The sequence below is a fragment of the Triturus cristatus genome, chromosome 5_1 (assembly GCF_964204655.1).
Source record: "Triturus cristatus chromosome 5_1, aTriCri1.1, whole genome shotgun sequence".
Lineage (NCBI taxonomy): Eukaryota > Metazoa > Chordata > Amphibia > Caudata > Salamandridae > Triturus > Triturus cristatus.
In genome coordinates this window covers 345,703,985-345,776,073 of record NC_140587.1, presented here as the reverse complement: position 1 = coordinate 345,776,073, position 72,089 = coordinate 345,703,985, and positions in this window count along the sequence as shown.

The window sequence follows — 72,089 nt, the reverse complement described above, 5'->3', positions numbered from 1 at the left end:
GCCTGGGTGTGCATGGGTGGGCATGCTCCAATGGGTGGCAGGAGGGGTTGGGGTGCCTCTGCCCGGGTGTGCATGGGCGGGTAGGCGATGTTGTCTTGTGCAGGTGTGTGTGCTGTGCCAGTCATGTATCTGGACTCTGTTTCAGCTGACGGCTCTGACTCAAATGTGTGACCTGGTGAACTGCGATACATACCAGCACGTGGTTGGAGACACACCAGTGGCAGCAGGTGAGCAGTGTGGCCTGGGTGCGCTGGGGCGGTATTCTCTCTCTCCCCCGCTCTCTTCTTCTCTCTCTCTCTCCCCCTCTCTTCTTCTCTCTCTCCCCCTCTCTACTTCTCTCTCTCTCTCTCTCCCACTCTCTTCTTCTCTCTCTCCCCCTCTCTTCTCTCTCTCTCCATCCCAACTCTCTTCTTGTCTCTCTCTCTCTCTCCCCCTCCCCCTCTCTTCTTCTCTCTCTCCCCCTCTCTTCTTCTCCCTCCCCCTCTCTTCTTCTCTCTCTCCCCCTCTCTTCTTCTCTCTATCTCTCCCCCTCTCTTCTTCTCTCTCTCTCTCTCTCCCCCTCTCTTCCTCTCTCTCCCCTTCACTCTCTCTCTGTCCTTCGATGTGCAAAGGACACACCTTCTCATCATGTTTTTTGTCTTGCAGGCTGGGACCTATGGATTGTCCCGAGGGGAGCGGCCATGTGTCTTTATTTCATTTCAGTGTTCATTTTAATAAAGTTTCATTTGTTGCTTCGAAAGTGAATGTGTGCTGCTCATTTCTGTGTCGACACATGTATGTCACCAGTTGTGATTGTGCGACGTCAGGCAGATTATTTTTTGCATGTTTAGGTGTAGCTGATGTGGCATGTCTGTCGTCGGCGGGGTGCCAGGGAGGGGTGGTCTTGGGGGTGGTGTCGGTGGTGTTGTGGCCCTCTTGGGTGTCCGGGCTGCATAATGAGTGGCTCCATGGCATCTGTTGCCCTTCCGATGTGGCCCTGGGCTGTGCTCCCTTTTGTTGTGCAGGCTGCCGTCCGACTGTACACCAGGTCAGAGCAGGTGTAGATTTCCTGGTGCTAACGCACCTTATCGCCTGTTTTGTGTTTTTATCGCAATTCTGTCTGGCCGTTGTGAATGTAGGGGTGTGATGTTGTTGTGGCTTTTGGCAAGGGAACGCCCACTCTGCATCTCATTAGCGATAGTTGCGGGGGGACTCTGTGGCAACATTTTTTGTGGCTGCTATCGCGGGTATACTGGCGCTGTGGGCTGTTAACACCAGCTTGTGAATGGGGCGATAGATTTATCGCAACTTTGGCTGCGATAAAGTGCCATTGACAAGTGTGGAGCCATTTTGTGCCACTGAAGAGAGAAGTAGGACATTGCCTGCAGAATGGGAACCACGCAATTGGTATGCAATAACAATTTGTGTCCTAGTCATAAATAGGGTGAACAGACAATTGAAAAAGGGTATCATTAAACCTAAAGAAAGCTAAACTTTGCTTTTAAACATGTTCATCAACGTTTTCATCTTTACTTTACATGCTTGTAGCACATCACTGACAGTGGTGGCTAACATGTGCGGACAGGGAGAGGGGTTGACAAAAAAAGTAAAACAGACTTATCTTCCTCCGTGACGTGACGTCCTCCTTCGGTCTTCTGGTAGCCTCCAACACGGGACCCAGCAGCCAAATCCTCTAACCAATCCTGCACTGCTCTCACAAGCATGAATGCAGCACCAGGATTGGAGGGAGCAGCCTCCCTCAGAGCTCCTAAGAGCACGGCAGGCCTGTGCCTTCTTTAAACCAGCTTTCTTAGAGAAGTTTAAAATGTGCATGTCTGGCTGGCCGTCGTAAGAGCGCTGGCCAAACAGACATGCACATTTTAAAGTGCACACGTCCCTGGTGCTGCCACTTGGTACGGCAGCACTGGCCCTGTCCCATCCTGTCACTCAGTTCATGATGGGTCAGTTCCTGAAAAATAAAATGGTAGTAAATAAACTTTGTTACTGTTTTATTTTTCAGCTCTGGACTGGGGCTTTTCTTAGTGGGGCGACGCTCCTCTGCTCAAATGGAGGAGCAGCCCCTGTTCGGTGACAATTATGCACAATGGAGCTTTTCCCAAAAAATGATGCGCACTTGAGTGGTGGGTTGGGGGTCACAAAAATATTCAGTATTGGTATGCACCCCGGATATCGAAAGCAGACTATTGATGCCAAAAATTATCAAGGACAAACTATCTAAACAGAAATATTGACAGGTAAATATATATTTCTTATAAATATTTAGATGTGGACTTATGAATATAACTCTATACTTTCCTACATGTACTTACATTTTTATATTTTGTCCCTCGATATTCTGTTGAGGATATTCTTGTAGGTAGATATTCTGGGGGTTGACATTCAGTATTACAACCACCAGTAGACCATTGATTCTGTGATAACTACTTCCCTGCAGGAGATTGAGGGAGGGGAAATGACAGGATGCTACAAAGCTAGAAACATTCCAAACATAGCGGGAAAAAGGACATTCACACACAGATCAAATCAATTATTTAGCTCAGAAGTAGTGAAGGTGTGGATTCTGCTAACAGAGAGTGATAGTAAGGGGGAGGGCAAGACAGGTTCTCAGATAACATGCAAGTTTGGTGTGGGCAAGGGATTGCATGTACAAAATGTACTTTAATTAGAGGGTCTTATTTAAGTTGTGTCTCACCTCTTACTGGGTCTCAGTCTCAGGAAGATATTAAGAACCAATACCCTCAAGTATGCAAAGTGAATGGCCCCAGATGCGGTCATACACACAGCTAGGTGCAAATCATAAATCTAAGTTGTGTGCAACACTGAATAGACCTAAAAGTCACCCATTCACCCTAAGCCCAGTGGGCTGGTACCAATATTGAAAAATATGCTGCTTTGCTGTTGCCAGGGACGAGGTCAATCATTTATGGCTGTGTACGGAAAAGCCTACAGCATTAATTTTATCATCATTTTCATAGTTTGCCACCATAAATTGCATAGTTTGTACTCCCAAAAGGTCAGATTGAGATGTTTCTATGTTGCAGAATCAAACATAGGGGCTCATTACGATGGCGGTCGGATGAGCGTCCAACCGCCATCGAAGTGGGGTTGAGACCATCCAACAAGGACTCACTCGGTGGACTCACTGGGCATTTTTTGATCTGACCACCCTGTAGGTGGCCTGAAAATGCAGTTTTCTACTGTGGCTTGTGCTGCAGCCTGGAAAAGTCCATAGAACAAGCCGCAGTAGAAAAAGGCACTTTTCAAACCTTAACCACCGATTGTTAAGCCCCATGGGGTGCCTGGCACATGATGCATGGATGTTTGGGGGGATCACATGTGCCCCCCTGGCCACTTAGCAGTGGCCCATGGAGGCTGGGGTCCTGCTTGCGGCCCCCAAAGTCACTTTCCAACATTCTTTTCATGACGGTGGGACCACCATGAAAAAGCTGTGGAAAATGGATCTTGTGATCCTGACAGCGGTGCCTGAGCAGGCACTGCCTCCATTCAGAATCTTGATCCCAACCACCGCCCCGTCAGGAACAGTAGATCCTGGCGGAGGTGGTGTTCCATCCCCTGCCAGACAAGGGACCCGACCACCTGCATCCTAATGTGGCACACGTCCGGAAGGGCTTTCTGTAGGTAGGACCACCACCGATGGCCTGTAGGTGGCAGTCGCACCAGCAAAGTGATGTTCCCCTTGGTTTTGATTATAAGAGGCCAATTTCCTTTAACCGTTTGTACAAGACCGCACCTAGATATCTGAGACATTAAGCTACAAATTGCATGTCCAGGTCACCCAGAAAGGCTCTCGTAGTAACACAGGTCATGTATAGTGCTTCAACTTGCATAAATGGATCCTATGAATCAAAGGAGTAGCCAGGAAAAAATAAATACCCCCCACTTTAAAGCACATCACAAATGGCTGTGAGTGAACGAGTAAGCAAGCCGGAACTTCCTGTTGAAGGTTCAGGGGTGTTCTTCCCCCAATAATTTTTTTTAATTTAAATTGAGATTAGTAGGTGCAATTACAGTATAAAAACTATACAATATACCCAAAAAGCTTGACTTGATAGGAATTCAGAAAATAATCTAAAAAATAAATACAGAGGGCCCGATTCAATAAGGTAAACTGACCTAAAAGTCTAACACAAGGGGCATTTATGAGTAGTAAAGTTAGTTTTCTGTGTCAGTTTTACTTACGTTTTGGTCTCAGTTAGACTTAAGACCAAAACTTTACTACTCATAAATGCCCTTTGTGAATATCAAAAGCCATAAAATTAGAATTATGGCTCAGTTTACCTTTATGAATCGGGCCCTGAGTTTGGCCTTTCCTGTGGGTTTTTTTCACTTAGGAAAATAATAAGGGTGAATAATATTTTCACAGTGTAATTTCCGGACGATTTGGCTAAAATGACATTGGTCTGCAATTTTACATAGGCACCAGCAGGTTGTCTCATTGATATGGTATCCACTTCTACTTCCACCATGCACAACAAGTTGCTCAAACCTGAGGAGTCAGAAGTGGGACAACAGTGCCAATCCATGGGTGGGGGGCAGCATATGCTGTTCAAGACAAATAAGGCTTCACACAAATGGTTTGGGAAAGGCTATAATAAGGCAAATAAAGAAAAACAAGGAGAGGAGTAGAGAGGTACCACTCAGCGAGTGGTGGAGGTGGATACTTCCTCCCAGTCAGTTGTACATAAACAAAGGGATCCACCCACGAGTACAAGAGATCACTCGATTACTCAATATGTATCCCACGGTCGTGGAGAATACACATTAGTTGTTTAAATACCCCTCACACACCAAAAGGGCCCTTGGTGTCATGCTTCATCATAGGGGTCTTCCTGCCCATCTACGGGACAGGGCGTGCTACGACCTACGTTTACGCGGGAGCACTGTTGTTGGTGAGACAGCTATGTGTGATGCGGGGATGTGAGAGGAAGGGTCAGGAGTGAATAAGGAGTGAATTAAAAAATACCTGGCTCTCAGGTCTAGGAAAATTTATTCTGCCGGTCGAGCTGGTATTATTAAAAGGTGGGGTAAGGAGGGTGTAAGCCTCAATGAGCTATATCTCCTAGTGTTGTCGACATGTTTCGAAGCTTCCCCATGCTTCTTCGTCAGGACCTTAAGGATCCCTTCCTGCCACTAACTGTGTTGTGTTAATAACAAAGATTGTGAGAAAAAAAATGATATGTAAAAGGAAGTAAATAGCCTCCACGATATCAATGCCTTAATAGGTCTTACATAGTCCTATTAACCTAGAGGGAATAAAAGGCGTATTAATTACGTAGAAAGTAATTCAATCCACTGTGTGAGTACGGTGATCTGTAAAAAAAGGTGAAGAGTACTGGTCTCTTAACGCTATCCGTAACGTTATCACGTGATCTGTGATGAAGGCACTGTGTGACAAATGGACATACAACATTAAACATAACACACACACAACAAAAAGCACACACTCTATTTAAAAGGGGACTAGTTCAATGTATATCCATGCCAGAATAAAAATCCCCACAAAAGTATGGACATACTTGCTAACAGGAGATAAGTAACCTCATGAGCTCGTGAACCGAGTGGTGGGCGTGCCAAGTAGGCTACCTGCATGAAGAGAGGAACAGGAGAGGAAAAAGTGGGCCAACGATCAAAATATTAGCGTTGTCCAGATGTTACCTAATTCTCACAGAAGCGCCGTACTTACGACTCCAGGGATCAGTGTCCCGCCAAATCAACCACCCCGGTCGGCTCCGTCGATAGAACTGAATCGGAGGGCGCCCGTTTTAAATAGCTACATCAATTAGTGTAATTGCGCCAAAGAGGTAAACGCCCAATGCGCGCTGATTCTGCAAACGGAGACCCAGAACCGGAAGTGGACCGTCCGGGTCATTCCGACCGATTGCCTGAACCAGGACCGAAGGGGGAAGGACCCCAGGGGAAGGACCGGGGTGTCTTAATCCACTGCCTGTCTAGAATACCTGATGGAATTAAAACGGAGTAGATGCTGTAGTTATCTGCCTGTCTAGGCTACCTGATGGAATAAAAACGGAGTAGATGCTGTAGTTAACTGGGACTTGTGATCGGAATGGTCACCCAGAACATCCAAATGAGCCTGGAATTACAGGAGATGGACCTCAGGGACATAGGTGTCCATACCAAATGCCTGCATAAATATCAGACTGATTGAATATAAATAGTCGATTAAAGGAAGGGCAGGTGTAGTGGCCAAATAGGTTTCGGGAGAGCGTAGTAATAGTTGGCAAGGAGTGTATGAACTCGTACTTAGTCTATGTGAATGGAGGGATTGGTATAACTCCACAAAGGAAAGGTAGGGGTCACATTAGTGATGGACTGAATAGCACAACGTCATTAGGAGAACCTGACAGAGTGCCAAAAACACAGGAACTGAAGGTTGAGATTCTGAACCTAGAAGTCCGTCTAAAGGCCTACATATCCCCAAGTGTCCTTAAAAAACACCTGGAGGAACTCAACCAGGAGATAACTGATTTTGAGATGACTTTGAAACAGAGTAAATACAACAAACTTAAGAAGGATACTGCACGGTTCAGCCACGAACGAGTGTATCCTTACACACGAGACGACTATGTCCCTAAGAATCAGAATCAGAATTATGATGATGACTCCTCTGATACTGGCTCAGATAACTCCAATTCCAGCAGGGGTAGTGGCAAACGGTTCAATAGAGGGAGGGGTAATTACAACCAACGCCCTTTTTATCAAAGGGGTGGTGGCTGGAACGGCTACCAAGGACCCCCTACCTACCCCCCATTTGCATATGGTCCACCTATGATGGGCGGACCTTTCCCTCAGTGGATACCTCCACCACAAGAATTTGAGTATAATTACACCCCACAACCTTTTTTAGGGGCACGCCAAGGGCCACGAAGAGCACGGAACAGAGGGGGATACAATGTCCATTGGTCTGCACCAGAGACCGAGACCCCACGGGTCTCAACCAGGCGCATGACCAGCAACATGCCTCCCCAAACATCAACGAGTCGAAAGTGAACTTAGTTGTCAATCTCACTGACCTGACCCTCACACCAATACAAAGCAGGGTCCTTGAGAGAGGACTCGGTTTCGTGCCCACTAATCGATTCGATAAATTCAAGACCCTGACTGAGATCAATGAATTCATCCGTAAATTAAAGTTGAAGGTGTTTTTCAGTGATCTACCAACTACTGAAATGATGAGAAAGGACACAGGTCTCCGCAATAAATCCACTTTTGTACCCCCTAATTCTGCACTACCGGTGGAGATCCTTGCTTTTGAAAAAGCAGTGATGGGTGAGATACAGGAGATTCCAACAGTGAACAGTAAAACTTTTCATAACACCACAAGGGAAGAAAAGGAGGCCATACGAGAACTGTCCATGAACCATGATATTATCATCAAACCAGTGGACAAGGGGGGAGCAATTGTGTTACAAACTACAGTCAATTATGACATCGAATGTAGGAAACTACTAGACGATCGCAGGAACTATGGCGTTCTACAGATAGATCCTACCGAATCAATCAGGATTAGAATCGTCACGATGGTGGAGGAAGCTCTGGCAAATGATTGGATTACTAAGAAGGAGGCGGAGTTCCTGGTCAATACCAACCCCAGGATCCCGTACTTCTACACGATACCCAAAATCCATAAGAATCTGAATTCCCCCCCCGGTAGACCAATCGTCTCTGGCGTAAATTCTATTTTGGAACCATTGTCCAGGTTCGCGGACGCGTTCCTTCGACCACTGGTTCAAGGTACTAGCACCTACCTTCGTGACACCAAGAATGTCCTGCAAATACTACAGGACATTGAATTTGACCCTACCAAGAATTTACTCATAAGACTTGATGTGGAAAGCCTGTACACCAGCCTCCCCCATGATGAAACATTACTCATTATTGAGGAGGTACTTTTTTCTGCCCCGTGGGAATACCATACACCACGCAATCTGGTGATGGAATGTGTATCATTAGCACTTACCCGTAATTTCTTCATGTATGGTGACGACATCTATGAGCAACGACACGGTACCAGCATGGGGAGTACCTTCGCTCCCAGTCTAGTGGGTCTTTATGTACACCATCTCGAGACAAGTAGGATCTTACACACAATGAATCCTTTCCTCCCTCACATCAAAGTCTGGAAAAGATACATAGACGATGTTCTGGTCGTGTGGGAAGGTGATATAAACTCAACTAATGCTTTTATGTTGTGGCTCAATCAACAGAACATGTTCTTGAAATTCACACATACTGTATCAGCTCACAACCTGGTGTTCCTGGACCTCAATATCTACCCGGAGCAGGGCAGATTGAAAACCACCACACACTTTAAGGCAACAGCCAAGAATTGTTTACTCCTGTTTGACAGTTTTCATCCCCGTCATCTTAGGATAAATCTACTCTATGGTCAATTCCTCCGACTTCGGAGAAACTGCACGGAGGTTAAAGAGTTCAAAAAACAAGCATCCGAACTACGCCTGAAACTGATCGAGCGTAACTACCCCGAGCAGATTATTGATAAAGCCCTCAAGAGAGCAAGGAATAATAACAGGGAAGCTCTCTTGGAAGACAAAGTGGTCACTCAGACCGATGAAAGGCCTATCTGTGTGACCACCTTTAACACACACTCCAACAGGATCACTAAGATAGTGAATAAACACTGGCGTCTCCTCAACAGCTGTGGCTTGAACATCACAAAACCCATGTTTGCACATAAGAGGGGTCGCAACCTTAAGGACATGCTTGTCCACACCAGACCCAAGAATACATCCCAGCCCAGAATTGAGGGTCTGCTACCTCCAGTACAGGGTCATCATCCCTGTGGCAACTGTAGCACTTGTCCACTCACTAAGAGAAGCAGACATATTCAATTCCGCAATGGCGAGAAATGGGACCAGAGGAACTTTACTAATTGCAACAGTAAAAACGTTGTTTACTTAATCACCTGCCCGTGTGGTCTTGAGTATGTGGGTATGACCACGAGACCCATCAAGACACGCATTGGTGAACACCGCAGTAATGTCAGATGTGGACGTAGTACTACCAAAATGTCCAACCACTTTATCTCTAGTGGACATGGCGTTAATGATCTACAATGGACAGTGATTGAACAAATGGGCAGTGAACATGGCCTTCTGGAAAAAGAACAGCGTTGGGTTTTTCGCTTGGGTACTCACATCCATGGATTAAATGATGATATACCATGGAACCAGTTCCATCTTTAAGAATTCTAACTACAGACTGAATGGCTTCCTATCTAGAGCTCTACAACCTCACTGGAGCTTTCATTTGTCTGGGGGCGATTATTCCATAGCTGTACCTATCAGGTACCTCTCCGTCTCCAATGTGAGGTTTTTTGCCACCCCCTCCTAATGTTAGGAATGTAGGTTCCATTTTTTTAGTCTTGGAATCATTTCTATATCACTGTGCATTTTTTTTGGCACTCTGTCAGGTTCTCCCTAATGACGTTGTGCTATTCAGTCCATCACTAATGTGACCCCTACCTTTCCTTTGTGGAGTTATACCAATCCCTCCATTCACATAGACTAAGTATGAGTTCATACACTCCTTGCCAACTATTACTACGCTCTCCCGAAACCTATTTGGCCACTACACCTGCCCTTCCTTTAATCGACTATTTATATTCAATCAGTCTGATATTTATGCAGGCATTTGGTATGGACACCTATGTCCCTGAGGTCCATCTCCTGTAATTCCAGGCTCATTTGGATGTTCTGGGTGACCATTCCGATCACAAGTCCCAGTTAACTACAGCATCTACTCCGTTTTTATTCCATCAGGTAGCCTAGACAGGCAGATAACTACAGCATCTACTCCGTTTTAATTCCATCAGGTATTCTAGACAGGCAGTGGATTAAGACACCCCGGTCCTTCCCCTGGCGTCCTTCCCCCTTCGGTCCTGGTTCAGGCAATCGGTTGGAATGACCCGGACGGTCCACTTCCGGTTCCGGGTCTCCGTTTGCAGAATCAGCGCGCATTGGGCGTTTACCTCTTTGGCGCAATTACACTAATTGATGTAGCTATTTAAAATGGGCGCCCTCCAATTCAGTTCTATCGACGGAGCCGACCGGGGTGGTTGATTTGGCGGGACACTGATCCCTGGAGTCGTAAGTACGGCGCTTCTGTGAGAATTAGGTAACATCTGGACAACGCTAATATTTTGATCGTTGGCCCACTTTTTCCTCTCCTGTTCCTCTCTTCATGCAGGTAGCCTACTTGACACGCCCACCACTCGGTTCACAAGCTCATGAGGTTACTTATCTCCTGTTAGCAAGTATGTCCATACTTTTGTGGGGATTTTTATTCTGGCATGGATATACATTGAACTAGTCCCCTTTTAAGTAGAGTGTGTGCTTTTTGTTGTGTGTGTTATGTTTAATGTTGTATGTCCATTTGTCACACAGTGCCTTCATCACAGATCACGTGATAACGTTACGGATAGCGTTAAGAGACCAGTACTCTTCACCTTTTTTTACAGATCACCGTACTCACACAGTGGATTGAATTACTTTCTACGTAATTAATACGCCTTTTATTCCCTCTAGGTTAATAGGACTATGTAAGACCTATTAAGGCATTGATATCGTGGAGGCTATTTACTTCCTTTTAATTTCTTCATGTATGGTGACGACATCTATGAGCAACGACACGGTACCAGCATGGGGAGTACCTTCGCTCCCAGTCTAGTGGGTCTTTATGTACACCATCTCGAGACAAGTAGGATCTTACACACAATGAATCCTTTCCTCCCTCACATCAAAGTCTGGAAAAGATACATAGACGATGTTCTGGTCGTGTGGGAAGGTGATATAAACTCAACTAATGCTTTTATGTTGTGGCTCAATCAACAGAACATGTTCTTGAAATTCACACATACTGTATCAGCTCACAACCTGGTGTTCCTGGACCTCAATATCTACCCGGAGCAGGGCAGATTGAAAACCACCACACACTTTAAGGCAACAGCCAAGAATTGTTTACTCCTGTTTGACAGTTTTCATCCCCGTCATCTTAGGATAAATCTACTCTATGGTCAATTCCTCCGACTTCGGAGAAACTGCACGGAGGTTAAAGAGTTCAAAAAACAAGCATCCGAACTACGCCTGAAACTGATCGAGCGTAACTACCCCGAGCAGATTATTGATAAAGCCCTCAAGAGAGCAAGGAATAATAACAGGGAAGCTCTCTTGGAAGACAAAGTGGTCACTCAGACCGATGAAAGGCCTATCTGTGTGACCACCTTTAACACACACTCCAACAGGATCACTAAGATAGTGAATAAACACTGGCGTCTCCTCAACAGCTGTGGCTTGAACATCACAAAACCCATGTTTGCACATAAGAGGGGTCGCAACCTTAAGGACATGCTTGTCCACATCAGACCCAAGAATACATCCCAGCCCAGAATTGAGGGTCTGCTACCTCCAGTACAGGGTCATCATCCCTGTGGCAACTGTAGCACTTGTCCACTCACTAAGAGAAGCAGACATATTCAATTCCGCAATGGCGAGAAATGGGACCAGAGGAACTTTACTAATTGCAACAGTAAAAACGTTGTTTACTTAATCACCTGCCCGTGTGGTCTTGAGTATGTGGGTATGACCACGAGACCCATCAAGACACGCATTGGTGAACACCGCAGTAATGTCAGATGTGGACGTAGTACTACCAAAATGTCCAACCACTTTATCTCTAGTGGACATGGCGTTAATGATCTACAATGGACAGTGATTGAACAAATGGGCAGTGAACATGGCCTTCTGGAAAAAGAACAGCGTTGGGTTTTTCGCTTGGGTACTCACATCCATGGATTAAATGATGATATACCATGGAACCAGTTCCATCTTTAAGAATTCTAACTACAGACTGAATGGCTTCCTATCTAGAGCTCTACAACCTCACTGGAGCTTTCATTTGTCTGGGGGCGATTATTCCATAGCTGTACCTATCAGGTACCTCTCCGTCTCCAATGTGAGGTTTTTTGCCACCCCCTCCTAATGTTAGGAATGTAGGTTCCATTTTTTTAGTCTTGGAATCATTTCTATATCACTGTGCATTTTTTTTGGCACTCTGTCAGGTTCTCCCTAATGACGTTGTGCTATTCAGTCCATCACTAATGTGACCCCTACCTTTCCTTTGTGGAGTTATACCAATCCCTCCATTCACATAGACTAAGTATGAGTTCATACACTCCTTGCCAACTATTACTACGCTCTCCCGAAACCTATTTGGCCACTACACCTGCCCTTCCTTTAATCGACTATTTATATTCAATCAGTCTGATATTTATGCAGGCATTTGGTATGGACACCTATGTCCCTGAGGTCCATCTCCTGTAATTCCAGGCTCATTTGGATGTTCTGGGTGACCATTCCGATCACAAGTCCCAGTTAACTACAGCATCTACTCCGTTTTTATTCCATCAGGTAGCCTAGACAGGCAGATAACTACAGCATCTACTCCGTTTTAATTCCATCAGGTATTCTAGACAGGCAGTGGATTAAGACACCCCGGTCCTTCCCCTGGCGTCCTTCCCCCTTCGGTCCTGGTTCAGGCAATCGGTTGGAATGACCCGGACGGTCCACTTCCGGTTCCGGGTCTCCGTTTGCAGAATCAGCGCGCATTGGGCGTTTACCTCTTTGGCGCAATTACACTAATTGATGTAGCTATTTAAAATGGGCGCCCTCCAATTCAGTTCTATCGACGGAGCCGACCGGGGTGGTTGATTTGGCGGGACACTGATCCCTGGAGTCGTAAGTACGGCGCTTCTGTGAGAATTAGGTAACATCTGGACAACGCTAATATTTTGATCGTTGGCCCACTTTTTCCTCTCCTGTTCCTCTCTTCATGCAGGTAGCCTACTTGACACGCCCACCACTCGGTTCACAAGCTCATGAGGTTACTTATCTCCTGTTAGCAAGTATGTCCATACTTTTGTGGGGATTTTTATTCTGGCATGGATATACATTGAACTAGTCCCCTTTTAAGTAGAGTGTGTGCTTTTTGTTGTGTGTGTTATGTTTAATGTTGTATGTCCATTTGTCACACAGTGCCTTCATCACAGATCACGTGATAACGTTACGGATAGCGTTAAGAGACCAGTACTCTTCACCTTTTTTTACAGATCACCGTACTCACACAGTGGATTGAATTACTTTCTACGTAATTAATACGCCTTTTATTCCCTCTAGGTTAATAGGACTATGTAAGACCTATTAAGGCATTGATATCGTGGAGGCTATTTACTTCCTTTTACATATCTTTTTTTTTCTCACAATCTTTGTTATTAACACAACACAGTTAGTGGCAGGAAGGGATCCTTAAGGTCCTGACGAAGAAGCATGGGGAAGCTTCGAAACATGTCGACAACACTAGGAGATATAGCTCATTGAGGCTTACACCCTCCTTACCCCACCTTTTAATAATACCAGCTCGACCGGCAGAATAAATTTTCCTAGACCTGAGAGCCAGGTATTTTTTAATTCACTCCTTATTCACTCCTGACCCTTCCTCTCACATCCCCGCATCACACATAGCTGTCTCACCAACAACAGTGCTCCCGCGTAAACGTAGGTCGTAGCACGCCCTGTCCCGTAGAGGGGCAGGAAGACCCCTATGATGAAGCATGACACCAAGGGCCCTTTTGGTGTGTGAGGGGTATTTAAACAACTAATGTGTATTCTCCACGACCGTGGGATACATATTGAGTAATCGAGTGATCTCTTGTACTCGTGGGTGGATCCCTTTGTTTATGTATAATAAGGCAAAACTGTGAGTAAAACAACCCCATTTTGCCAAATCCTCAACTGTGCTCTGAGCTATACAAAATAAATTATCAATATCCAGGATGAAATAGTAACTCAAATATCAGTAAGAAAATAGTTTTTGATGGCCACAAACTATTCTTACTTACTGCTGTTGTATTAGTCAACAATGAAAAAAATTGGGAAAAAAATCTCCTAACCATTCTATTATCCTTACATCTCTCTGCACCTTTTCCAAGCATTTTTCACCATGTTCAAACCCATGCATGAAAAGGACGCAAGAAGACTTGCAATGAGGTGAAAGCTTCCAACCTACCAGCTCATCTTACAATTACCTATGGGATGCAATTCTAACCCAATCTTTGGTTGCCTCTATTATCAACATGTTCAACTTTTCTCATGGAACTCACATGGTCCCTGGGCCGCTGAAGCAGACATTTATCTCCCCATTACTACAAAAAATCTTAGGAGATACTGGACAACTACTGAGAACTTTCTAATTTATCATATTGTGGCAAATATTTTTGAGAAACAGAATTTGCAGAATGAAAATAGGAATATTATAAAAAATATTATGTATGTATGTATTGGTATTTATATAGCACAAATATAATAGTCAAGCTCAGAAATAAACAAATACATTTTATACATGAGGTTAAGTGATGTGCCCAAAATTGTATGATGTTGGGCCTAGCACCGAGGGCAGGATGCAAACTTGGCCCAGCAGATTCCAATTCCAAAGATGGCATCTCAAACCACAAGGCCACGTCTCCTATTATCTGTTCCATAAATTTAATCAGTGTTCGAGGTCATGAGAATATCAACACTGTCCCGCTAACAGCAAAAAGGAACTCCACATCATCTATCAAGACCAATAATCTGTCAATATGCCTGGAACTCTTTGTAGCACATAACACAACAGATCAGCAAAAAAAGTCTCCATCAGAACTACTCTATCCTCCACACAAAGGGTGCAGAGTAAATCACCCCAGGGATCCTTCCTGTTATTCAGCAGCGACATGTTTTCTTATTTATGTCATCGAGCAACACCAGAAGCATATCAAATATAGTCTGACCAACTGGCTACAGAACCTTTAACCCCTTTGCTGCTAGGCTATTCCCCCCCACCCATGTGCTAAGCCTTTTTTTGGCTATTTGGGGTAGTATGCACTTAGGCCTTTGTAACATTTTGACCACATAAGGTATCCACACCAAATTTGCGTCCTTTTCTTACAACATAATGGGGATTCTAAAGGAACCCATGGTTTGTGGATTCCCCTGGAGCGGACACAGAAATTAGCCAAAATATACCTAAATTAGGTGTTTTTAAAAAAAAATGGAAAAAAGGGCTACAGATGAAAGTGTCTGTTTTTTTCCCTGCAAATGGTATCAACAAAGGGGTTGTGGTGCTGAAATCACAATTGTCCCAGCTTTCAGGGACAATCAGACTTTTGTCAGAAAACCATTTTGTTTACACAGTTGTGGCATTTTTCTGGGACATAGCCTATTTTTGCTATTATTTGTGCTTTCAACCTCCTTCCAGTTAATGGTAGAAATGGGTATGAAAGCAAAAATGGATCCTGGAAAGCTATACCTTTTAGAAAAGTAGACAAAATTCTGAATTTAGCAAGGGGTCATTTGTGTAGTTCCTTGAAGGTTTCTTTATAGAAACTAACAGTTAAATATGGGAAAAATTGAAAATTAGTTGAAAAAAACAGCCATTTGTGTCAACGTTTTCACCTGTAACTTCTTCTAACTATGACAGCTGTTTGAAAGCAATATACCGTTACATCCACTGGACCTTTCTGGTTGTGCGGATATATAGGTCTTGTAGGTTCACCAAGAACCCGACGAACCCAGAGCCAATAACTGAGCAGTGTCTTGCAATGGTTGTTTATTATGTACCGGGTATATAGCATACATGGAAAAATCGATATGAAAGACACCTATGTATTTCTGAAATTGGAACAAAAGATAGAGTTTAGAAACAGTAGATATTTGCACATTTCCAAAATTGTGAGTACCCATACTAGCATGAGAATTATAGATCATTTTTCAAAATGACTTCTTTTTTACACATTGTCTTTCATTTGGAAGGGAGAAATGCATCGAAAGTCAATAGGTAATAACAGTTGCTCTATCAATCAATCAATCAATCAATCAATCAAGACGTTAGTAGAGCGTGCTATTCACCAGTGAGGGTCTCAAGGCGCTGGTGGGGGGTGCTGCTACTGCTCGAACAGCCAGGTCTTGAGTAGCCTCCTGAAGGTTAGTAGGTCTTTGGTTTGCTGTAGGAGAATGGGGAGGGTGTTCCAGGATTTGGCGGCGAGGTAGGAGAATGATCTGCCACTGGTGGTCGCTCTCCTGGTGCGGGGGACGGGGGTAAGGGTGAGGTTGATGGAGCAGAGCTGGCGGTTCGGGGTGTAGAAGCTGATCTGTTTGTTGAGGTATGCTGGTCCGGTGTTGTGGAGAGCTTTGTGTACGTGGGTGAGGAGCTTGAAGGTGATCCTCTTGTTGACGGGAAGCCAGTGCAGGTCTCTCAGGTAGGGTGTGATGTGGCGAGGGATGTCGAGGATAAGGCGGGCGGACGCATTATGAATGCATTGCAGTTGTTTCAGGAGTTTGACCGGGGCTCCCGCATAGAGGGCATTTCCGTAGTCCAGTCTGCTGCTGACGAGGGCCAGGGTGACCGTTCTCCTGGTGCCGTTGGGGATCCACTTGTAGATCTTTCGGAGCATGTGGAGGGTGTTGAAGCAGGAGGATGAGTTGACATTGACTTGCTTGGTCATGGAGAGTGTAGAGTCGAGGATGAATCCCAGGTTGCGTGCGTGGTCGGTGGGTGTTGGAACTGCTCCTAGGGCGGTCGGACACCAGGAATTATCCCAGGCCAAAGGCGTGGAGCCGAGGATGAGGACCTCCCTCTTGTCCGAGTTCAGCTTCAGACGGCTGTTCTTCATCCATTCGGCGATGGCTTTCATACCTTTGTAGAGGTTGGTTTTGGCGGTGAGAGGGTCTTTGGTGAGTGAGAGGATCAGTTGTGTGTCGTCGTAGGAGATGATGTTGAGGTTGTGCAGTCTGGCGACGTGGGCGAGTGGGGCCATGTATATGTTGAACAGCGTCATGCTGAGGGAGGGTCCTTGGGGTACACCGCAGATGATCTTCAATCAATCAATCAAGGAATTTGTATCGCACACTACTCACCCGGAAGGGTCTCAAGGTGCTTGGGGGAGGGGGTCTGCTACTGCTCGAACAGCCAGGTCTTGAGCTGTTTCCTGAAGGCGAGGTGGTCCTGGGTCAGCCGCAGGTGGACGGGCAGGGAGTTCCATGTCTTAGCCGCCAGGTAGGAGAAGGATCTTCCTCCGGCGGTGGCTCTCTGGATGCGAGGGACGACGGCGAGGGCGAGGTTCGCGGATCGTAGCTGTCGGGTGGGCGTGTAGAAGGTCAGGCGGTCGTTGAGGTACCTTGGGCCCAGGTTGTGGAGGGATTTGTGTGCGTGGGTGAGGAGTCCGAACATGATCCTCTTGTTGACAGGGAGCCAGTGCAGGTCTCTCAGGTGGCTCGAGATGTGGCTGCGTCGGGGGGCGTCCAGGATGAGACGGGCGGAGGCGTTCTGGATACGCTGAAGTCTTTTCTGAAGCTTGGCTGTTGTACCGGCGTAGAGGGTGTTTCCGTAGTCTAGTCTGCTGGTGACGAGGGCCTGGGTGACAGTCTTCCTGGTCTCGGTCGGGATCCATCTAAAGATCTTGCGGAGCATGCGTAGGTTGTGGAAGCAAGATGAGGAGACGGCGTTGACTTGTCTGGTCATCGATAGGGAGGAGTCCAGGATGACGCCCAAGTTGCGTGCGTGGTCCGTTGGCTTGGGTGCGGTGCCCAGGGCCGGGGGCCACCATGAGTCGTCCCATGCGGAGGGCGACGGTCCCAGGATGAGGACTTGGTGGCTTCGGATCAGAAGGGAGGGAGGCGGACACTCTGTGTTCTGCCAGAGAGGAAGGAGGTGGTCCAGTCCAGTGCTTTGCCTCGGATTCCTGCGTCGTGGAGGCAGGTGCGTAGGTTGCGGTGGCAGACAGTGTTGAAGGTGGCCAACAGGTCCAGGAGGATGAGGACTGCTGTCTCTCCATTGTGCAGCAGGGCCCTGATGTCGTCAGTGGCAGCGATGAGGGCCGTTTCGATGCTGTAGTTGCTGCGGAAACCGGACTGGGATGGGTCCAGGATGTTGTTCTCCTCTAAGTAGCGGGTCAGCTGTTTGTTGACAGTTTTCTCGATTACCTTCGCTGGGAATGGGAGCAGGGAGATGGGCCAGAAGTTCTTGAGGTCCTTGGGGTCTGCTTTGGGCTTCTTGAGCAGGGCATTGATCTCGGCGTGCTTCCAGCTCTCTGGGAAGGACGCGGTCTCGGAGGAGATGTTGATGGCTTTGTGTAGGTGAGGTGCGATGGTGGCGCTGGCTTTGTTGAAGGTGTGGTGGGGCACAGGTCTGATGGGGAGCTGGAGTGGATGGTGCTCATGATTTTGATGGTGTTGTCATTGTTGATATTGGTCCAGGTGAGAAGGGGGTCACCGTGGGTGGAAGCCGTGTGTTCAGAGGTGATGTTGGCTGTAGTGGAGGCCTGGTTGTCGAAGCTGTTGTGGATGTCTGCGATTTTGCGGTGGAAGAAGGAGGCCAGGGAGTTGCACAGGTCTTGTGAGGGTGGGATGTCATTGGTGCTGGCGCTGGGGTTGGAGAGTTCCTTCACAATGTTGAAGAGCTCTTTGCTGTTGTGTGCGTTGTTGTCAAGGCAATCCTTGAAGGAGGTCTTCTTGGCGGATCTGATGAGGTGATGATGTTGGCGCATGGCGTTCTTGTGGACTGTTTGGTTCTCTGGTGTCTGTTCGTGGTGCCATTTCTTCTCCAGCTTTCGGCAGTTTTGCTTGGAGGTCTGGAGATCTGCGGTGAACCAGCTGGCAGTCTTGTTGGTGCGGCTGTAGGGGAGATTCTTGATCGGGCGATGGTGTTGGCGCAGTTTTCAATCCAGCGTCTGAGGTTGCTGGCAGCGGTGTCGGAGTCGGTGAGGTCTGTGGATGGTCTTTGGGCGAGGGCGGTGTGTAGCTGGTCTTCAGTGATTTTGCTCCATTAACGGTGGGGTATCTGTTGGGTGCGGTGATGCGTGATGGGCTTCTCGAATGTAAAGTGGACACAGCGGTGGTCGGTCCAGTGAAGTTCGGTGGTGTGGCTGAAGGAGACATGGGAGCTTGCGGAGAAGATGGGATTGAGCATGTGTCCAGCGGAGTGGGTGGGAGTTGTGACAAGCTGTTTGAGTCAGAGGTTGGCGAGGTTGTCGAGCAGGGTGGTGGAGTTGGTTTTTCTCGAGGTGAAAGTTCAGGTCCCTGAGGAGGATGTAGTCCATGGACACAAGGGCGTGCGCGCTGAAGAAGTCGGCGATGGAGTCGCTGAACTGTGGCCGGGGTCCCGGGGGCCTGTAGACCAGAGTTCCTCGGAGGATGGTGTTGGGATCAGTGTGGATCTGGAAGTGCAGGTGTTCAGCGGTGTTGAGGGTGTCGTCAGTGTTGGTCGAGACCTTGAGGGTGGACATGTGGATGATGGCGATTCAACCTCCTACTCCATTGGTGCGGTCTCTGCGGGTGATCTTGTAGCCATCTGGGATGGCTATGACGATGTCAGGTGCTAAGTAGTCGTTCATCCAGGTCTCTGTCAGGAAGGCGACGTCTGGGGAGGACGTGACGAGCAGATCCCAGAGTTTGATGGTATGTTTGCGTGCGGAGTGAGTGTTCAGGAGTATGCATGTGAGGTGGTTGCATCCTGTCCTGGTGGGTGGATTGGCGGGTCTGGTGCTGGTGAAGCTGCAGTTCCGGCAGGAGAAGGGTCCATGGGTGCACTTCGGGCGGCCTGAAAGCAGAAGTTTGCTCATCCGGTGTTGATTGCGTGGAGAGTACTGGCATCGTAGCAGAGTCGGGCGTTGTGGTGTTTGCGGGGGCAAGGGGTTCTGGCGCTAGGCGTAGTCCAGGAGCGGATGGGCACAGACGGGCTTGCCTTAGGCGCGCCTTTGGTGCGCCACGGCATGGCCGCGCAGCGGCCGCCATAAGAGGGGAGATGGGATGGAGGAGCAGCTGGGAGTTGGGGAGCTGACGAATGGGAGCGGGGGTGCGGGGCCGCAGGGGACGCAGTGGCCGGAAGCGGGACAGGCGAAGGAACAGAAGGCAAAACGGGCACAACAATCAGGGGGAATGAAGGGAGGAGGAAAAAGCACAAAATATACAGTACAAAACGGGCACAACAATCAGGGGCAATGAAAGGAGGAGGAAACAAGTAATACAGTACAGGCAAAAACAGTAAAGGAAGAAACAGTCAAAACAACAGTGAAACAGGCAAAAGCAAGCCTAAAGCCTACCACTGGCCACCAGAGATGAGGCGCAGGTGGTAGCCTGCGGGTGGAGGTGGGCCTCGAACTCGCAGCAGCAGCTGGGCTCAAGACACGGGTGCAGTCAGGTGGAGCTGCGCGGCGTGGAGAGTGACCTGCCTGGAAACAGGGTCAAGGGTCGCTCCCTTCACTGCGCAGCAGCCGCCATAAGATGAGAGGTGGGAGGGAGGAGCAGCTGGGAGAGGGGAGCCGACGAATGGGAGCGGGCCGCAGGGGACGCAGCGGCGGGAAGCGGGACCGGCGAAGGAATGGAAGGCAAAACGGGCACAACAATCAGGGGGAATGAAGGGAGGAGATAAAAGCACAAAATATACAGTACAAAACGGGCACAACAATCAGGGGCAATGAAAGGAGGATGAAACAAGTGATACAGTACAGGCAAAAACAGTAAAGGAAGAAACAGTCAAAACAACAGTGAAACAGGCAAAAGCAAGCCTAAGGCCTACCACTGGCCACCAGAGATGAGGCGCAGGTGGTAGCCTGCGGGTGGAGGTGGGCCTCGAACTCGCAGCAGCAACTGGGCTCAAGACTCGGGTGCAGTCAGGTGGAGCTGCGCAGCGTGGGGAGCGACCTGCTTGGAAACAGACTCAAGGGTCGCTCCCTTCACTGTGCAGCGGCCGCCATAAGAGAGGAGGTGGGAGGGAGGAGCAGCTGGGATGGGGAGCTGACGAATGGGAGCGGTGGCGGGGCCACAGGGGATGCATCGGCGGGAAGCAGGACCGGCATAGGAACGGAAGGCAAAACGGGCACAACAATCAGGGGGAATGAAGGAAGGAGGAAAAAGCACAAAATATACAGTAAAAAACAGGCACAACAATCAGGGGCAATGAAAGGAGTAGGAAACAAGTAATACAGTACAGACAAAAACAGTAAAGGCAGAAACAGTCAAAACAACAGTGAAACAGGCAAAAGCAAGCCTAAGGCCTACCACTGGCCACCAGGGATGAGGCGCAGGTGGTAGCCTGCGGGTGGAGGTGGGCCTCGAACTCGCAGCAGCAGCTGGGCTCAAGACACGGGTGCAGTCAGGTGGAGCTGCGCGGTGTGGGGAGCGACCTGCCTGGAAACAGGGTCAAGGGTTGCTCTACAATTCTGTGTTACCCTAAGTCTCCCGATAAAAATGGTACCTCACATTTTTGCAAAGTGCCTAGCTGTAGATATGAACCTTGCTCTGCCGGCACCTAGGAAAACCTATACATTTTTTAAAACGAGACACCCAGGGGAATCCAGGATGGGGTGACTTGTCTGGCTCTCACCAAGTTCTGTTACCCAGAATCCCTTGCAAACCTAAAAATGTATTTTAAAAAAACATATTTTCCTCACATTTTTGTGGTGGAAAGCTCTGGAATCTGTGTGGATCCACAAAATTCCACACACCCCGCATTAACCAAAGTCTTCAGAGAAAATGGTACCCCACTTGTGTGGGTCGGTCAAGTACAGGGACAGGCAAGGGCCCAAAACCTATTGAGGCGACATCAAAATTACCTATCACAAAACAATCTGGTTTTGCAAGGGGGTTCGATGAGTTTCTGGCCCTGGGGTCAGTGGCCATCGAGTAAAACCTACCAAACCCATACCTTTCTGAAAACTAGACACACAGGGGAGTCCAGCAAGGTATGGCATGCATGGGTCCCCCAACATTTTCCTACCCAGAATCTCCTGCAAACCTCAAATTTAGCTGAACTTTTTTCTCAAATTTCTATGTGGGAAAGTTCTGGGCACTGTGGGGATCCACAAATGTCCCACACCCAGCATTCCCCCAAGTCTCCTGATAGAAATGGTACCTCAGTTGCGTGGGTGGGTCAAGTACCCATGACAGGCAAGGGCCCAAAACCTATTGAAGATACATCAAAAAGACCTATCACAAAACAACCTGGTTTTGCAAGGGGAGTCACCTGGGATTATGGCCCAGAGTTTGGTGGCCATCTTGGGAAACCTACCAAACCCACACATTACTGAAAACTAGACACCCAGGGGTGTCCAGCGAGGTATGGCTTGCGTATGTCCCCCAATGTATTCCTACCCAGAATCCTCTGCAAACCTCAAATTTAGCTGAAAGAAAAATCACTTTTTTCACACATTTCTGTGTGGGAAATTTCTGGAATCTACTTGAATCCACAAATTTTCTACCACCCAGCATTCCCCAAGGTCTCCCGATATAAATGGTACCTCACTCGTGTCAATGGGTCAAGTACCCGCGAAAGGCAAGGGCCCAAAACGTATTGAGGAGACAGCAAAATGACCTATCACAAAACAACCTGGTTTTGCAAGGGGGGTCACCTAGGTTTTTGGACCAGGGCTCGGCGGCCATCTTGCAAAAGTACCAAACCCACACATTTCTGAAAACTAGATACCCTGGGAAGTCCAGCAAGGTATGGCTTACATGGGTCCCCCAACGTTTTCCCAACCAGAATCCCCTGCAAACCTCAAATTTAGATGAAAAAAACACTTTTTTCTCAAATTTCTGTGCGGGAAAGTTCTGGAAACTATGTGGATCCACGAATTTTCTACCTCCCAGCATTTCCCTAGGTCTTCCGATAAAAATTATAACTCACACGGGTGGGTGGGTCAAGTACCCCCGGCAAGGGCCCAAAACTTATTGAAGAAACATTAAAATTACCTATCACAAAACAACCTGGTTTTGCAAGGATGGGAACATTTTCACTATTTTGTGAGCTATTTTCATTGTTTTTGGTCCCCAGGCTCCTATGTAAGTTAGCAGCCCCCATTGCTTTTCTTCAGTAAAGGTAAGTTTAATTTGTATCTGTTTTCTAAGGTGAGTATGTGTGTTGCAGGAGATTGTAGGTTGTTGGTAAGGTTAGTGTTTCTATTTGAATTTGATGTACAGGTTATTGTTAGTGTGGGGCCTTGTTGGACTAGATTGAGTTGTGTACAGTAGGCTTAGTGATGTTTCATTTTATGTTTTTATTGTATGTAAATGTGTTGTATAGTTAACTATTTTTAGAAATTCTCACTAGAGTGTTAGAATTGATTTGGAATATCTTTGTTTAGAGGGTGCGTGTTTCTGTTTTTTTGTTTACAGGCATTTTTATTGAAGTCAAAATTGCATTTTTGATGAAGCCTTTAATTTTCTGTTTTACAAACAATATAGTTGGTATTTTTAATCATTTTTAAAAATGTTGTCCATTTTTTTCCCCTAAGCGACTTTTGCATTTTTTATGTTTTTCAGGTTTTGGAAGGCTACTCTAGATTTTATAGATTTTTAGATACATCAAGGCAGGCCTAACTTAATTAAAATTCAGGGATTTCAGCAAAGGGATTAAGAATTGCTTCATCAGCCAGCTATAATAAAAGGAAACATGGTAAAATGCAGCATATCCTGCAGAGACATATTGTCGCAGCTGCAGGGTTATTTTGCCTCAGGCTGTGTCCACCCCAGAGGGGAAGCCAAAATATGGTGCAATTGGTTGAACCTGAATCTGGCCAGTAAAAACCTATCATGCTTTGAGTGGACCATGGCAAGATACGGCTCCAACGCCTGCACAGTTTTTAGCAGCACGTGACCCCAAACTGAAATTTTCTGGAGCTCAAAGTCCTTTCTCCCTAGGTGTGAATTTTCCAAAAACATTTTTTGAAACACCCTAGCTCCTTATCTGAGCAAGAGGAGGGATCACCAAACATATCTGACCTACCAATAATATAAAAAGCTGCTTTACCATGGGCAAGCCAAGATATTCTGTGTGACCTATTAAGAGCCAAACAGTCCGCTAAAATTGTTCGATTTAATGACAATTCTGCCTTGCTTCAAATCATAATCCAACACAGGAGCGGACTAAGGGATATCAAATCTGACACATGGACAAGCCCAAGCTCCGCCTGTACAGAGAAAGCAGGAGTAGAGTGTGGAACCTGTACCAATCTGCACAGAAAATAAGTTTTGGCGGACTGGATACTGTCCAGCTTGGCATATCCCAATACCTCACTAACGTCTCATAGGTGGAAGATGCACTTTGCCTGATAAATGTCTAACAGGTCCTTTGGCACCCTAGAGCTAACCCTCTGTGCAAAAATAAAAACTGCCCTCATAGATATGAGAAACTCAGCTCTTTTTGCCTCCGCCAGAGGTTTCCAGCAAATGTTAGCATCAAATAGGACCCCCAAGGGTCCTATTTGCCCATGAGTGTACCTTGGAACTACCTTAGGGGTGCCTTACATGTAAGGAAAGGGAAGGTTTAGGCCTGGCAAATGGGTGCACTTGCCAGGACAACATGGCCGTTCATAACTGCTTGCACAGACACTACAGTGATAGGTTACATTTACAGGGCTACTCATGTGAGTGGCACAATCAGTGCTGCAAGCCCACTAGTAGCATTTGATATACAGGCCCTGGCACACACCGTGCACCTTACTTGGGACTTACCAGTACATCAAATATGTTAATCATGGATAACCATTCAATGTCATAATTGATACAGAGAGCATATGCACTTTAGCACTGATCAGCAGTCATAAAATGTCCAGAATCCTATAGCCAATGAAAACAGGGTCAGAAAAATAGGAGGCAAAGGACAAAATATTTGGGATAAACCTGTCAAAACGGCCAGGTCTAACAATAGGCAGTGATTATTTTTATAATACTCCATTTCCATGTAGTAAGAAATCTTGGTTAGGATGCTTTAAGTTTGGGATAGTATGGATGCTCTTTGTGTTTACTGAGTAATCCTCGTTGTTCTACATATTAGTCTTTTAATATTTTTCTATGGCATGGAGTTGTCCAGTCACTTCTTCAGGAACTTGGGGAACTATACATTTATTATAGTTTCTATGAGCTCTTATGACCTTGTAATTGCTTCTCTTAAGTACAGTAGTGTGGTCCTATCTTGAATTCTAGTCAAGGTTGGTGGGTGAGTGTGTTCCATTACAATTTGCACAATATCATCTTTGCTGGTGGTCCCACCATAGTAAGTACTGGAGTCATATTTTAGGAATTTCCAATTCTCTAGACAACATTTTGCCAGTACGGACTCCGATGACCCTCCTGTAACTTTTCAATTGAGAGTGGAAGGGATTCAGCAGCGATTGACAGACATAGTCAAGGTTGAGGAAGGGGACTTTAGCTGGCAATCCTGAAGGATTCCAGAGGTGTCTCAACCCCAATATGGGGTTGTCAAAGGCCATAGTCGACACCTTTTCTTGGCTCCATGGAAGTGATGCCTCCTTAGCTGATATCAGTGGTGTCATGATTCTGAAGGGTGAAAAAGGCCAGCCTTCATTATCTAACACCATAAAATTAGTCAACCAGCTTGGAGCCATCAATTCCTCCATCCAGTTCTTGAAAAGATGACTGGAAGCAATAGGTCATCGTTTGGAGGCCAAGATGGACTCCTTCATGTCATCAACAAGTGCCCTCAACAGCAACGTTGTTACTGTGTTACCATCCAGCAGGCCTTTGCAAGGGACTACCTTTCTGTCTTAGTAAAATTCACATAAATTATTGGCAAATTGTGGGTAGCATCTTCAACCTTTGATGTATGTGGTTCTGAGACTTGTAACATCACTCCTCAATCACCTATTCCAACACCACAATAACCAGTAGAAGCTAAACACTCATAGAGGAGGAAGATGTTAATTAACCCAGTGTCAGAATAAGAACTTCCGGTGAAACAAAACTGAGGGCCTCACAATGATGGCGGTCAGATCATATTGGGCTGGTTTCAGACCGACTATACGTTGGTGGTTACACCAGCCCAATTACAATGCACAGGGCCGCAACACAAGCCACAATGCAAAAGAGCAGTGTTCAAATATGCATGCACCTTGTGCGAGGCACCATATGGTGCCTGGGACACAGTGCATGGATGTTTGGAGAGGCACCACATGTGCCACCCTTGGCTGATAGTGGAGGCCCACGGGGCAGGGGCTCTGCTAGGGGCCCCCAAAGTCCAAATCTGTCTGCCTTTACATGGCAGTCAGACCGCCATGTAAAGGCAGAGGGAAGAGGGCTATTCTAATACGGATATAGTCATTTCCATTGCATGCCTTTACAATGCATGCGATTACTACGCGGTAGTTACTCCGACCGCGTTGTTACATCCCAGTAGAATTACAACGCAAGTCATGACAACTACTTGCTCTAGGGGGCGTACTGGACTTAGGAATACTATAATTTACTATTCCAACTCCAATGTGTGCAACAGTAGGGAAGGTGTTGGAATTGTAAATTATACTATTCCTTAGTTTAGTGCTCTCCCTAGAGCAAGTCGTTGTAACGACTTGCATTGTAATGGTACTGCGATGTAACAATGTGGTTGTTGTAACTACCGTGTTGTAATCGCATGCGTTGTAACGCATGCGATGTGATGGCTGTTTCACTCGTAATCCCTATTGTAGGGATTACAGTCCCACTGCAGCCCTGAGGGGCTCCCTAAGCCCGTCGGAAAAGCAGTGGTCGGTCCCTATGACCAACGCCTCTGACTGCTTCTATGGATGTCGATAGGCCCACCACCGAAAGCGTGCCTATGGCGGGCCCACCAACATTGTAATAAGGCCTTGAGTGTCATCTTGTCAGTTTGTCATCTTGTCTAATGTCTGGACATTATGCCACCTTATTTGCCAACTACTACAATCCCCTAATGTTAAAATGTAATTGATTTTGTTCTACTATTCTCATATAGCATATGTGTTTACTAATGGCAATTTTCACAAATGCACTTTTAATTAATGTAGGTGACAGAAACAACTGTATTAAAAAAGGGATTCTCATAACCTGATATGATTTGTAGCGTGTAATCTCAATTATGTAGAAATACAATTTTACAAAAGTTGAACTTTATTTAATACATTCAGAGGTGAGAAGATTCACACTACCAGACTGTCTTTGAGTGTGCCACATGGCAAAAAGTACATTTAAATGGAATACTTAACTGTTAGGTGTACCTCAACTCAAACCTAATGAATGGTTACACATATTCAAACTTCTTTAGCAAAAAAAAGTAAGGGCACAGGACAAAAATAGTAACAAATGAAATCAATCTATGTAGTCATCTTTCTGTAGTTTCTACACTGACCACAGATAATTTGAAATTACCATCCATCATCAAGCCCAAAATGTGAAGCAGATAGTTGGATAGTGATTTGTGGACCATCTGCTATATGCACTTCTTTAGACAATGAAGACATTTTTGCATAAAAATTGTCCATTTGATGTTCATGCTTCTATTCATGTCATAGAAAGAATGAAACATAACTGTGTCATAATGTAAGTATTGGAGGTATGACTCTGCGGCTGGGTCTGTAGAGCATCTCTGCAGAGATTTCATAAGGTTTTGCATCGCCTTTATATCACACAAGGGGATACATGGTGACACAAAACCAAGAATGAGATTTACCATGGTACGCACGTCCACCTCGCATGGCCCTGCGTGCCTTGGAAGAGCTGGAGTAGTTCAAGGCAGCACAAATTTCTGCTTTGCATTATTCTGTCCCAGGGAGCTATTCTATGTGTGGAGGATGGGTGTTTCCACGCATCCACCCATGGATTGCGAAGCATTCCCAGATAAACCAATACAGGAAGACCTGGTAATGTGTCATTATTCCACGCCTTACCTAGGGAATAATAACAATGAAAATTATATATATTTCACATTGTATTTTCGTTAGTCTGTGTGAGCTGTACCCTGCAGAGCACGGTGAAAGGAGAAAGCATCACAGGATTGTTATTTGTGCAGGAAGGTTTTCCTAATTTCCTTCCCACCCAAAGACATTCCTACCTGACATCTACCATAATTCAAGCATGCACGTATTGACGCTAGGCAGTTTCAAGTGCACCAGTGCAAGTAGAGCATATAATTGTCCAATATCATTTAAAATAATAAAAATTCATGAAGCACAGTAAGATGATTTTAATCTTTGAATTGTGTGACAGTGTGAGAAATCTGGCACACAATGTACAAAATTAATGTGATCATACCATACCTCCCTAACATTGATAATAAATGTCATCTATTATAACCGTCATATAACGCAGGTGAGTATTATCAGTCCTGTCGCTGTGTTTTATAACAGTGAACATTACCATTGCTTGTTGACAATATGTGAAGATGAATGTCAATATAGAGTTATTAAAACAAGATGTAGATACCCAACATCATTTGTCACACAGAAGAGTAACATATCAGTTGTTTCCATGTGGGAGTCAATTATTAAATAATTGCAACACGTGCATTCTCATTTCGAAAGGCATTACAAAAACAGGCAGACTTCCTTTGAAAAATAAATGTTTTGTTAAAACAGCCTATGTCACACAAAAAGTATCTACTTGCCTCTAACTAATCTACTCTGCCTATCATTAAAACTAACTTAGCCTACATAATCCACAGCTTATCCTACCTTAACTGTGAGCGAGACTTGAATGGTTAAATTCTAACCCCGCCCCCTTATTGTACATTCAGTTACAAAAGACATACATATACTAATTCCTAAACATAAACTATCTATACATTGAGCTCTCAACAAAAACATTTTTTTTCTTTTTTACATTTTTAATGTTTTATTTTATTTTATACATGTAACATCAAGATCCCTCCCACCAGCGTACTAAATCTTAATTATTACTGCACTAAAAACAAAACTAATTTTCAAAATATCTAAATAAACTCTATACTTACCCTGCAACTAATCTAACTCTAACTAGCTAATAACACACTAAAAAATAAACATCATTCATTATAACAGGGAAGGGGATTGATGAGGGGAGTCCGCATTCTCCTATTTAAATTTGCTGTCCAGTGATATACAGAGCCTCTTGGCACCCATGCAACATTCTAGTGTTTTTCAGCAGCAATTTATTTTGCTTGGCTAATCTCTTATCTATGCACTCCATACATTTTAATTGTTTCATTATCACGCGGTTTACAAAAATCTTGGTCCTCTTGTACAAAGTCCTATTTCTAGTCCCCCCTGTTTTCTATGACATGGGTCTCTATAGTCAGCTCCAATGAGGGCTTGTTGTGCCAGTGCATCTGCTGGCTTGTTATGATGCATTTGAGGCACCCTATGTTACTGCTGCCTTTTCCCATGCATGCATTCAGTACATTTTCTGAAATCCATGTGTTATTTTCTGGATCATGGCATATCGTGCCGTCAGTGCTCCATATGTCATAGCCTCATCAGCAGTCATATGAGCTATAGAGGAACATACATTTACATCAATTAAACCTTGATACTATACCAAAACAAATCAACATTATTTTCACATAATATGACAATCCAAACAATGCACTACTTTCATACAATACATATGGCCTGATTACTAATTGAGGCATTATTTATTATCCCTGATAAATAATGATAGCGCAGAGTATGTTATTTATTGGGAGTGATAAATAACACCTATTATGAATTTTTTGGGAATAAGATGCAAAGTTTGGTGTTTAACTCACCAATATCTACATGATACGGTAAATACTGTATATTCTCCCTGGTAGGTTTGACATGCAAAATTTAACAAATATTGGGTTATTTAAGCATCCAATAAAACTAATCGCGTAATTTCGTCCCGTGCATAAACTAATATTTTCGCATGGGACAGAATTAACCGCCCAACATGTCATCAGGCCCATGCTATTTTAAATTCTTATCATTACACCTTCATAATAAACTCATATGTAATTTTCATATATTTGCTGTCCAACAGAAAGGTCTGTGTAGGGTCATAATAGTTTTCCTACAGACAATGTTACACCGGCACAATGTACAATGAGCGAATAATACTTTTCATACAGATGGTAAAATCAATTGCATACACATATTTGTGAGTTGCATGTTCTGCATGGAGACATAGCCATGTGAACAAATATTTTCCAGAAACCTTGGTCCAAAGTGAAAGTATGCCGCTTGTAAACATTTTTATGCTTTTTCACATCTTTGATAAAGACATACTTGGTAGAGGATGGATAGGGTATACTTTTAACTTAACACAAAGGATATATCATAGACATGCATCCACTTTTCACATTTGAGATATATCATTGTTTATACATTCTGTCAATATGGCGTTAGTATTCTTAACAATAGAGATCACTATTTGTACATTTTTGCCATCATATGCTGCTATAGTCTTTGTATACTGGTGCTCATTTGTATGTTAAAATAGGCTAGAGTGAACAATCATGCTAAAAAACGATGTTGTGTGTTTTTCATAAATTTGATGGTGCTGCAGTTATGTGCACACTCATAGATGATTTTCCTATACATTTAAATGTATATAAATAATGACTTGACAACCATGTGGAAGACTTCGCATTGTCATGTAAGTTAAAGTATTACAAGTATTGGCTCATTATTGAATGCTCCACATTCCATGTTTGTATGCTTCGAAAATGCCTAACTCCCCCCATTGTATGGGTTTACCAGGCAGGTTGACAGCAGGCGGCAACTTGAGCTGCATTGCGTTACCCTGCTATTACCTAGCCAGAAATGGCCATGCAAATGCAACTCCAGAATTTACATTGTCCAATGTTGCCTTGCCTTGTGCTAGTGTGAAAGGGACACTTCCCTGCACAGAAGCAATCCTTTGAGGCATATTCCTCTTTCTATCTTAGCTTCAGAATGCATCACATTTTGAGAGAGGCAAAGAACAGGAATCATAAAGATCTTTCTCCTTGTTACATCACCGCTGGGTTGGCATAGATTTCTCAATCATTCCCAGGTCTTACAGATTTGAGAAATCTGGGAATGCTCAGAATCCATGAGTGAGTGCATGGGAATACCCACGCTTCACCCATTGAATGGCTCTCTAGAGCAGAGTAACACAAGACATCTACTTGAGCTGTCTTATGCTACTCTAGATTTATCAAGCCACGCAAGCTCCATACAAGATCGCCTTGTGTGGCTTGGTAAATGTTATTCCGGGTTTTGCGTTGCCCTCTGCAAGGGCACTATAAAACCCTTCAAAAAAATCTCCTTTGTGTGGACCTGCTAGGCTCATTAAATTGCATTCTAGACATTGCATGACACAGCGTAGCGTTATGTGGTGCTAGGCCAACACCAATCGTTTGTACAATTAGTACTAAGACTAAAAAGTTCATTAAGGTACATAAATACACATTGTAACTACATGGATACTTACCTACAGGCTTGCAACCTCCAGCTTCGGTAGGTCCAGCCCATCCACCTCTCTTGACAAAACATCCACCCTGGATGTTTCAATTGTTGCACAGTACAATCCTCTTTCGATACAGGGAGCAGGTGCTTCAGAACACGCTCCCAACTGGTGTTCCTCTTCTGTCCTGGGAAGCATTGAATTACTCCCTCGTTCAGCCAGCATACCATACAGGTGGTGGCTATCAGCCATGTCAATGCACTTACCTCCCCCTTATCAAAATTACATCCTCTCCTATTCTTATACATACTCCTCTCACCCTCTATGCCTAACAAAATTAAACAGTCACACCCCCTAAAATCCCCTAACTATATAACACCCCCCAAATGCCTCTAATTTACTAACACCCATCAACACTAAGGCAAAACACAATTTAAAATACACTCTAAAGACACGATCTAGGCACACTTTGAACACACAAAACACAGGATACACTGGAAACAGGTCACAAACCACAGACAATTCTCTCAAAACATCTCTCCATACATCTGCCAACCGTCAGCCAGAAACAGAAAGTGAAAGAAAATAGCCCACTTCCTGGTATGCACCCACATCCATTGCATCATTTCCTGGGTGCATCTAGTAGATTTGTGTGGTTTTCAAAGCAATTCTTTATTGAGTTATGTAATCATCTATCTCTACCAATGCAAGGGTCCACTCTATGCATACATATCCTACACAATGTCCTATATACTGCAATGCAAGGGCCCACACAATACATACACATCCTATGCAGTGTCCTATGTATTGCAACACAAAATACCACACAATACATAAATATACTATACTGTGCTGTATATACCTACACACATACAACTTGCAATAGATATGCTATTTGCTACATATTTCAGTTGTACCTGTATCACAATACAGCAAATCACACACTGCATGTTATGTTAACAATATCCTCACAGGTGTAGCTACATTACACAGCAATGCATGCTGTCACAATGAGTTGTGTATAATCTTGGCTGTAGATGGGGACAAAATGTCCTGAGTGATTCTACACATGTTTGAGTCCTTTGTGGTCCACCACTGTGTGTTGCTTTGCTTCAACACATGTATGATTGCTACATTGTATTGGTGTAGATGTGTTAGAGACATGTTGAAGGATTAACACCCTGAAAAGAACTTTCCTTACAAAATTTATGTGGGTAGGTTTATGCATTCTATTATGAATCTATTCAGTGGAAAGTTATATGCAAACATCTATAGAACTTCTTTTGCAATGATTCTCCCACTGCAAATCCATGATGCACATTGCTGCACTGCATCATAGGAAGAGTGCATATATGCTCCATGTTTACTGATATATGCTGCATTGCTGTACTCTCATCACATTGACACACTATGATTGCCTTTCAACAAAACTGGCACCCATGAAACATGGTGCAAGTATGTCTGCTTCATAGGCATGATTGTTTTGCGTAGACTGTGGCATCATTCTTCACATAACCAATCCTCACCGTGATTTACCACATTCTAAGTGTGCAGCTGAATGGAAAGCCCTTAGACAGAGGACACAACAAGAAGAGACACAGATATTAAACCTTCTTACGCCCCCCTGGGAAGACATGGAATTTTGACATATTCCTAGGATTACCAGTCTCAGTTAGACTCAAAATGCATCAGAATGCATATATAGATACATGGGAACTGCCACACTCCAACCAAGGAACAACTTTCCAGGACATAGTTACACCACGCTACAAAATATGTAACATTGAGTTAGTCTTTATTTTGAAAGCCAAGGTGTCCTTCAAAGGGCTTGAAATTTCTCTCTCTAGGTTAGGCGTCGCAATGCATCACTTTGGGTGGCAAAAGGACAATGCGTACCCTTGGTAAATATGGACCTATTTACGATGAGAAATCACTGCTAAGTAACTTAGGTTAGGTGCAGTGCCCCTGTGTTACAAGTAATTGTATTTAAGACAGTATAACACATTCAAACATCTCCATACATGTTTACACCCATGCATCAGACATGACATGGCTGAAAGTTATGTAAAATATCAAGAGGCACTGTGAGTAGTTCTAATGCATGAAGAGTTTTAATAAATTAATCACAGACATTGACCTATGTAATATATTCCTCCATGTAGAAGACACAAACTTGTGTTATTTGTATTTGATTTTAAGTTACAAATGTAATGATGCTCATGTTAGTTTGGTATAAGTGAGATCAGCCATTTTGATTTATTTGTAGACTTAATGTAATGTAGGATTTCCATTTGTGTATTGTGTTCCCACTTTTGTTGTCAATCAGGCGACATGTGATAGCAGAGCTTCACACAAAACAATTATATTGGATAATGTTTTAAGATTAGGGATTTTGAGTTATATGGAATGTTACGTATGCACACATGCAGATATGTAGCACTTATGAGACACAAATGATAGTTATGAAACCCCATCAGTGTTGTTACTTATGGTTTGACGTTACTGCCATAGTAGCAGTTTAATTTATGTAAGTAAAGGAAAGTAGTGAAACTCTAATAATGTTACCATTGGACTATACATGCCCTTCATACCTTACTGGGTTATACAAAGCATTCCCTTCCTCAACATTTACACAATATGTTTTCTCAATACAAGCTTCATTAACCCAATGGATGATAACAAATCACTTATATTAATTTAAAAGAATATATTTTCAGTAAGCAGATTATTAAAGAGTATCATATTATGAGGAGACATCATTGACAGATATATCAAAGGGTTTTACCCAAGAGGTGTCTATGGGAAAATGTGCTCATGCATATGGCTCTATATTTCATGTATTACTTTTGTAAGATAGTCCACCTAATGTTTTAGAACCCAAACATGTCCACATTCGTAACTGTTATGGCCATTGTACATTAATCTAGAAGTGTGAAGTACTATATGCATGCTATTTTGATTGTGACAGTTTAACATGTTATCACTTATGCAACTGTGACTGCAATAAATATATAAACAATTTGTTGACTCAATATGCATTTTTATACATCCACACATTGATATCATTTTTTATTCTTAGTGTTTCTGATGTCTGACATTGCTAAGTAACAGCTCAACACTAGTTAATGATGTGTACATTATGACTTCTAATATATCCTCATGATTTGACAAGTACATTGCTAAATAAATCGCACAAAGTATATGTCCACATAGAGGGCAAAAGAATTATCTATGACTTGATATACTAGACAATGTACAATCAACCTAACAATGTGAAGTATTTTAATTTATGTTTATGTAAAAATATTGGAAACCATATGATCTTATCTGGCACGGCCTGCCACTGAATGTGCAATTTCAGATTGGGAATCTTTGTCTTTATCATCTTCAGGTGTGATTGCACATTCATAGTCCCAGGGAACTTTAGTCTTTCGACGTATGATTTGTTATATACACTAACTAAAATAATTTTGCAAACCATTGGTGATGAGTAAAGATGCCTTCCTTCAGATTAATCGGGCATCAAAAAACATTCAAACCGAGATTTCAATACCTCAAACATGCACTCAATAACATTGTGCCTTTTTGTCAAACCAGAATTATATTTATTCTGAGCATCAATCTGTACATTTGGAAATGAAATCATAACTCATAGCTGCAAGCTTTGGCCTTGATCATCTGCAATGAGAATTATAAATATCTCTTAGAAGTAGCTGTGAACTTTACATCACTTGCTTTGTTTCAGATATATGGTAGACAACTATTAAGCATTTGTAAATTTGATGTGCATTTCTCCCTGTGCAGGAACATGCTGTGCTGGTCCCAAAGTGCTTCCTTTCTATGGCTCTCCTTTGAGCCTTACAAAGGCACTGCCGTGGGACTGTCACTGCAGAACTGGGTACCAGGATTACAACTAGTAATCGAGTGGCCGGACTGACTACAGGTTTGGCGGTCTTGGAGCGGGATGCTGGCATGGCGGCCTGCTCCAAGGCCGCCAAACTCGTATTCAGGCCCTAAGTCCCCCAGGCTCTCTACTACGGCACCCGTCACAAGAAACAATCAGTGCATCCATTTGACATTGTGAGGCATCTCCTGAGCAGGGGGAAAAAGTTCACTTGCCCCCATGGATGAACTGCTGCTGATTGTCAGTCACACACACATAACGTAGGCTAATAAACAATGAAATATTTAGTTTTATAACTTATGGTTTGTTGTGCCTAAGTTTGAAAAGTGCTATTTACAAATGTTTGATTATTAGAACTATTGTAATTTACTCTGTATATAGTATCGACATTTATTTTTGGGTTAATCTTACAACAACATGAAGTTTAGGTATGGTATGGATTTAAAAGAAAATATGCTGATCATGTTGGCATGAGAAAGGAGAACAATGTCTGTTAAAGCCAATTGATGCTTGATGAAGTAACATTCAAGTGACCACAAGTCCACATCCCATTCTATATATCTATGTATGTATGTATGTGTTGTTTACTTGTTTGAGTACATTTTTTGTAATTTCTTGATGTAAAGGTTAAAAAATTATTTTTCAAGTTAAATAAATGTATTTTATTTTTGCCCCAGTGCTTTACTATACAGACTCTCCTTATTTCAATAGTAAATTATATTTATGATATATTATTAGACTTATTTGTATTTTTAATTATTTTAAATCATTTTATTTAATTTAGCATTAATCCTATGGAGTTTTATTTTTAAGTCCCTACCACCTTTTTTTTTAATGGGAGTGTTTTAAAGCACCAGTGATTGGTGATTTGCAGTGCTGGACTCTCTACTATGTTTTTTTTCATTAGTAGAAACTTACACTCAGATTCTGTGACTACTCAGAAATTAGTATAGTTACTTAAAACTAAAAAGTGTAAATTACTCAAAAGTGTAAGTTATCTTTGTGAATTAGGCCCATAGAATTTATGTCCTTGAATTGTAATCACACAAATGGTGTTCCGTTCCCTAAAGGCCGGCCTGCTGCAGCTTTGTAGACCAATACTAATCTCTTGGATGAAATGTTAACCCATCTATTTGATCCCTCTAAACTGAGAAACAGTATAGCTTACAGCTGAAGTGGTTCCATTTTATGTCTTAGTTTTTTAAAGGGATTGCATTCTTCCTCTGAAAATTATTACATGGTATATGACTGGCACTGGACAGGAAATATTTGGTAAATGTGCTAATGCATGAACTGGAAGCTTGAGCCAGTGAAAATAATGTGTTTCCTTTTTACCAACTGAGAAGGGTAGCATTACAGAGGCTAATTTAGTTTTTCTGTAATCAATTGCACATTGCACAAGTCACACAACAGGTTTGTCATTTTATTCAGCAGTTGAATGATATTTGAAATTGTCCGGAGCTTGGTGGGGTAGACCCTCCTCTCTTTTTAATGCAATTACCCCCTCATAATTAGATATAAGGGTATAAATGAAAATAAAGCAAAGTACAGGAACTTTATACCTAAAGCTATTCAAGTACAATATCAGTGACTGAACGTTTATCTCAGTATTCTGATACCTTTCTCCAAACCATAGTCAGATTATTAAAATCTTATGATGATACATCGGATTTGATTACGAAAATTGAAAACCTAGCATCAGACAGTAATACCGATTTCTTAGTTTGTTTAGATGTTGGTTCGTTGTGCACACATATTCCTCAAAGAGAAGCACTTAATGGCATATACCATGTTCTGATGACTGAATCTGAACCGCTCATAAGATACTTCATTACTTTATGTATGGAAATTGTGTTGAAGAATAACAATCTAATGTTTAATTAATAGGGGTGGGCGGAATTTGCGAAATCCACTTTCGCAAATTATCGCGAAAATGTTAAAAATTATCGCAAACACGCGGAAATATCGCGAAGATGCGGAAGTTTTTTTCCCGCATGTTCGCGAGATTTTCTGCATGGTTGCGGCTCGCCAACTTACCCATGTGGTTGCTCGGGGGAACAACCTTTACAACGCAACTTTTACAACGCACTACCATTACAACGCATTTTTTACAACGCATAATCCATTACAACGCATGACATTACAACGCATGACACTACAACGCATTTTTAAAAACTACCTTTACAACGCATTCCATTACAACGCATACTACCATTACAACGCATACCATTACAACGCATAATATTACACTATACTATCCAACACTTACCCTACTGATGCACCCCCTGGAGTTAGAATAGTAATTTTTACCCCTATACTATCCAACACTTACCCTACTGATGCACCCCCTGGAGTTAGAATAGTAATTTTTACCCCTATACTATCCAACACTTACACTACTGATGCACCCCCTGGAGTTAGAATAGTAATTTTTACCCCTATACTATCCAACACTTACCCTACTGATGCACTCCCTGGAGTTAGAATAGTAATTTTTACCCCTATACTATCCAACACGTACCCTACTGATGCACCCCCTGGAGTTAGAATAGTAATTTTTACCCCTATACTATCCAACACTTACCCTACTGATGCACCCCCTGGAGTTAGAATAGTAATTTTTACCCCTATACTATCCAACACTTACCCTACTGATGCACCCCCTGGAGTTAGAATAGTAATTTTTACCCCTATACTATCCAACACTTACCCTACTGATGCACCCCCTGGAGTTAGAATAGTAATTTTTACCCCTATACTATCCAACACTTACCCTACTGATGCACCCCCTGGAGTTAGAATAGTAATTTTTACCCCTATACTATCCAACACTTACCCTACTGTTGCACCCCCTGGAGTTAGAATAGTAATTTTTACCCCTATACTATCCAACACTTACCCTACTGATGCACCCCCTGGAGTTAGAATAGTAATTTTTACCCCTATACTATCCAACACTTACCCTACTGATGCACCCCCTGGAGTTAGAATAGTAATTTTTACCCCTATACTATCCAACTTTTACCCTACTGTTGCACCCCCTGGAGTTGGAATAGTAATTTTTACCCCTACACTATCCAACACTTACCCTACTGTTGCACCCCCTGGAGTTAGAATAGTAATTTTTACCCCTACACTATCCAACACTTACCCTACTGTTGCACCCCCTGGAGTTAGAATAGTAATTTTTACCCCTATACTATCCAACACTTACCCTACTGTTGCACCCCCTGGAGTTAGAATAGTAATTTTTACCCCTATACTATCTAATACTTACCTTAAATGTAATTTAATATTATGCGTTGTAATGGTATGCGTTGTAAAGGTAGTATGCGTTGTAATGGTAATGCGTTGTAAAGGTATTTTTTAAAAATGCGTTGTAGTGTGATGCGTTGAAATGTCATGCGTTGTAATGGATTATGCGTTGTAAAAAATGCGTTGTAAGTGCATGCGTTGTAAAAGTGTGCGTTGTAACGTCATACATCCGGTTGCTCGCGGGCGCGACCATCTTGTTTTCAGTTGTCTCGCGGTGCATGATCGCGAGAAGAAAGACGTGATCGCACGACGCATGACGTCACTGCGGGCGCGAACTGTCGCGAGACAGCGCAAATGGCTAAAAACAATACAACATCTCATGGAGAACGCGACCGGATCAAGAAAACTTGTCGGCGAACGCAGGGATTCAGGTAAGGCGATTGCGCGCGCACGAGAATGTATTATTTTACAGCGCGAGCAAGAACCAAATTATCGCTAAGCTGCGGAATGCGGAAATTTTGACATTTTCGCGCTTTCCGCGGAACGCGAAATTGTCAAATTATTGCAATTTCCGCGAACGGAACAAAATTTTCGCCCAGGCCTATTAATTAAGCCATCTACAGACAGAAGAATGGGTCTAACATGGGAGTAACTTGTGCTCCCATTATAGCTAATTTGCATGCTGGGTACTTTGAAGACAAACACATATGCAATATCGTTCCCCCTTCTATAGAAATATACTCCATTGGTCCATGTACATGAATGATATTTTCTTTTTCTGGAAGGGACCTGAAGTCTAAGAGCAGCTGAATTGGTTTTTATTGTGGCTTAACGGTTTGACACCAGTTTGCGGTTCAGCTCTAAAATCAGCCGTAGTTGGAATGACTTCTTGGATTCTGGATTTTCATGGAACAAAATTGTTTGAAAGTTGAACTCTTCAGGAAGCCTACGGCTTGCAACAGGTTAGTGCACTTCTCAAGTTTTCACCCTAAAAGTCAGAAAAGAGCACTGCCCTTTGGACATTTTTTACAATGTGGTGAGGCCTTCTTGGGCCCACTTTGAATCTCCATTTTTAGTTCAAAATGTACATGTTTTGGGTTGACTTCATTTTAGCACTGTTGTTTTGACATGTTTTGCATGCACAATCCTATTTCTGATAGGAGGCTGTACATGCTGCTTATATTTAGACAACATTTTTGCTGCATTGTCAGTACATTTCATTCCAGGCTAAGAACAGAACAAGATAACCTAGTATTTGTGTTGCCCGTGGGAGACACATTCTAACATCTAGATATGTCATTGCATCAGAGCTGTACCTCTAACACCGTGGTTGTAATATATAAATAGTGCACTGTTCGTTTACGGGTCAGGGGGGCACTCTAGCAATGATAGTCCTGGAACTGCTGCTGTATTCAACATGCAACTCTGCTTACGCTGATCTTTCATCCTGTGGAGAGGAACTGCCAATACCATATCAGGCCAATTCATTGGTATAGATATCCACGTAAGGGTACAGGCTAACCTAAGAGATTGGGCACAGGGTACACCGTGTACACCCGCTATGCTCTAGAGGTAGTGATAAGTAGAAATATATACTAAGAAATCAGACTGCAATGGTTGGATTGTTCATTCTTTTCACCATTTTCACAATGCTTGTTGCTTTGCTTTGTTTTATCTGTATTATAATCACAGTCCATTCTTTCTATGCAATATTATGATTATTACAATAAATGTATTAAAAACTTTACTCGTATCTTTCCTTGGGAATGCATTAATAAACAACGAAAGGGGCAAGATCTTATTCCACGATTCCCAATGGTCGAGGTTGCCAAAATCACATGCCTCCCCAGGAATGTTAGGGGTTCTGGTGAGGCTCTGTGAGCTACTCAAGAACTGGGCCAACAATCTCTGATGGTGTAGATGTTCTTCCCTAGATTTTGAAGTCCTGTTTGGCAGTACTACCTTTTCTCATGGAAACTGTATGACATGGGTGTTGGACCTAACGTTCTAGGGGTAGCTTGGCTCAGGTCAACAGGCTTACACCTCCCTCTGGCTTCTCATGCTTGCGTCCTACCCAGCTCGCAATCTGGCGCAGCCTCACCCTAAAAGGACGCTACACTGATTAAATGTGAAGCTTTATTAACCCCTTCGATGCTGCGCAGATTCCGCCGCTGTGCTGGCGGAATCTTGCGCGGGCGTGGTCATGACGGAATGGTTCCGTCATGAGCACAGCTCAACCGTGGGTCATGACGGAACCATTCCGTCATGAGCACCGAAGGGGTTAAACGAATATCACTTCTCTTCCTTGTTATGTTCCAATATTCAATTTCCCATTACACTGGTAACATTTCAGTACATTTCCAAATTAACATTCCCCAATATTTTGAGGCACCACTGGTCAGTACAGTTCAAATTAAACTTTTCATCAAAACATCTTACAATTAACACTCTGTTACATTTCAAGACAGCAATTCCGGATACTACCAGAACCACCTCGGGCCAGGGATATTCCTTCTGATCTGGCACCTCTCCCACTCTCTACGTGGGTTCCCCAGGGCTCCTGGTTACTGGGGGGTGACTAACCCCTGATAGGCTGGACCCTCAGTTAATCACTTTTCCCCCTCCTCGATCCTGACTATTCTCTGTAACGGTGCCTTAGAAAAGCTGTTGGCAACCAATGGCTACTCCCCTACCTAGGAAATAGTCAGAATGGTTGTCCCCTGAATCCCCTCCACCCCCGTTATACTATACTTCCCAGTGCTTCCTCGGAACGGCTCCCCAAGAACCCTCTCCCCCAGCAACCTGCGTCTCCCCTACTCCTCCTCTGGGGGTCACGTGCAAGGTGGCGCTAGGCTGCAGTTAATCACTTTTCCCCCTCCTCGATCCTGACTATTCTCTGTAACGGTGCCTTAGAAAAGCTGTTGGCAACCAATGGCTACTCCCCTACCTAGGAAATGGTCAGAATGGTTGTCCCCTGAATCCCCTCCACCCCCGTTATACTATACTTCCCAGCGCTTCCTCGGAACGGCTCCCCAAGAACCCTCTCCCCCAGCAACCTGCGTCTCCCCTACTCCTCCTCTGGGGGTCACGTGCAAGGTGGCGCTAGGCTGCCAGTCAATTCCAAATGCTCCATAGGCCTCTCCTATTATACGCTGCCAAAGACCTTTCCACCCCTTCGCCTGAGTAGCGACACCCCGCTTACTGTTCACAGGTGGTTTTCATCCAGTTGCCCACAACGTTGCGTGACAGGCTTCTCCTCCTTAGATACGGAGCCGGGAAGAGGGGGGGGATGTCACGGGAAGGTCCTCACATGCAGCAAAAAGGGGGGGGGGAATTTTCACTCGGAACTTCTCTCGCCAGACGGAACCGAGAAGTCACCCCTTCGAGGTCGCCTCCCACCGGCACTTTCCTTCGCTGACGACGGGGCACCTACTCCGCCCCCGGAGGCCAAGCCTCTTGCTCACCAGTCATCTGACAGGAAGTCTGCTTCGTCGGCCGTCCCACTGCTCCTGCCGCACCACTCTGAAGCGGCGCGTCCTGCGTGTGCGCAGCCTCCGCTCTCACACCACAGTCAGGGGGGCGGCGCTCTGGTCCCTTATCAGGTGACTCGGCCAGCGGCTTCCCTGCTCCTCGGCTGGCACTTCCTGACTGGGGATTTCTCGGCTGTCAGTCAGGTCACTCTTTCATGCCCCAACTATCTCCGTCGCCGTCTCTGCTCCTCAGGCCACTCCTCACTGCAGATCACCGCCGATGATCACCAGGCAACCTGGTACGAGGGTAGCGGCCCGATTTCGAAGGCAGAGCTCTCGGAGGGATGGGAAGTTGACGAAAGAGGAAGGGGGATTCTGTCGTCTTTTCACACCGTAGCTGAGCCTGACGGAGCTCTCAGGGCCTGGGCACCCGCATCTTTCCCTAGGTCCAGGGAGGTGGTAATCCTGGCAACCAGAGTGTTAGAAGTGGGTGGCCCTGGCAAGAAGGAAGGGTTCAGGGTTTCGCTCCTCCTTGTCCTCCACAGATGCTGGGGTAACTGAAATCACTGGCAGCACCCAGGGACCGGTCAACAGGTTGGGGGTGTTATCACTGGCCAGGGAACACCGCAGGCCCAGAGACCTGTCCCTCCTTGACTAGTGCAACCACCTCCCTTCTCAGGTGCCTTACTCCTGGCTAACTGGCTGCTCTGCTCTGCTCTAAAATGGCCGCCCACCTGTCACCTCTATTTATCACCTTGGGCCTGACTTGCCAGAGGGGCCCAGAAGGTTCCGGAACCTCCCATGGCAGTCAAGGTCCAGGTGCTGAGGTGACAGTTGGTGCCACCATTTTGTGAAGCTCACCTCCCTTCTCTAGTTTTCCTCAGCGGAGCACCTTGCGCCTCCCCCTCAGGTAATGAGGGTGAAGCGCCCAGAACCTCTACATCAGCACCCAAAAAGTTTGGTAGACAGAAAAATGAGAAGGGGAAGGGACAATAAAAAAATAATAATATGAGGAGGGAACTGCCAAAGGCTGACAGGTCTAACACGCGTCCCCCCCAGCTGAAAGTGGGGAGAGCTACCCAACCCCTTGGGAGTCCTCTTCACTAAGGCGGAAATACCTGGAGAGACCGTCAGCATTGGCGTGGTCCACTCCTGGGCGATGTTCCACCCTAAAGTCCATTCCCTGTAGGGAGATGGACCACCTCAATAGCTTTGGATTCTCACCCCTCATTTGCATCAGCCACCTGAGGGGCCGGTGGTCGGTCTGCACCAGGAAGTGTGAGCCAAGCCAAACAGGTATGGCCGCAGCTTCTTCAGAGCCCACACTACCGCAAAAGCCTCCCTCTCAATTGCACTCCACCTCTGTTCCCGGGGGAGTAGTCTCCTAGACAGGAAAACCACCGGTTGGTCTAGACCCTCGTCATTGAGTTGCGACAGCACTGCCCCGATACCGTGCTCCGACGCATCTGTCTGGACGATGAACTCCTTGGCGAAGTCAGGGGCCCTGAGAACAGATGCCGCACACATGGCCTTTTTCAAGGTGTCAAAGGCTTGTTGACATCCCTCGGTCCAGATTACCCGTCGAGGGTGCTTTTTGGAAGTGAGCTCAGTCAAGGGGGCTACGATCGTACCGTATCCCTTGACAAAGCGTCTGTAGTAGCCAGTGAGGCCCAAGAAGGCCCGGACCTCTGTCTGAGTCTTGGGGGGTTCCCAGGCCATGATGGTTTCGATCTTGGCCTGGAGGTGTTGCACCTTGCCCCGACCCACCAAGTGACCGAGATACACTACCGACCCCTGCCCGATCTGGCACTTACTGGCTTTGATCGTCAGGCCTGCCTGCTGCAAAGCCTGAAGAACAGCCTGAAGGTGACACAACTGGTCCTCCCAGCTGCGGCTGAAGACAGCGATGTCATCCAGGTACGCAACTGTAAAGGCTTCCATTCCAGAGAGGACCTGGTTCACCAATCGCTGGAACGTTGCAGGGGCGTTCTTGAGCCCAAAGGGCATCACACAGAACTGGTAGTGACCCTCGGGTGTGGAGAAGGCTGACCTTTCCTTGGCTCCATCCGTCAGGGAAATCTGCCAGTACCCGGATGTAAGGTCAAAGGTACTGAGATATTGGGCAGCTCCCAACCGGTCAATGAGCTAATCCGCCCTCGGGATAGGATGAGCATCTGTCTTTGTCACCAAATTCAGTCCCCTGTAATCCACACAGAACCGGAGTTCTGGGGTAGTGCCCGGTGGGGCAGCTTTGGGTACCAGTACCACCGGACTGGACCAGGGACTACTTGAAGGCTCAATCACTCCTAGCTCTAGCATCTTGGTAACTTCTCCATGGATGCTAGCCTTCACTTTATCTGACAGTCGGTAGGACTTGGACTTTACAGGTGGGCTGTCCCCTGTGTCCACATCATGGGTACACAGATGAGTCCTCCCCGGGATAAGTGAGAACAAGGTCGCAAACTGCTCCAGTACCTGGCGACAGTCCTTCCGTTGTTCAGGAGTTAGGGACGGTGAAAGGATCACTCCCTCCACCGACCCATCCTTCTCTTGGGATGCAAACAGATCGGGAAGAGGTTCACTTTCCTCTTCCTCTGACCCATCAGTCACCATCATTAACGTGACCTCGGGTCTCTCTTGGTGAGGCTGGAGGCGGTTCACATGGAGCACCCGATCGGGCTGCCTCGGGGTCTTAAGATCTACCACGTAGGTAACCTTGCCCTTCTTCTCAACCACCTCAAAGGGGCCCGACCAGCGATCCTGGAGGGCGCTAAGCTCTCCAGGCTCCATCACCCACACCTTCTGGCCAGGCTCCAGCTCCACCGGGTGAGCGTTTCGGTCATACCATTCCTTCATGACCGTTTGGCTGGCTTCTAGGTTTTCAGAAGCTTGCTTCCAGAACCTAGCCATTTGGCTACGAAAGGCCAGCATGTAGCTCACCACATCCGGGGAAAGTTTTCTGGGAGTCTTTTCCCATCCATCCTTCACCAGGCTGAGGGGTCCACGCACAGGGTGCCCGTACAACAGCTCGAAGGGGCTGAAGCCCACTCCCTTCTGTGGTACCTCCCTGTAAGAAAACAGCAAACAAGGTAGGAGGACGTCCCATTTCCTCCGCAGGCTCTCGGGCAGACTCCGGATCATGCCCTTTAAGGTTTTGTTAAACCTCTCCACCAGACCATTGGTCTGGGGGTGATAAGGAGTGGAGAACCGGTAAGTGACTCCACACTCTTTCCACATAGCCCGCATATAGGCTGACATGAAGTTGGTACCTCTGTCCGACACCACTTCCTTGGGGAATCCCATCTGGGTAAAAATTCCCATAAGGGCCCGTGCCACTGCAGGTGCAGTAATGGTCCTCAGAGGGATAGCCTCTGGGTACCGTGTGGCATGATCCACCAGAGCCAGGATAAACCTGTGACCGGCAGACGTTGGTGGATCCAATGGCCCGACAATGTAGATGCCCACCCTTTCAAAGGGGGTACCAACGACAGGCAGTGGTTCCAGGGGAGCCTTCAGCTTCACCCCTGTCTTCCCACTAGCTTGGCAGGTTACACACGTCCTACAAAAAGTATCGGACGTAATCCTCATCTGAGGCCAGTAAAAATGAGGGACAAGTCGAGCAAAGGTCTTGTCTTGTCCCAAGTGTCCTGCCAAGGGTATTTCGTGAGCCAGTCCCAATAGGAAGGCTCGGTAACGCTGGGGAACTACCAAGGCCCGGGATGAACCATGCACCGGAGCATTGGGTTCGCTATACAGGAGTCCATCTTCCCAATATATGTGGAAGTTCCCCGAATCGTTACCCACTGCCTGGGCTTCGGCCTGCCGCCGTAAACCCTCAAGGGTAGGGCACTCCTTCTGGGTCCGACAAAACTCTTCCCTAGTAGGTCCTCCCCCCACCTGCCAATCTGCAGGGGTCGGTAAGCCCTCCAGGGAAGTTACATCCCCCTCCGTAGACTCCGGGACCACTTCAGTGGCCCCATCCACCTTTGGAGGGTCAGATGCCAGGGCAGGCTTCCCCCGTCCCTATATACCCTTTCCGGCAGCTGGTTGGGCCTTTGTCCCAGGCTCCAACCTCTGTGAATCCCCTCTTCGGGCAGTCACGGACCGAGTGTTGGCACACGTCCACTCAGGGGTCCCCAACATTTCCATGTGGGCCCTGAACTCAACCTCCTTCCACGCCGAGTGTTCAAGGTCGTTTCCCAACAGGCAGTCGACCGGCGTGGCAGGGCTTATCGCAACTCGTAGAGGACCCGCAACCCCTCCCCACTCAAAGGGAATCTGGACCACCGGATAGTGACCCTCTCGGTTGTCAGCCATCACAACCGGGTGGACTACATTGGGAACCACCTGCTCTGGGGACACCAGCTGACTCCTTACCATAGTCATGCTGGCTCCTGTGTCCCTCAGAGCCTCCACCCTCTGGGCATTGATGGTGACCCATTGCCTGTACTTGGTAGTTTTCGAGGGCACCTGGGTCTTAGGAACCATCTCACAATCCACAAAGGACACTAAGGTTAGCCCTGCCCACTCACCTCCCTTATCTAGCGGCAACTCCTCCCCGAGCACTACACTCGCCACCCCAGGGGTTTTTCCTCCAATGGGAGGGTGTGGTCTCTTGGGACACTTGGCATCCCCCTTATAATGCCCAACCTCACCACACTCATAACATCGGACAACCCTAGGCTGCTGACCATGGTCAGGATAAGGGGGTTTGTGGGGGCCAACCCTAGGAGGGAATCCTACTCCCCTCCCTTGTGAACTCTTTTGGGGGAACTCCCTCTTTTTGTCTCCCCCCTCTTTCTTCTGGGGGGTGCCCTGTCCAGCCCCTTGGAAATTCCCTCCAGTCCCTTTTGAGGATACCCGGGTACTCGCCCAGATATCCGCCTCCTCTGCAAGCTTCCTGGGATTAGTTAGCTTGCTGTCTACCAGGTGCTGATGCAGCTCCGGAAAACTTTTCTCGAGGAGGTGCTCCTTTAAAATTAAATTATACAGTCCCTCATAGTCCTTGACCTCACTGCCCTGCACCCAGCCCTCTAAGGCCTTCTTGGCATAGTCCAAGAAGTCCACCCAATTCTGGGTGGCCAACTTTTGACTGCCCCGACACCTCTGCCTGAATTTTTCAGGGGTCAGCCCAAATTTCCTCACTAGGGCTACCTTCATGATGGGGTACTTGGTCTGGTCTGACTGTTCTAATGCTAACAAGGCATCCCTCCCCGCCGGAGGCATATACCTATATAGGCCACCCCCCCACTGAGCTTCGGGGACCCCATGGGCTCTTAGAGAGACCTCATAGGCAGCCAGCCATTTTACAATGTCATCCCCGACACCATAGCTGGCAACTACATCTTTGGGCAGGTAGGGCCTGGTCTCTCTCGGCATTTCTCTCGGTATGCTGCCACCATTAGGACTGCTGGGGGTTCCAAGTTGAAGGGCTTTGAGCTCTAACTCCTTTAAATGGAGCTCATGGAGGAACCTCCTCTCCTCCCTCTCCTTTTCCAACCGGGCCAGATCCATTCTAAACTGCCTCTCCTCCCTCCGGTCAACTAGATCGGCAGAGGACAGGCTACCCCCTGAGGCGCTACTACCCACTCTTGATGGGGCCCTAGACCCGACGTCCATGTTGCCGCTCCCAGGGGGAAAAAGGACTTCCGGTTCTTCCAGGGGGTCTAGTCCTGGTTCCTCCTCCCGTTTCCCGCTAGGGTGGGCCATAACCCAGGCTCTTAAGCTTGCTTGGAGCTCTGTTTTCTTCGCCCCCTGCTTAAAGAATACCTCCCTCTCCTGTCAGAATATCTTCAATTGGGCCACCGTATATTCCTCCAGCCTACCCAATTCGAATTCCATCCTACCAGATGGGACCCCAACACAGTCAAAAAGAACTTTACACTGGAAGACTTTCCCAAGAAAGGAAGTATAACACAGGACAATTTTGAAAACCTCCAATCAGGAAAACAATCTGGAGAAAACTCCAGTTAAAACAATCAAGTGTAGGTGGTGACGCGCGCAAAACTGCTACCAAGCGTATGCAAGCACTGAATAAGGATCCCACCGCTGAGCACCAAATTGTTGGACCTAACGTCCTAGGGGTAGCTTGGCTCAGGTCAACAGGCTTACACCTCCCTCTGGCTTCTCATGCTTGCATCCTACCCAGCTCGCAATCTGGCGCAGCCTCACCCAAAAAGGACGCTACACTGATTAAATGTGAAGCTTTATTAAACGAATATCACTTCTCTTCCTTGTTATGTTCCAATATTCAATTTCCCATTACACTGGTAACATTTCAGTACATTTCCAAATTAACATTCCCCAATATTTTGAGGCACAACTGGTCAGTACAGTTCAAATTAAACTTTTCATCAAAACATCTTACAATTAACACTCTGTTACATTTCAAGACAGCAATTCCGGATACTACCAGAACCACCTCGGGCCAGGGATATTCCTTCTGATCTGGCACCTCTCCCACTCTCTACGTGGGTTCCCCAGGGCTCCTGGTTACTGGGGGGTGACTAACCCCTGATAGGCTGGACCCTCAGTTAATCACTTTTACCCCTCCTTGATCCTGACTATTCTCTGTAACGGTGCCTTAGAAAAGCTGTTGGCAACCAATGGCTACTCCTCTACCTAGGAAATGGTCAGAATGGTTGTCCCCTGAATCCCCTCCACCCCCGTTATACTATACTTCCCAGCGCTTCCTCGGAACGGCTCCCCAAGAACCCTCTCCCCCAGCAACCTGCGTCTCCCCTACTCCTCCTCTGGGGGTCACGTGCAAGGTGGCGCTAGGCTGCCAGTCAATTCCAAATGCTCCATAGGCCTCTCCTATTATACGCTGCCAAAGACCTTTCCACCCCTTCGCCTGAGTAGCGACACCCCGCTTACTGTTCACAGGTGGTTTTCATCCAGTTGCCCACAACGTTGCGTGACAGGCTTCTCCTCCTTAGATACGGAGCCGGGAAGAGGGGGGGATGTCACGGGAAGGTCCTCACATGCAGCAAAAAGGGGGGGGGAATTTTCACTCGGAACTTCTCTCGTCAGACGGAACCGAGAAGTCACCCCTTCGAGGTCGCCTCCCACCGGCACTTTCCTTCGCTGACGACGGGGCACATACTCCGCCCCCGGAGGCCAAGCCTCTTGCTCACCAGTCATCTGACAGGAAGTCTGCTTCGTCGGCCGTCCCACTGCTCCCGCCGCACCACTCTGAAGCAGCGCGTCCTGCGTGTGCGCAGCCTCTGCTCTCACACCACAGTCAGGGGGGCGGCGCTCTGGTCCCTTATCAGGTGACTCGGCCAGCGGCTTCCCTGCTCCTCGGCTGGCACTTCCTGACTGGGGATTTCTCGGCTGTCAGTCACGTCACTCTTTCATGCCCCAACTATCTCCTGCGCCGTCTCTGCTCCTCAGGCCACTCCTCACTGCAGATCACCGCCGATGATCACCAGGCAACCTGGTACGAGGGTAGCGGCCCGATTTCGAAGGCAGAGCTCTCGGAGGGATGGGAAGTTGACGAAAGAGGAAGGGGGATTCTGTCGTCTTTTCACACCGTAGCTGAGCCTGACGGAGCTCTCAGGGCCTGGGCACCCGCATCTTTCCCTAGGTCCAGGGAGGTGGTAATCCTGGCAACCAGAGTGTTAGAAGTGGGTGGCCCTGGCAAGAACGAAGGGTTCAGGGTTTCGCTCCTCCTTGTCCTCCACAGATGCTGGGGTAACTGAAATCACTGGCAGCACCCAGGGACCGGTCAACAGGTTGGGGGTGTTATCACTGGCCAGGGAACACCGCAGGCCCAGAGACCTGTTCCTCCTTGACTAGTGCAACCACCTCCCTTCTCAGGTGCCTTACTCCTGGCTAACTGGCTGCTCTGCTCTGCTCTAAAATGGCCGCCCACCTGTCACCTCTATTTATCACCTTGGGCCTGACTTGCCAGAGGGGCCCAGAAGGTTCCGGAACCTCCCATGGCAGTCAAGGTCCAGGTGCTGAGGTGACAGTTGGTGCCACCATTTTGTGAAGCTCACCTCCCTTCTCTAGTTTTCCTCAGCGGAGCACCTTGCGCCTCCCCCTCAGGTAATGAGGGTGAAGTGCCCAGAACCTCTACATCAGCACCCAAAAAGTTTGGTAGACAGAAAAATGAGAAGGGGAAGGGACAATAAAAAAATAATAATATGAGGAGGGAACTGCCAAAGGCTGACAGGTCTAACACGCGTCCCCCCCAGCTGAAAGTGGGTAGAGCTACCCAACCCCTTGGGAGTCCTCTTCACTAAGGCGGAAATACCTGGAGAGACCGTCAGCATTGGCGTGGTCCACTCCTGGGCGATGTTCCACCCTAAAGTCCATTCCCTGTAGGGAGATGGACCACCTCAATAGCTTTGGATTCTCACCCCTCATTTGCATCAGCCACCTGAGGGGCCGGTGGTCGGTCTGCACCAGGAAGTGCGAGCCAAACAGGTATGGCCGCAGCTTCTTCAGAGCCCACACTACCGCAAAAGCCTCCCTCTCAATTGCACTCCACCTCTGTTCCCGGGGGAGTAGTCTCCTAGACAGGAAAACCACCTGTTGGTCTAGACCCTCGTCATTGAGTTGCGACAGCACTGCCCCGATACCGTGCTCTGACGCATCTGTCTGGACGATGAACTCCTTGGCGAAGTCAGGGGCCCTGAGAACAGGTGCCGCACACATGGCCTTTTTCAAGGTGTCAAAGGCTTGTTGACATCCCTCGGTCCAGATTACCCGTCGAGGGTGCTTTTTGGAAGTGAGCTCAGTCAAGGGGGCTACGATCGTACCGTATCCCTTGACAAAGCGTCTGTAGTAGCCAGTGAGGCCCAAGAAGGCCCGGACCTCTGTCTGAGTCTTGGGGGTCTCCCAGGCCATGATGGTTTCGATCTTGGCCTGGAGGGGTTGCACCTTGCCCCGACCCACCAAGTGACCGAGATACACTACCGACCCCTGCCCGATCTGGCACTTACTGGCTTTGATCGTCAGGCCTGCCTGCTGCAAAGCCTGAAGAACAGCCTGAAGGTGACACAAATGGTCCTCCCAGCTGCGGCTGAAGACAGCGATGTCATCCAGGTACGCAACTGAAAAGGCTTCCATTCCAGAGAGGACCTGGTTCACCAATCGCTGGAACGTTGCAGGGGCGTTCTTGAGCCCAAAGGGCATCACACAGAACTGGTAGTGACCCTCGGGTGTGGAGAAGGCTGACCTTTCCTTGGCTCCATCCGTCAGGGAAATCTGCCAGTACCCGGATGTAAGGTCAAAGGTACTGAGATATTGGGCAGCTCCCAACCGGTCAATGAGCTAATCCGCCCTCGGGATAGGATGAGCATCTGTCTTTGTCACCGAATTCAGTCCCCTGTAATCCACACAGAACCGGAGTTCTGGGGTAGTGCCCGGTGGGGCAGCTTTGGGTACCAGTACCACCGGACTGGACCAGGGACTACTTGAAGGCTCAATCACTCCTAGCTCTAGCATCTTGGTAACTTCTCCATGGATGCTAGCCTTCACTTTATCCGACAGTCGGTAGGACTTGGACTTTACAGGTGGGCTGTCCCCTGTGTCCACATCATGGGTACACAGATGAGTCCTCCCCGGGATAAGTGAGAACAAGGTCGCAAACTGCTCCAGTACCTGGCGACAGTCCTTCCGTTGTTCAGGAGTTAGGGACGGTGAAAGGATCACTCCCTCCACCGACCCATCCTTCTCTTGGGACGCAAACAGATCGGGAAGAGGTTCACTTTCCTCTTCCTCTGACCCATCAGTCACCACCATTAACGTGACCTCGGGTCTCTCTTGGTGAGGCTTGAGGCGGTTCACATGGAGCACCCGATGGGGCTGCCTCGGGGTCTTAAGATCTACCACGTAGGTAACCTTGCCCTTCTTCTCAACCACCTCAAAGGGGCCCGACCAGCGATCCTGGAGGGCGCTAAGCTCTCCAGGCTCCATCACCCACACCTTCTGGCCAGGCTCCAGCTCCACCGGGTGAGCGTTTCGGTCATACCATTCCTTCATGACCGTTTGGCTGGCTTCTAGGTTTTCAGAAGCTTGCTTCCACAACCTAGCCATTTGGCTACGAAAGGCCAGCATGTAGCTCACCACATCCGGGGAAAGTTTTCTGGGAGTCTTTTCCCATCCATCCTTCACCAGGCTGAGGGGTCCACGCACAGGGTGCCCGTACAACAGCTCGAAGGGGCTGAAGCCCACTCCCTTCTGTGGTACCTCCCTGTAAGAAAACAGCAAACAAGGTAGGAGGACGTCCCATTTCCTCCGCAGGCTCTCGGGCAGACTCCGGATCATGCCCTTTAAGGTTTTGTTAAACCTCTCCACCAGACCATTGGTCTGGGGGTGATAAGGAGTGGAGAACCGGTAAGGGACTCCACACTCTTTCCACATAGCCCGCTTATAGGCTGACATGAAGTTGGTACCTCTGTCCGACACCACTTCCTTGGGGAATCCCATCCGGGTAAAAATTCCCATAAGGGCCCGTGCCACTGCAGGTGCAGTAATGGTCCTCAGAGGGATAGCCTCTGGGTACCGTGTGGCATGATCCACCAGAGCCAGGATAAACCTGTGACCGGCAGACGTTGGTGGATCCAATGGCCCGACAATGTAGATGCCCACCCTTTCAAAGGGGGTACCAACGACAGGCAGTGGTTCCAGGGGAGCCTTCAGCTTCACCCCTGTCTTCCCACTAGCTTGGCAGGTTACACACGTCCTACAAAAAGTATCGGACGTAATCCTCATCTGAGGCCAGTAAAAATGAGGGACAAGTCGAGCAAAGGTTTTGTCTTGTCCCAAGTGTCCTGCCAAGGGTATTTCGTGAGCCAGTCCTAATAGGAAGGCTCGGTAACGCTGGGGAACTACCAAGGCCCGGGATGAACCATGCACCGGAGCATTGGGTTCGCTATACAGGAGTCCATCCTCCCAATATATGTGGAAGTTCCCCGAATCGTTACCCGCTGCCTGGGCTTCGGCCTGCCGCCGTAAACCCTCAAGGGTAGGGCACTCCTTCTGGGCCCGACAAAACTCTTCCCTAGTAGGTCCTCCCCCCACCTGACAATCTGCAGGGGTCGGTAAGCCCTCCAGGGAAGTTACATCCCCCTCCGTAGACTCCGGGACCACTTCAGTGGCCCCATCCACCTTTGGAGGGTCAGATGCCAGGGCAGGCTTCCCCCGTCCCTATATACCCTTTCCGGCAGCTGGTTGGGCCTTTGTCCCAGGCTCCAACCTCTGTGAATCCCCTCTTCGGGCAGTCACGGACCGAGTGTTGGCACACGTCCACTCAGGGGTCCCCAACATTTCCATGTGGGCCCTGAACTCAACCTCCTTCCACGCCGAGTGTTCAAGGTCGTTTCCCAACAGGCAGTCGACCGGCATGGCAGGGCTTATCGCAACTCGTAGAGGACCCGCAACCCCTCCCCACTCAAAGGGAATCTGGGCCACCGGATAGTGACCCTCTCGGTTGTCAGCCATCACAACCGGGTGGACTACATTGGGAACCACCTGCTCTGGGGACACCAGCTGACTGCTTACCATAGTCATGCTGGCTCCTGTGTCCCTCAGAGCCTCCACCCTCTGGGCATTGATGGTGACCCATTGCCTGTACTTGGTAGTATTCGAGGGCACCTGGGTCTTAGGAACCATCTCACAATCCCCAAAGGACACTAAGGTTAGCCCTGCCCACTCACCTCCCTTATCTAGGGGCAACTCCTCCCCGAGCACTACACTCGCCACCCCAGGGGTTTTTCCTCCAATGGGAGGGTGTGGTCTCTTGGGACACTGGGCATCCCCCTTATAATGCCCAACCTCACCACACTCATAACATCGGACAACCCTGGGCTGCTGACCATGGTCAGGATAAGGGGGTTTGTGGGGGCCAACCTTAGGAGGGAATCCTACTCCCCTCCCTTGTGAACTCTTTTGAGGGCCTTTAGGGAACTCCCTCTTTTTGTCTCCCCCCTCTTTCTTCTGGGGGGTGCCCTGCCAGCCCCTTGGAAATTCCCTCCAGTCCCTTTTGAGGATGCCCGGGTACTCGCCCAGATATCCGCCTCCTCTGCAAGCTTCCTGGGATTAGTTAGCTTGCTGTCTACCAGGTGCTGATGCAGCTCCGGAAAACTTTTCTCGAGGAGGTGCTCCTTTAAAATTAAATTATACAGTCCCTCATAGTCCTTGACCTCACTGCCCTGCACCCAGCCCTCTAAGGCCTTCTTGGCATAGTCCAAGAAGTCCACCCAATTCTGGGTGGCCAACTTTTGACTGCCCCGAAACCTCTGCCTGAATTTTTCAGGGGTCAGCCCAAATTTCCTCACTAGGGCTACCTTCATGATGGGGTACTTGGTCTGGTCTGACTGTTCTAATGCTAACAAGGCATCCCTCCCCACCGGAGGCATATACCTATATAGGCCACCCCCCCACTGAGCTACGGGGACCCCATGGGCTCTTAGAGAGACCTCATAGGCAGCCAGCCATTTTACAATGTCATCCCCGACACCATAGCTGGCAACTACATCTTTGGGCAGGTAGGGCCTGGTCTCTCTCGGGATTTCTCTCGGTATGCTGCCACCATTAGGACTGCTAGGGGTTCCAAGTTGAAGGGCTTTGAGCTCTAACTCCTTTAAATGGAGCTCATGGAGGAACCTCCTCTCCTCCCTCTCCTTTTCCAACCGGGCCAGATCCATTCTAAACTGCCTCTCCTCCCTCCGGTCAACTAGATCGGCAGAGGACAGGCTCCCCCCTGAGGCGCTACTACCCACTCTTGATGGGGCCCTAGACCCGACGTCCATGTTGCCGCTCCCAGGGGGAAAAAGGACTTCCGGTTCTTCCAGGGGGTCTAGTCCTGGTTCCTCCTCCCGTTTCCCGCTAGGGTGGGCCATAACCCAGGCTCTTAAGCTTGCTTGGAGCTCTGTTTTCTTCGCCCCCTGCTTAACGAATACCTCCCTCTCCTGGCAGAATATCTTCAATTGGGCCACCGTATATTCCTCCAGCCTACCCAATTCGAATTCCATCCTACCAGATGGGACCCCAACACAGTCAAAAAGAACTTTACACTGGAAGACTTTCCCAAGAAAGCAAGTATAACACAGGACAATTTTGAAAACCTCCAATCAGGAAAACAATCTGGAGAAAACTCCAGTTAAAACAATCAAGTGTAGGTGGTGACGCGCGCAAAACTGCTACCAAGCGGATGCAAGCACTGAATAAGGATCCCACCGCTGAGCACCAAATTGTTGGACCTAACGTCCTAGGGGTAGCTTGGCTCAGGTCAACAGGCTTACACCTCCCTCTGGCTTCTCATGCTTGCATCCTACCCAGCTCGCAATCTGGCGCAGCCTCACCCAAAAAGGACGCTACACTGATTAAATGTGAAGCTTTATTAAACGAATATCACTTCTCTTCCTTGTTATGTTCCAATATTCAATTTCCCATTACAATGGTAACATTTCAGTACATTTCCAAATTAACATTCCCCAATATTTTGAGGCACAACTGGTCAGTACAGTTCAAATTAAACTTTTCATCAAAACATCTTACAATTAACACTCTGTTACATTTCAAGACAGCAATTCCGGATACTACCAGAACCACCTCGGGCCAGGGATATTCCTTCTGATCTGGCACCTCTCCCACTCTCTACGTGGGTTCCCCAGGGCTCCTGGTTACTGGGGGGTGACTAACCCCTGATAGGCTGGACCCTTAGTTAATCACTTTCCTCCCTCCTCGATCCTGACTATTCTCTGTAACGGTGCCTTAGAAAAGCTGTTGGCAACCAATGGCTACTCCCCTACCTAGGAAATGGTCAGAATGGTTGTCCCCTGAATCCCCTCCACCCCCGTTATACTATACTTCCCAGCGCTTCCTCGGAACGGCTCCCCAAGAACCCTCTCCCCCAGCAACCTGCGTCTCCCCTACTCCTCCTCTGGGGGTCACGTGCAAGGTGGCGCTAGGCTGCCAGTCAATTCCAAACGCTCAATAGGCCTCTCCTATTTTACGCTGCCAAAGACCTTTCCACCCCTTTACTGAGTAGCGACACCCCGCTTACTGTTCACAGGTGGTTTTCATCCAGTTGCCCACAACGTTGCGTGACAGGCTTCTCCTCCTTAGATACGGAGCCGGGAAGAAGGGGGGATGTCACGGGAAGGTCCTCACATGCAGCAAAAAGGGGGGGAAGGGAATTTTCACTCGGAACTTCTCTCGCCAGACGGAACCGAGAAGTCACCCCTTCGAGGTCGCCTCCCACCGGCACTTTCCTTTGCTGACGACGGGGCACCTACTCTTCCCCCGGGGGCCAAGCCTCTTGCTCACCAGTCATCTGATAGGAAGTCTGCTTCGTCGGCCGTCCCACTGCTCCCGCCGCACCACTCTGAAGCAGCGCGTCCTGCGTGTGCGCAGCCTCCGCTCTCACACCACAGTCAGGGGGGCGGCGCTCTGGTCCCTTATCAGGTGACTCGGCCAGCGGCTTCCCTGCTCCTCGGCTGGCACTTCCTGACTGGGGATTTCTCGGCTGTCAGTCGCGTCACTCTCTCATGCCCCAACTATCTCCGGCGCCGTCTCTGCTCCTCAGGCCACTCCTCACTGCAGATCACTGTCGATGATCACCAGGCAACCTGGTACGAGGATAGCGGCCCGATTTCGAAGGCAGAGCTCTCGGAGGGATGGGAAGTTGACGAAAGAGGAAGGGGGATTCTGTCGTCTTTTCACACCGTAGCTGAGCCTGACGGAGCTCTCAGGGCCTGGGCACCCGCATCTTTCCCTAGGTCCAGGGAGATGGTAATCCTGGCAACCATAGTGTTAGAAGTGGGTGGCCCTGGCAAGAACGAAGGGTTCAGGGTTTCGCTCCTCCTTGTCCTCCACAGATGCTGGGGTAACTGAAATCACTGGCAGCACCCAGGGACCGGTCAACAGGTTGGGGGTGTTATCACTGGCCAGGGAACACCGCAGGCCCAGAGACCTGTCCCTCCTTGACTAGTGCAACCACCTCCCTTCTCAGGTGCCTTACTCCTGGCTAACTGGCTGCTCTGCTCTGCTCTAAAATGGCCGCCCACCTGTCACCTCTATTTATCACCTTGGGCCTGACTTGCCAGAGGGGCCCAGAAGGTTCCGGAACCTCCCATGGCAGTCAAGGTCCAGGTGCTGAGGTGACAGTTGGTGCCACCATTTTGTGAAGCTCACCTCCCTTCTCTAGTTTTCCTCAGCGGAGCACCTTGCGCCTCCCCCTCAGGTAATGAGGGTGAAGCGCCCAGAACCTCTAAATCAGCACCCAAAAAGTTTGGTAGACAGAAAAATGAGAAGGGGAAGGGACAATAAAAAAATAATAATATGAGGAGGGAACTGCCAAAGGCTGACAGGTCTGTTTGGCAGTACTACCTTTTCTCATGGAAACTGTATAACATGGGCCACCAACATTGTTGAATAAGTCACTTATTCAATGAGTCTCCACAATAGTTATTGTGTGTGTGTGCAAGTTACCCTATTCACCTATAAAATGAGACATCAGTGGTGTCAGGAATAAATCCTCCTCAGAATTATAGGAATCACTTATTTTTATATGCAGGTTATTCAACCTGAAAGCATTATTAGGATTCCCCACTATGAATAATTGTTAGAAATGGGGATCTCTAGTTGGCAGAAGTAGGTACCTTTGTCCAGTGGGGCCCTTTGTCTCCTAAAATAACCCCTGATCACCCTCTTGGTAGCTTGGCATGAGCAGACAGGCTTATCTCAGAGGCAGTGTGTAAAGCATTTGCATATAACCAACAATAATACAGTGAAAGCACTACAAAAGGGCACCACACCAGTTTAGAAAAATATCCAATATTTTTATATATCCAAACAAGACCAAAATTATAAGAATCCAACATACAGTACTTGAAAATATATACTTTGCAAGATTTCATTAAAATTGCAGAAATATCTCAAAAACACAGTTCTTCCGAGTTGGTAGCTCCATCTGGGGCTACTGTGATGCTGAAAACAAGCCTAACAGTTCCAGCCAACCGCGTCGGTACGGGCCAGTTAAAGCATTGACAGACTTGTGAACAGTACCTTTCTCATTGCGGCCAACACGTTGGTGCGATTCAGTCGGGGCAACCATTGTGGTTGTATTGCAATATGGAAGAGGTGCAGTGCCCTCACAATGCAGTGCAGACAGCGGCTCGGTGATGATCATCCAGATGGCGTCGGTGAGACCAAAGCTTACGATGCAGGATGAGGCAGTGGTCGATGCAGTGCGGGCAAGTTGTGGTGCAAGCAACAGAGCTAGTTAGTGGGAGCTGGCGGCGGTTTGGCCCAGAGTGCTATGTGGGACGAGGCAGTGCGTAGTGAAACTTATTAGCGGTACCCCCAGCAAAAGCTTCTTCTTGGCAGGTTCCTTGATTCCAGTGAGTTCTAAAGTTCTGGGACTTGGGACCCCAATATGTACGCTCAAAATTATTTTGTTCTCTCAGGCAGAGTGTCTGTGCTTATTCCAAACCAGTTCTGTCCTCTCTGGCCCAGCTTCTTGGCAGGAGGTGGAGACAGCATTGTTCAAGGCAGACCAGACCCATTTAGGTGCAAGAAAATTTCCTCCCACTACTCTAAATGCAGCCCAGGTCTATTCAGCTCAGCCCTGACTCATCCAGGAAAGGCAGGACATACCTCCACCCCCGTGGCAGTCTGAAGAGAATTTACATCACCAGCCCCTGTCACTCCAAAGCCAGACAGTCAATCCACAAAACCAGAAGAGGCATACAGAATGGCTAATCAAGAAAAAACCTACTTTCTAAAAGTGGTATTTTCGAACACAAAATATAAAAATCATCTCTCATAAAAGATGTATTTGTATATTCAGATTTCAGGCATACTAAACTCTACCTTTCAATCTTGTCCTAATTGGAAGTTATATTTATAAAATGTTATAAATAAACTCCCATTCTATCATATTGGACAGATAACATTTCAATAGTGAAAAATAAATTGTACTCTAATTCACTACCAGGACATGGCACACACCAGGACATGTGTCCTACCTTTAACATACACAGCTCCCTGCCCACAGGGGTACCTTGGGCCTACCTTAAAGATAACTGATATGTAAGAAAAGGTAAGATTAGGGACTGGCAAGTGGGTGCACTTGCCAAGTCGACATGACAGTCAAAACTGTGCACAGACACTGGAGTGGCAGGTCTGAGTTATCTTTAAAAAGGCTACTTGTGTGGGTGGCCAATCAGTACTACAGGCCTACTAGCAGCATTTTATTTACAGGCCATGGGCACACTCAGTGCACATTACTAGGGACTTCCTAGTTAATCAAATGTGCCAATCATGGAAACACTAATCCACAATAACAATTTACAACAGGAGTATTTGCACCTTAACACTGAACAGCAGTGCGAAAGTGTGCAGATACACTAAACCAGCAAAAACAGAGTTAAAAGTGGGAATGTCAGAAAGCAAAAAGACAGGGGGAAGACGCCAAGAGATGCCAGAACTAAAAATATCCCTTCTATGAATTCCATCCATGACAAAATCAACTGTAATCAGTATTCCTGATAGTTGCAGACCTGCTGTTACAGCACATCCAACATTATGTAGGCTACAAAATAGGGATGGAGATGATACCTTAGAGGTTGAGGCTCACAATACTTATAAAACTGAACTATTGCTCTTGGGTCACTTTACCAGCAATAAAAGCTAAATCACAAACATTTCACCATTGTGATGGAGCCGCCTTCCCAGGACAAGACAGTCCTTATAACAACTAAGAGGTTGAAGGGGCCCTACCACATACATTACACAACATCAGGCTGGGTCCCCTCAGTAATGATGGGGCTTCATAGCCAGCACTAGCCGGCTACACATCATACCCAAGTTTAGTACCTCTCAATGCGGGTAAATTACATACACTCTACACTGGTCTAGTTAGACAATATAGACATTTAACACAGTTTATAATGCATATAATAACAACTGCCCCAGCGAGGCTTTTGAAGCTGTCCAGCCACAGTTAGCCATTCCTGTGATTAATCCTGTAGCTATCAATGCTATTAGGAGCAAGATTCTCTCCAGACAGGAGGAGGTTCTGTTGTGGATTGTACAAACATAGTAATCAGCTTGAAGCAGTGTTTCCCCATACAGGACCCTAAGATAAACATAGAATTCTCACAATGTGCTTAACACTTGGAATGGTTCCTCCCACTGACAACTCTGCCACTTGGGTACGGTTTTGGATGCAATATATACCACAACTCATAGGTAACCATCACTTTCTGTTTTACCTGAAGTGCTAAAACAGATTCAAAACGAACACGGGGCAGCCTCTGCCCTGGATTTGGAAATTAAATTAATTGGCAATTTTTCTACAGTATCCTTAATCATGTTATGTAATATTAGATGGGAAGCAGCTGCAGTGGCAATACGCCAATGCCTCACGCAGGTTGTGGTACCAGACAGGGAGTGGAAATTGCCAAACATTATTGCAGACACCTATGCATATATAAGTCGAGATATTTTGGAGGCCAGACCAAATAAGTCACAGCTTCAGGGTAGTTCTGACAAAGACATTATCAGACAAGCACAAGAGTCTTTTAATGAAAGCTGGGATAAACCAAACAATAAGCATAAACCAAAATCACATGGTGGATCTCTGCAACTGGAGATCTCCAATAGATGTAACAATTTAGGCAATCATGATACTTTAAATCAGCCTGAGAGGTATCAGTACACTGTTCCATTCGGGACTCATTGGACAAACAGGCAAGTAGAGTATGTGAAACTGAAAAAGGACTCACAACGATCGTCTGACTTCAGCATAAAAACATCTAGATATATCATTGTATAAGAGCTGTTCCTCTAACACAGTTGATTTCTTATATAAAAAGTGCACTGTTCCTTTATTGTTACTGTCCCAGCTATGATGGTCCTGGAATGCCTGCTGTATTTGACTTTTTCCTCTGCTTATGCTAAACATCCATCCTGTGCATGGGGATTGCCAATTCCACATTCCTTGGTCCAGTTTTCCAGGTATGGGCACAGGCTAATTTAAGATCAGGTAGAGGGTACACCCACTATGCTTTCAGAGAAGGGGTAGTGACAGATAGGAATATATACATAGAAATCAGACTGCCTTGGTTGGGTTGTTCAATCTTTTCACCATGTTTACAATGCTGATTACATTGCTTTGTTTTGTCTGTCTTAAAGTCACAGCTCAATCTTTCTATGCATCAATGCTAATTTTTTTTTCATGCATAAATGTATTGAAAAATGTAAAAATTCACTCAGATCTTTCCTTCTGTTTATCATGGGCATGCATAAGTAAACAACAAAAGGGGTAAGATATGTTTCCACGGTTCCCTTGGGGATCAAAGTGTCATGTTTGAGGTTTCCAAGATCACCTGCCACCCTAGGAAGGCCAGGGGTTTGGGAGAGGCACTGTGAACTAGTCAGGAATTGAGCCAGCAGTCTCTGATGGTGCAGATGGACTAAGTCCTGCATTTCTGACGTTCTGTTGTCCTAATATGAAATTTCTAGCGGGGACTGTATAACGATATCTACAAGGGAACAGTTCTCACATCAACAATTTTGAGAAATATTCAGCTATGCTTAAAATAAATTACCCTAATAAGGATGCTCCAAGTGGTTAATGAACCACTCATGTAAATGAGCCAGGCTCTACAATTGCTACTGTGGCCCACAGTAGACTACTTAGCCATTCTAAAGACAACAGCAATGTAAGTGATACACTAGCCCACACACTTCTGCCTGTAAAACATCCACAGCAATTATCTCTTTTGAACAACTGTCCGGTAGCTGGTAATTATAAATGTAGCATTTACCTTGCCTGTCATGCGGCAATATCAACCAATAGCATAGTTCTTCAAGACGAACACATCACTTTGAATACCATATCTAAATTCCATTCCAGTGATATTCTGCATCTAATTATTTGCCCATGCAAAAAATGCTCTGTTAGAGAAACTGGCAGAAAAATGCCCATTTCCTTCTCCAAAACCAAGTCTGCTTTTGAAAACTAAGATTGCCAGCGCCATTAGTGATGCACTGCAAAGAGCATACGCATAATGAAAAATCAAACATTAGTCATTGTTGAAAACATTCTTGGAGACAGCCAAAGTAATAATTTATCAGCAAAATGCCTTGCCTGCAAGAACTTTTTGATGTTCACCTTGGCAACCCATATTAAAGGGCTCAATGAGAAAATCACATAGGAGACTGTCAAAAGGAAAGGAAGAGTTTGCTCCTTGTTTTGAAATGAGCGATTATCTTTTTTGTAACATTTTGCTTGGCAAATTTCTTCCCTTAAAATCAGCGTTGAGTTTTTGAATTTCTTGAAATATCTATGTTTTTATATATTATCTCCACTAGTTTTCTATTTTTCAAATGTTCTTGATGAATTTTCTATTCCTTGTCTTCATTTGGCTAGTTGATGGTCTAACTTTGTCTGCTTTCACTGATTTCCCCCAGAATTCATAAACATTGTTTCCAATTGAAGCCCTGCCCTCAATCATGTGGGGTTTGTGACTGACGGTCTAGACTTTTTCATTGCATCCTTCTAACATCATGGATTGTGGCTTTTAGTCTTATATATAGCCAGGAAGGTGATGTGTCTTTTGACAGGATTTTGTACTATGTGCAATGCTAGAGGTAAAGAGCACCTTTCTGTTTTTTGCTGACTTTTTTGCCTTTAAGATCTTTGAAGGCTCCTCGTATTAAACTAGGGACCATGCTTTTATTGATTCAACAGATAGACCTATGTGCTCTCTGTTTGACATTTACACCTTTTTCAGCATTGCCCACCAAAGATTCTGCCTGCTATATCTGATCATATACAGGCGTTTCTTGGCACTTTATACTTTATCAGGTATTAGCCTGTGATTTTCCCCTAGTATCCTTTATGTTGTCTGGGTTAGCTAATTTTATATTGTATTATTTTGTTTTATTCCCAATCCTTTAGTATTCCTGTCCATTTGATACCAGTTATCTTTGTTGACCACCTCATGCTAACCTTTCTCTAAAGGCTGAGATGTCTAGTCCCTTCGGAGGTATTTGAGCATTTTTGTATTTATAAAAAAAATTCCGCCCATGTTTCTCTGGGTGTGCTACATTTTCCTGTATTCATATCTATACTTATGTAGTCTGCTTCTATTTGACAGAAGATGATTAGCATTATTCCATCTCTAGGTTTGACCCTGCATGGCCATAATTGATTTGACCATATACAAAACGTTATGACTTCTGTGAATAAATGTATCTTGCTCATATTTTTTCTCTACCTTCCTCTACCCATTATATCTTGTTTGAGGGCTGGATATGTAGAATAGATCTTAATTGTTTTCTCCAGGATTTTAGTATATTTGTTATTTTCTGACATGCATTGACTTCAGCTAAGGTTTTTATAAAAACATTCACTGTGTTAATATTATTAAATAGCTGTTTTCAAATGTTGGGATGCATTTTGGAGGAAACATACATTACAACACAGTCTTTACAACGACCCACCTTTACAACGCAACTGTTACAAGGCAACTGCCTTTACATCGCATGCCATTATAATGCATGTCATTATAATGCATGTCACTGCAACGCATGCCATTACAACGCATACCATTACAACCCATGCCATTACAACGCATTATAAGGTAAGTAATGGAGATTTTTAGTTTTAGGGTGGGTATGAGTTTTGGGGTATATGGGAATAGTAATCTTTGCCCCTACACTATCCAACACTTTCCCTACATTTGCACTTACTGGATTGGGAATAGTAATTTTTACCCCTACACTATCCAACACTTATCCTACTGTTGCTCTAAAAGTATTATGCGTTGTAATGGTATGTGTTGTAATGGAATGTGTTGTAATGGAATGCGTTGAAATGGTAGTTTTAAAAAATGCGTTGTAATGGCATGCATTGTAAAATCATGCAATGTAAAGGTAGTTGCGATGTAAAGACTGCGTTGTAAAGCATGTGTTGTAATTGCATGCTTTGTAACGTCATATATTCCATTTTGGCCCATTGTCCGTTTTTCTTTTTCTTTTGAATTTATTTTCATCACATTAATGTTGCCTTTTTAGTTACAGGTTCTCTAGCCTTGAGATTTATTTAGACTGAGGCAAGTATATTTAGCCATAGAAAACCCATCCTTTTTGCCCTGATCATCACCATTTTCGCATTGATGCTGGTGGTTACTGGCTCTGCTAACCAGACCCAGGGACAACGCTCTATCCTAATAAAGGTACATATTAATTGGTATAATTCTAATTGGCAAAGTCAACCTATCTTTAAGTCGTTATCATACGACATGCAGGCTTAGAGACACCAGTGGACTTAATGCACATATGCATGCACTGCTATGGTGTGTGATGTCATTCTAAAGCCAGGGCTGCCTTTCAGGGTGGTTTTAAAATAAAACTGTGTTCTAATTCAATGTTGGGAAAAAACACTTATAAAGTCCTAAACTACCTTTTTATTACTTATGAGTCACCCCCATTGTGTGCCCTAGGTGCCCCTGGTAAGGAAAAACAGTAGTTATTTCCTATTGTTGTGCTGCGGACCCAATAAGCTAACATAGGGAAGGCTTTATTAAATTTAATAAAGTATAACTTTGAATTTGAGCAAGCCAGCTAGCCATATCATTCAAAATATCAAACTAACATCCACATTAATCTCAAAAACTTGCTATGGTCGGATTGATTATAACTATTACAGGAAAAAAAATTTGAGCTTACTATCCTGAAGTTACCTAAAGCAGTCCTATTGACGTCTCTTCTGATTGGTCAACATTTGACAGCCTGAGACAAGCTGCTCTGTGAGTAGGGGTGAAGAGGCCTGTGGCTGCAACAATACAGCCATTTGGTGGGAAGGGATCTCCTTCCTGGAGAAGGCAGGGCTAGGAAGAGGTGTGGGTAGTTAAGCTGGACTTCAGAGGCAGGAGCCTCTGCAGAAAACTGATGTAACAGGACCCAAACCACCCCCACTTCCTTGATCTCTAGTCAGATGGGAGTCCCCTTAAAAAGACTAGGAGAGGTACTGGAAGTGGAGTGGAGTTAGTTGTTACCACACCTTTAGGTTGGGTTACACAGATACACACAGGGGAGAGATTTCCTCCATTTTGGTTTTTGAGAGAATGTTGCATTCTGGGACAGAAATATCACATTTCACAGGAGGAGGTCATAGCAGAGTAAGGTAGCGTTTACCCCTGTTGGTTATGATATCCCCCTCCTCCCCGCCCAGAATGGAGGATAGATATGGATGATCTGCAGGAGGTTCTCTGATCACTGCCGGAAAAGAAGAAGAGAAGAAGGACTGCCCTATAGGACCCCGGGGCTGCACCAAAGAAAGGATTGCATTCTGAAAAAGGGCACCTATTACACTGACAAGGCTCCACAAATAATGGACTGTGCCTGATTTCAAAAAGAAAGGAGTGGACTCCCTGATAACCAACAGGAACAAAGACTGCAACTTGCACGACAAACTAGAGGATCCAGCCAACCAATGTAACTGATCTAATCCTGGACTGTGCAAGTGCATTGTGTGAGATTAAGACCTAGTCCCGAAGTAGCAATCCAGAACCTCTGACCCCTTGGCCAGTGCTAGAGGACACTTATCTCTCTAAAAGGACAAAGAAACAGCTGGCAGCCTCCTTGGAACTTTAGTGAACAGATGTGAAGCCTCACAAAGCCTCATCACTCAACTCCCAGCCTCAACAGAGCAGATGCGATTCGACTTGAAGCCTCGCCTAGCCTCGTCGCACAGATTCAATTGAACCAAAGCAAGTCGACGGAAAGCCTTGGTGTAGAGCGCCAACAGAACCAAAGCAAGCTGATGTGAAGCCTCGCAAAGCCTTACCACACAGCTTCATTGTAAGCAACACAGAGCAACTCAATTTGACAAATGAGCTCACATTGCAGCCCCTCGCAACAACGCAAAGGTAAAGGCTTGGAAAGCAACACCGCACAGACCGCGCACCAAAGACATAAGGTACGATACTTGGCAGGCCTAACTAGGCCCTGTGCCTGGCCTATGTTCCATCGCAGCCGGCATGAACTTGTGACTTTGTCCCAGTCCAGTGTGACCAGATGCCCTCAGGTGGCAGTTTGTGCCTTTTGGTGCTATTTTTACTTAAATCTTTGGAAATTCCTATCTTCAGTTCCCCTGTAGTTCCTGTGTCATTTTAAACATAAAAATAATTCCTATTTTTATAAATTGGTGTTGTTTTTTTTTAGTTCTGTATTTTACTTATTTATTGTTTTGGTGACATTAAATGCTTTACACATGCCTATTTCCTAAGTCAAGCTTGACTGTTAATTTGCCATCTACCATGAGTTGAGCAGGGATTAATTTATTAAGACTTGACTGGACCTTTTTAGTGATTGTGGTATTATTACTAGTTGAGGGTGACTACCCCAACCTACTAATGGCCCACTTTCCTACAGCAGCATATTTCCTAATTATTTCTTCAGGCACTAAGGGGGTCATTATGATGGCGGGCGGACCGCCACTGCCAGCTTGGTGGTGGCGATCCGCCCGCCATCCCAACTTGATTTACCCCCACCATATTAATATGGCGGGGGTATTGTGGCGGACGTTACGATTGCCGGCCGGGCAAACTTGGCCACTAATATGGTGGCATATTAGGATGGGTGAGATAACTGGCCTGAAAGGCTGTTGGGGATGTGCTTTGGGGGCCTGTTGTGGGCCCCCAGGAGGGGTGGGGGTACACTCAGGGGGTACCCATGGTACCCCGCTGCATTCCCATGCATAAGGTGGTAGGCAAAGTGCGGTGCCTACCACGGTGTGCATGGGAATGCACAACATGTCAATTTGGCATTGCAACTGGTGCTGCTGTAAGCAGCACCCACCGCAATGTCAAATATGCAGAATGCGACAGGGTGGCGGTTGCATCTTAATCAGCGGTGCGGGACCACCGCATGTCTGGCGGCCGGTGCCAGCACCACGGGGATGGCGGGCAGACTGAAGTCCGCCCGCCATCCTATTGGGCCCCTTGGTATTTTTGGCTAGTTCTGATATGTATCGCCCTTGGTCAAGGTCTTTCACTAAGTACTTTTACTGTGCTGATAAATTTACGTAGCTGGTTACTAAAGTTACAGTGTATTTGCATGTTCACAGTTGATTACATTTTTCTCAATTGCTTATATTTGACCCAGGGAATTATCAATTGAAATGTTTGTAATCTACCACCATGAAGAATGAGTACTTTGCATAGTTTAAAAAAGAAATACTCCTGCTTACTTGATTTCCATCAGCTGTGTTATTGCTTCAGTTGATTGTAAATGTCTCATAAATTAGTTATTGATTTGTTATTATTTCTTTAATTTGATATACTGTGTTTGTTTGATATAGTCTGCTTTATTGTTTCAACTAAGATAGCAATCTAAGGGGGTTTGGTCTTTCAACCACTGTTGTTTCTGATGGTTTGTCACTAATTATATTCTTTTTAAGTTCAAGAAAATTTTATTAAGAAGCATAAAGGTGTCCATAAAAAATACATAACATTTGCCTCATAACAACATATCCAGATAAGCATATTCTAAAATACACAAACCAATAATTGGATGACAAAGAATGAGAGATTAATAATGCATATAAAATCGGAGTATCAGTAACTTATAGAAAAAATTTGGAAAAATTAGGGGATCAGGGGGGTTTGAGAACTTCTTGTTGTGATGGTTGCATTTGAGAAAACTTTTTAGCATTCATATCAAGAAATTGTGTGACAGGGGACCATAAAGCCAAACGCTTTGTTGCCAAATGTGCAAGGATAAACAAAAGCCGTATCTAGTCTATGATTATGACAAACAGCGTACCACCATGCCCTGTAAGAGATTTTTGTAGAATCCTTCCAATTGATAGTAATTTGTTGAAAAGCAACTGCAATTAACAAATCGATGATTTTTACATTAGACATCATGTTTTCCCAGACAGTAGAAAGACTGCCTAAGAAGACATTAGCAAAGGAGAAAGAAAATGTAGTGCCAAAAATTAGATTGATTTGAGTCCAAACTCGTTTCCAAAAATCACATACATGTGTACAAGAAAATAACATGTGGAATAGATCCGCATTTGGGGAAGAGCATGTCCAACATGCATCCGATACATCTGAAAAACTTTTATTTAAGGCATGCGCGATAATAAGAGCCTGTTATATATAAAAAACAATGTTTGCGTGGTATTGGCCGCTCTAGAAGATTTACGCAGCTTAATCCACATGTTCTTCCAGAAAGGAATTTGCCACGAGGTTTAAAAATCATGTTCCCATGCTTCCTCTATTTTAGATTTCTGCCTGAGTTTGTGAGTATCTTGCAAAAAGCTATATATGATAGAAGCTTTAGGAGTATTCTTTAACATGTTGTGAAATTGTGAAAGGGAATCAGGATTGTTGGAAAGAACAGGTGCATCAGATAACTGGGTGTAAGCAGTCATCACAGCTTCCTTTAAAAGGTTATATTTGGTAATGAATGAGGGAGGTAGGTTAAATAGTTGGCTAAGTGAGGGAAAAGATAAAAAGACGGAATGAGAAAATAATTGGTGAACCCAAAGTAATCCTCTCTGTCTCCAGGTCTTCCAATAAAAGGTTCTGTTATGAATGAGAAGATTTTTATTATGCAAAATGGTTGAGTTGAGGAAGGAATCCTTAGCGTGTTGAGCAGGGGGATGCATTAAATGGAGAAGTTTAGAAGTCAATTTGATTATGGGAGTAGAAATAGACTGCGGTTGACGCGAGAAGGAAAGGTATTCCTGAAAAGAAAAAGGAGATATAAAAAGACGTTCAATTGAAGTCCATAGAGGACAATCATCCGTGGACTCAAGCAACCAGAAAGATGCCTGACGTAAAAGAAATGCTTGGTGATACGTTCGGAAATCCAGAAAATTAACTCCACCTTTATCTTTGGAACGAATTAACCGTTGCAAGGACATTCTGGGCTTTTTATTGTTCCATAAAAAGGAAACTAGTATAGAGTTAATCTTATTAAGTAATTTAACAGGAATTGGAACTGGTATGTTGGATATGGTATATAAGACTATAGGTGACAGCATCATTTTAATTGTATCTAAACGTCCCCACCAGGATAAGTAAAGGGGATGCCATTTAGTGGTCAGATCTGAAATCTTTTGAGTGCACTTACTCATACACAATGCTACTGTGTCCGAAATATTAGGTGTGATATACAATCCTAAGTACTTAATATGATTGGGGCTCCATGTGAAATTGGAATCACTAAAATCTGGCTTGAAAGTATATTTGGTTAGGGGTAAAAGTTCGCATTTGTCAATTATTTAACTTATATCCAGAGATAAGGGAATATGCTTGAACTTCAGCTAGAAAGGCAGGAATCGACTCGTTTGGATTAGAAACAAAAAGCAAAATATCATCGGCATAAGCTGCAAGTTTAATATGAAAATTAGACGTTTGGAAGCCGTGTAAATTTGGGTTATGGCGTAATTTGGAAAGGAAAGGTTCTAAAGCAAGATTGAACAAGATAGGGGGCATCCTTGACGAACTCCTCTACCTAAGTCAAAGAAGGAGGAAATCAGACCATTAGCACATACTGCAGCACGAGGGTTGGAGTAAAGAAGAGAAACCAAAGAAATAAATTTAGGACCAAAGCCAAACCAATTAAGAGTGTAAAACAAGTAAGTCCACTCAACTCTGTCAAACGCTTTCGCCGCATCTAGTGCTATTGCTGCCAGGGAGTGCGTAAAACGAGATGATTTAGACAAAATGTTAAAAAGAAGGCGGGTGTTATCTGTGATAAAACGTCCCTTAACAAAGCCAGACTGCTCCTTTCCCAACAAATTTGGTAAATAAGAATCTAATCTAATAGCTAAAGCTTTTGAAAAAATGTTATAATCAATGTTGACTAGGGAAAAGGGCCTATAATTTTTTCATAATTTAGAATCCTTACCTTCCTTGGGGATGAGACAGATATGTGCTTCAGAGAAGGAACCAGAAGAGTTTTTGGAAGAGCTTAAAGACTCTGTTAAAAGGTACAATTTGGGCAGAAGGATCTTCGAAAAGTGGAGGTAAAATTCAACGGTAAAGCCATCCGGGCCAGGCGCCTTATCTTTTTTAAGGTGTTGAAGTGCAGATGTCAATTCTTGTTGTGGAATGTCCGACTCCAAAGGGGACAGACCCAGAGAAGAGGGGTCTGGTCTTGGTATAGTAGAAAAGAAGTGTGAAAGGTAATCAGTAGTGGGTTGCGTTTCAGATGAATATAAAGATTTATAAAAACGGGAGAATTCGTTTAAAATTTCCACATCTTTAAATTTTAAATTTGAATTAATATCATAGATTGAATCAATGTTCAATTTGTGTTGCCTGATTTTTAAGTAATTAGCCAATATTTTCCCAGCTTTGTTTTTGCCTCCATAGAACTTTGCACTGGATTTCAACAAGTACAAGGAAGCATCGTCAGTCGACTTTTTGTTGAACTGCAATTTAGCGTTTATAAGAGCTGTTAAGCAATCCTTCGAGTGTGATGTGTAATAAGAGTGTTCTAGCTTTTTGATATCTTGAAGAAGATTCTTAGTATGTAAACGGGCAGATCTTCGTTTCTTAGCAACAAGACTTATAATAAAGTCTCTTGCCCAAGCTTTAAACACATCCCATATGGTTGAAAACGGTAAGCAATTAGTGTGATTGAGTTGGAAATAGTCATTAAAAAAAACAATGAAGGAAGCAGTAAACTCTGGGTTTAAGAGAAGCGCATTATTAAAGCGCCATCTTCTAGGGGTTAAGGATTTGGGTAAAATATCGATGCCAATCAAAACGGGAGCATGGTCTGAGAGTAAAATAGGGCCAATTTCTGCATGTATAAGCGTTTGCGAGATGTTATGGGAGACAAAAATATAGTCAATCCTAGATTGGGTGTGGTGAGTAGGAGAGTAGAAAGTGTATTCTCTAGTAGTAGGATTACATAAACGCCACGCATCTAGAAGCTTGTGTTGGCTGATGGCATGAACAAAAGACTTTTGCTGTTCAGTAGGAACAAAAGGGAATCTGGAATTTCTGTCAACAAATGGGTCAAAAACCTGATTACAATCGCCAGTCAATATAAAATTATCTTCCATAGCGTGTGTAATCTGTCTGGCCAATGTGGACCAAAAGGAGGACTCACCTGAGGTAGGGGTGTAGACATTAAGAAGAGACACTGGGACCCCTTTTAACAACAATTTGACAAGCAACCATCTACCATCACCATCAGATTCTTGCGACAATAGTGAGATTGGAAGTGACTTGCGGCAGAGTATCGTTACTCCATTGCGCTTCCCATCCCCTGGAGATGAGAAAGCATCCCCCACCCACCCTCTTTTCAGTTTTGATGACTCAATTTCCGTTAAATGAGTCTCTTGCAAGAACACCAAGTCAGCATTCAATTTAGCTAAATGAGTGAGGACTCTCTACCTTTTGATGGGAGAATTCAGACCCCTAACATTCCATGAAATAAATCTTAATGGCATAAGTAAGCTAAAGAATAATAATCCAAACCTGTGAGACGCACAGGCAGTTTGCTAAAACAGCAATGTATATAAATGAGTGAGAATAAAAATAACTGGAGAAAAGAAAGAAATTCAGATAAGAGACAAAAAGGATAATCAGAAAGCATGGATATTGAAGACAAAAGGAAAACCTGGAGAAAGTAGAAGAGATTATTGATGAGGAGAGGAAGCTGAAACCAGAGACTGGAAAGAATAGATATTAGAAAAATGGGCAAAGGTGAGCAGGAAAAAAATAAGACTTAATAGGAATAGATAGGACACCAAATGCGAGAAGATGGGGAAATGGAAATACTAGACAAAGAACGAAAGACAAAACAAAAGACATACCTACACTTAGGGAACGAGAGGATGGGGGAAGGTGGAACAGCATGAAACAGACGGGCCATCCAGCGAAGACCAAACCGGATCCATGAAAGAACACGCCATAACATAGACACAACTGTGGAAGAAGAGATATGAGAATGATAAATAGAGAAACAGTGAAAATTAAGAAACCAGTTAGCCAACCCTAAAATAAGAGTGAAATACGTAATAATTTAAATGTATAACAACATAGCTCCTGCAATCAACAAGAGAAAAAAATAAATAAATAAAAGAGAGCAGCCTAAACAAGAAATTTCAAACTAATCAAGTTCCATGTGAGGAGGAAGGTCTCGAAGAATCCATTAGGTCTATCTTGTGTGCATTAATGA